The sequence below is a fragment of the Dermacentor andersoni genome, chromosome 4, assembly GCF_023375885.2.
Source record: "Dermacentor andersoni chromosome 4, qqDerAnde1_hic_scaffold, whole genome shotgun sequence".
Taxonomy (NCBI): Eukaryota; Metazoa; Arthropoda; class Arachnida; order Ixodida; family Ixodidae; genus Dermacentor; species Dermacentor andersoni.
The window spans coordinates 104,175,178-104,247,266 of NC_092817.1; positions in this window are offsets into that span (position 1 = coordinate 104,175,178).

The following is a 72,089-nucleotide window of genomic DNA, read 5'->3' on the forward strand; positions in this document are numbered from 1 at the left end:
CGTGTTGGCTTTTCGTCGCAATGCCGACGATCACGTGTATAACTCGGACAATGTTGCGCACATGCTAAAAGTAAATATAGGCGACACCTTCAAATTGCTCTTTTGCGCCAACCTCTACACTGGCGATGCCCTAATTAATGAATGTCGGTGGTACGAACAAGTCAAAAGCCGCCGAATAACACAAACGTTCGCCCGGCTTCCCAACGCGGCTGCAACTTCATCATGTTATGACCCCGCCAGCCGCCCACCACCTACGGCATCGTGACGCGCTTTTTAAGCCTTGAGCTTCAAGCTGCCTATCTATCGCACACCTATGCAACATCAACGCCATCGGTCTCGCTGATTCAAGCGGCAATCAGACAAAAGTTGGCGAATTTCGGCCTCCAATCTGTATGCACAGTGTCTCCTCCGGATGCGTGGCCATACGCCACGGTGGCCGCTCATTGTACTGAGACCCGTTGTTCGCCCGTTCAGAATCTATCAGAATGGAGAACGCTGGCGATCAACCCACCTATTTTTACTGTAAATGGCTCGGACACATTTCTCGCTTTAGCCATTGCCGTTAGAGCTTCTCATTCCACTCCTCCTTCCCTGCTTACTTGCGCCCTACCAGTTCCCAACATTCATCAGCTCCTACTTACCATTCTTCAGCCACCCACCAGCCTCTTACTACTGTCGCGCCTATCACTGTGAGCCGCTACTCAAGATCCTCGTCGCCTCAACGCCGTCAATTCCACTCATCAGCCTCTTCGCTCTTCCTTCCCCACTTTTTTCGCACGCTCGCAGCCAGAAAACGAGACAGTGCAGGATATGGAGCTTATGCTGCATTGTCGTCGTTGTCCACAAACACTCTACTCACGCTACCTACAGATCATAGCCTTCTTGATGTCCAAGTCGACGGTGCAACTGTCACTATTCTCTTCGACATGTTACTGTCAACTGCTATCTTTGACACTGGAACTCATGAGTGCGTCACAAGCGCCGTCCTACACCACCGCCTTAAGAAGATCGTAATGCGGTTTACGTCGCCGACCATACGTGCTGCAGATGGTGGTACTGTTGACGTAGCAGCAATGTACACTTTCCGTGTTGGCATCACCGGTCATCGCACGTTCTTTTTCACAGTGCTTGCTCACTGCCCACATGACTTTATACTCCTTCTCGACTTTTGTTCGGCACACTCTGCCCTCATTTATTATTCAGCTAATACACTCTACCTTGACCTTCCTCTTATATTTCATTCCTGCAAAACGCCCATCAATAGTGTAGTTTAAATCTTTTTGTTCGTCTAACAACTTAAGCAGTCACGTATGCTTGTGTGTCATCAAAACTTCTCGTCCCTGATTGCGGCATTATTTTCAAATTGATACCTGATGTGCGATTGACGCGTAAGGGTACTTGCTACAGTCCCACATAGTGTCATCACAATTACGGACAAGTCCGTGTTCCGTCTACCCACGTTAGCACTGGACGCCTTACTTCTTGCTGGTACACGCCGCCCATCGAGTACGCACGTGAAGTCATTGATCGTGACCACCACGTGAAGAAGATCGCCCGCTCTCCACTGTCGCCCCCGAAAGCCAACCAGAAGCACCTGTATGACAGCCAGCATTAATAAATTCGCTTCTAGCCCCGTTCTTTTGGTTTTAATCTGGTGCTCGTTTCGTTGTGTAGGTTTGCCTGAGAAGCTGCTGTCCCGGTACACTGGTCCTGACCGTGTCGTGCGTCAGGTTTCACACGTCAACTAGGAGAACGTTCCTATCTTTCCGACTACGCCAGTTGTGATGACGTCCGAGTGGCCTAGTTCATCTCCGCAGGCTCACCTCTTACCAACCTCCCTCTGATCAACATGTCTTGCTGCACCGAGACGGCGCTTCCACCACTAGAGGTAGTGCTACGTGACTATTGAAAACGAAAGGAAAAAGCAATCGCTGCGCAAAGATGACAAGGAGGACGGTGTCGTTCTGTACGGGGGCTGTACACCATTTTGTTGAGAACTTTGCATCTATGTGTGTGTGTTCTGTGCATACTGTTTTCTTTACGTCCAAATAGCACCAAAGATAAACGGACGGCTTTGAATGAAGACCATTGGAAGTAGTATAACCTGCACCTAATTTATACTGCCGGTGTGATTGCAAATATTTGTAGCCTTTTTTGTAATGTATTCAACCTGTAAGATATCCTCATTTGTAATAAAGGTGTGGTACTTATCGTCGTAGACTGCGCAAGTACTACCGAGACATTTCATAGGGTTACCGTGCTGCGAGTCCTTCGTACTGAATTCACATTTGTAACGCAAGTGCCTTCGGTAAACGTTTGGTCTAAGGCAAGGCATTTAGGGCGGGAGAGATTATTGTGCGTGTGTATATGTTCACAGTGAACTTCGCAACTGTTTACTATCACGTCCCTAGTTTCCTAAACCTTCTCGTTCAGTCATAGTTGAAAGTTTTCTTCTATTCATTCATCAAAAAATCCCGTTGCCTTCCGCAAGTGGTGGTGCCTTTTCATGCACAAATAACGCAAAATACTCGTTACTGCGGCCTTCTGTTCCGAAACACTGAACTAGATGCAGGGGTATGGTGCGCAATGACTAAATTCAGTTCGCTTACCAGAAATGCGCTTCATGGTTCTTCCGCGCACCGAGAACGATTATCCACTTACGCTAGTACCGTTGCGCGGAGCCACTGTTTCTGCGATGGCTGGTCGTGGGACAATTACTGCGTCGCTAATCGCTCTGCTTCACTGAACAGCGCTAGACAAAGTGCCTCGCAGCACAAGGCCATCTTTGGCCCTTTGCAAGCGCGACGCTGTATGCACGCCACTGTGTCCCTATTCGCTCGAGGATTAGGTGCACACGTGGCGTAATGAGCGTTGCCCACGCACGAGGGGACTTACGCAAACCGATTTCGCTGCATCAGCATATAACATCTTCGTTGCAGGAGTTGTCCTACTCCTGCTGCCTTCGGAGACAACTTGGGATATACAGCTTATTTCAGACCATCCTAACTTGTAAACTCATTACCGCGAGAAGTAAACAGGCTGTAATAAAGGTAGAGAATTTCGTTTGTATAAATGGACCATGAGACAGACGCTGATAACAGAGATCGGTGTTTAAGGCCACATGCTCTAGATTGCTCTGCACTTTGCTTTATAAATGGTCGAAGCTAATCAATAAATCAAATAAGCGATAGCTCTAAGCCCCATTCTGATTAAGCTAAACATTAGAGAATGTTGGGTGTGTGTTGATAATTGTTTTCTTTGCAGGCCAATAAGGGTTCCCATTCTCTATATTATTCGTTTAGGTCAGTGAACCATTACGCTTACATTATATAACCTATGAACGACTAAAGCTTATATATTGCAATTATGTATTTTATATTGTTGCAAAATTATTCCTACAGTGTACAGGTGATCTCCTAATCAGTCCGTTTCACAATATACATGACTGTTCTTCAAAAGGCTTATACACGGCAAATGTCTTTGATGCTATGGTATGCATTTGCATTGTTAGGATGCTGTAACTCAATAGCCGCTATAACGTAAAGCTATTAAAGACTTTTCTACTCCAATTCTCATTTCGATTACGATTGGTAAAAAATGTTCGGGCCTTCCCCCCTCCCCTTAACCTGCTCCTATGTGTCAGGCGACGTAACGAGAACCGCAAAAACGCTGCACGTGAAATGACACATGAACTGTGAATATGCGTGATTGGATGGAACAAATAAAAAAAATATTTCTGATTCGACACCTCTCTTGCCACCGAAAAGGGCGTCGTTTGACCAATCGCAATTGGTCAATATTGACAAACAATAGATTGGCCCGTGTCCAAATCACTTATGGAAGACGCATGCCCGAAAGCTTTTCGTCCACACTAGAATTTGAGATTGCCAAGGCTATGCAGGATGCTATGCGTTCATTTCGGCCATTGGAGAAATACACAGATTTTGATGCGGAAATACAGAGCCTCCGTGCAATCCGCCGGAGAGCGGGGTGATGGTGCAGATGGGCAAAATTGGTCTACGACCTTAAAGAGCCGAGACGTATTCAAAAGAAAATTCAGCGTCGCCTTGCTGTACTGCAAAATCAACGCTGGAAATGATTTTCTTAGTCTCTCGATCCGCGTAAACATCTGTCGGTTGTCTGGACAACAATCTGCGGAATTTGAACAGTTCCTCAGCAGCGCCGGCCATATAAATACCTAGCCCGCCATCAAGTATGCGGAGAAGTCGACGTAGCCGAATATTATTACGCAAGGATCACGGGTCCGGCGTTCACGTATTCACCTTGCGCACCTATTCTTATTGTCCCCCCATGCTCCCGATATCCTCGCATGGACGCGCCTTTCTCCATCGAAGAACAGGAGGCCGCACTTGCTGGGTGCAGGCGATCTTAGTCACCAGGACCTGATGGCATCGCATACTCTGCGCTTGCAAATCTTGGTCAAGAGGCCAGATATGCACATCTTCGCCTATATACAACGCATTATGGCGTGACGGCCTGGTCCCTACCACGTGGAAATCCACTCGCCTTGTTCCCTTCCTCAAGGCTGGCAAATCTCCATTGGAACTATCATCTTAGCGTCCAATAGCACGGGCCAGCTGTGTCGGCAAGGTAATGGGGAGAATGATCCTTACATGGTTGGAATGGTACTTATAATTTTAAAACATCTATCGATAGGTAATGGCTGGTTTTCGACGTGGACGCTCGTCAATAGACAGCGTTATCAACCTTGTAACGTACGTACAACACCAGAAACATCTGAAACGAATCACTGCGGCCTTATTCTTTGATGTTAAAGGCGCATACGACAATGTAGATCATCATGCAATTCTGGATGCCATAGAAGCTTTAGGGGTAGGTGGACACACCTTTCGCTGGATACGCAACTATTTGAATGGAAGATCTTTCTTTATTTTGACTGTAGACGGTCCAACGCCATCGAGCTATACCAGTCGTGGTGTACTGCAAGGCGGAGTACTCAGCCCTACTCTTTTCAACCTGGTGCTCGTTGGTCTCGCTGATTAGTTACCGCAAACCGTTCAGCTCTCGGTATATGCGGACGACATTTGCACATGGCCTTCAATAGTGACACGCGTACAAGTCCACGCGCGAGTTCAGGAACTTCAAAGGCTGTGTCATCATACCTAAGAATGTAAGCTGGGAAATGTACACTCGTTGCTTTTACTCGCAAAGCGATGGCCCCGTATGCTGTGTACATTAATGACCTATAGACGAATGCACTGATTTCTTGGCGTCATCGTTGATGCAGACTTGTCTTGGAGCCCACACGTCTGGTACATGACAAAGCGTTTGGCCGCCATTGTGGACCTTCTTGCGTTCCTTGGCGGAGAGTCCAGGGGCGCAACAGTACCATCAAGGTTGCAACTGTATAACACACTGTTTTTGGTCTTCCTGCGGTACAGCTTACCTGTACTAGGAAATACTTGCACTAGAAATATCCGCAACTCCACAGTGTGCAAGCACGAGCACTCAGAACTTGTCTCGGTTTCCCAAAAACTACCTCATCCATTGCGACATTGGCCATTGCCAGAGACGCTCCTTTGACAGTCTACATCGATACAGATGTACTGAGAGCACACATCCGACACCTGACTCGAATTCCTTTCACCATGTTGCTTACTTGCCAGCAAAAAGGCCACATTCGACTTTTGCCAAAAGTATTGTAAGACATCAGTCCTACTCGCCATCACAATAGACGCCTGCTACACAATTATCAGACGCAGTGTGGTGTCTGCACCGGCCGCAAGTGCAGTTGACAATTTCAGGCATCAGAAACAAAGCTGGAGCGCCGTTGCAAGCTTTGAAAGAAGCAACTTTGGAACCCATTCACAACTTGCACAGATACCGGCAACATGTCTACACAGATGGTTTAGTGAAACTCAGCAGTTCGGCTGCTGCTGTCTTCATCCCCGCAAAATCTGAAGAAATAAATTAAAAGCTTCATGTGTGACCACATCGAGAGGTGCAGAACTTGTGGCACTCGGTGCTGCACTTGATTTCATTCAGCAGGAACCACCACAACAATTGACTGTCTTTAGTGACTCGAAGGCAGCCCTTCAGTAGATACAAAGCCCAGTGCGCCACGGACGCAATTAACAACTGGCCTCAGAAATTCGACACATAGATCATCACAGCCATGACAAACGACACAACATACTCTTTCAATGGCTTCCAGGACATCGTAACATCAGTAGGAACAACCACGCCGATGAAGCCGCCCGATCTCGCATGAAAGTGGTCAACGAGTCTTCATTCCGCTTTCGCGAACAGACGCTGCGGGTGGGCTGCGATTGATGTCCCGGCGGGATTGTACTTTGCCCCTGTGGGACTCGAAAGTTTTCACCATGTGTCGTTCGCATTCGTTCTCTCCAGACATACGGATGCACCTCCCGCCTGGGTTACCACGACGTGAACAGACCATGCTTTATTGTCTGTGGCTAGGCGTTGCCTTTACGAACTCATATGCTTTCCTTATTGGAATGGCCAACAACCCCACATGCGACACATGCAACAGCGAAGAGACGCTCACACATATTATCTGTGTCTGCCCGCGGTATAGTGCCCAGAGACAAGTGATGTGCAGAGTACTGGACCAGTTGGACAATCGTCCACTATCAGAGCTGAAAGCTTTACGTCAGTGCTCTGAAAGAACATCCGCGTTGAAGGGCTTACTTGCGTTATTAAGGTTCCTGCGATCTACGGCGCTTCACGAACGACTTTAAGAACGCTCTATAGACTTTACCGCTCTATAGTGTGCGCGCTTTGTTAGTGCTCGTCTCGCTTTCTCTCAATCTCCCCCTTCCACTCTCTTTCTCTTGTTATCCTACATAACCCTTCCCCCCGTGCAGGGTAGCCAACCGGAACTACCTCTGGTTAACCTACCGGCCTTTCTGTGTATTCTCTTTCTTTCTCTCTCTCTCTGCTCTGGAGCCGTTAGGCAGCGGTGTATTCTCTCTCGTAAGCTCTCGTAAACACGGCACAGCGCACAATGTATGCATGGACCATCCACGTAGTACGTCATGCATGTCTGTAGACGTGGAGAAGGCAATGCACACCAACTCGAACAATTAGACCGCAAGCTTATTTCTGCGATGAGAGAACGTCGATCGTGGCAGCCTGCTGGAAAATCCACACCAAAAATGGCCGGGTGCAGTCTTTAAAAACAATAAGGTCTCCTTCAGCCTACCCAAGAAAAGTTTCGTATTCCTCGCAGGGCAGTGAAAAGGCTCCGAGCGTTGTTGTCCCTCACTCACGCTCCGCCCAGATCACGTGATAAATCACGGATCACCTGTTCGTATTTTTATATGCATTATAGAAAGTTTCCGCGTGAAGTTAAGCGTGTGATTTGTGTTTCTCACGCGTACGCTGCTCGCTCACGCTCGCACAAGGCCTAACCACGGCACGCAGTCTTCTCCTCACGCTTACATTAAGAAATGTCACGTTTATTTTCAGGCACGTGGGGCTTGAAACGTCATCCGTGCCTCATTTACATGCGCATGACGCTTAAGCTTACAGTTTAGCGTGAAATTAAGCGTGGAATATTGTTACGTGTAGCTGACGTACGAGTCTATTTACAATATATTTACACGTAGACAAACGGTGGCAATGATGGCGACGCTATATCAAACGGTGGCCACGTCGTCTTCCTTCTCCTCAGTGCAGCCACACTGTGGCGGCTGTTCCGTAGCATCACCCCCGGCAGTAGAAGCGCCGTCCCGGTGCTTAATCCACACATACGCGGCGAAAGATGTGTGATATGGCTTTAGTCTCGCCACGTGAACGATGTCACTTGCAGCCGACGATGACGCTGAGAGGCTGGCGGGGATGACTTCATACGTGACATCGGTCACTTGTCGCACCACACGGTATGGGCCAGTCTAGCGAGACAGCAGCTTTTCGGAAAGGCCCACACGTCGAATGGGGGACCAGAAAAGCACCAGAGAACCCGGAGTAAATTGTACGTCGCGATGGTGGCACTCATAGAGGCGTCTCTGATGCTCCTGCGAGGCCTCGAGACGGGTGCGGGCGAACTGGCGCGCGTGGTCGGTGTGTGCGATCGCGTCGCAGGCGTATTCAGTGGTTGAACGTGTGGCCGAGGGCAACAAAGTGTCCAAGGGCAACGCGGGTTCTCAGCCATATAGGGGATAGAATGGTGAATAGCCGGCGGTGTCGTGACGCGATGAATTATACGCGAACGTCACATACGGTAAGTGAAGATCCCAGTCTTGGTGGTCGGCCGCGACGTACTTGGATAGCATGTCGGTGATGGTCCGGTTGAGGCGCTCCGTGAGGCCGTTGGTCTGTGGGTGGTAGGACGTGCTGAACTTGTGCTTAGTCGAGCAGGAGCGGAAGATGTCCTCGACGACTGCCGACAGAAAGCTGCGGCCACGGTCAGTGAGTAAAATGCGCGGGGCACCGTGCACTAAAATGATGTCATAGAGCAGAAAGTCAGCAACGTCAGTAGCACAACTTGTCGGGAAGGGCTCTGGTGATTGCGTACCGCGTAGCATAATCAGTAGCGACGGCGACCCATTTATTTCCGGAGCCCGAAAGAGGAAACGGTCTAAGAAGGTCTAGACCAACACGGAAAAAGGGTACCGGTGGGATGTCGATCGGCTGAAGACATCCAGCTGGAGGTTTGGAGGGCTTCTTTCGGCGCTGACAGGGCTCACAAGCGGCAACGTAGCGCCGCACGGAGCGGGCGAGACCCGGCCAAAAGAATCGACGGTGTACAGGGTCGTATGTGCGCGAGACGCCCAAGTGTCCAGCCACGGGAGCGTCGTGAAGTTGTTGGAGGGCAGTCGAACGCAGGTGTGATGGAATTACGAGCAGAAGGTCATGGCCGTGTGGATCGAGATTGCGGCGGTATAGTGTCCCTTCCTTAAGGAGAAACATCCGGAGAGAGGCGTCGCCAGGCGGTGACTCCAGATGGTCGATGAGGGCTCGTAATGAAGGATCGCGGCGTTGCTCATTGCCGATTTCGAGCAACTGGGACACAGAGAAAACGCAAGTGATGGTGTCCGCATCAGCCGGGTCGTCGACGGGGTATCGGGACAAACAATCGGCATCCTGGTGCAAGCGTCCCGTCTTGTATACCACGGAGAAGGTATATTCTTGCAGGCGTAACGCCCGGCGAGCGAGTCGTCCCGTGGGGTCCTTGAGCGAGGATAGCCAGCAGAGCGCGTGGTGATCAGTGATAACACAGAAGGGGCGTCCGTACAAGTACGGACGAAACTTGGCAACAGCCTACACAAGAGCGAGGCACTCGCGCTCTGTGATTGAATAATTGCGCTCGGCGGGTGATAGAAGTCGGCTGGCATAGGCTATAACGCGATGATGTCCACGCTGGTGTTGTGCTAATACTGTTCCTATGCCGTGAGCACTGGCATCAGTTCGAACTTCCGTTGAAGCAGACGGGTCAAAATGGGCCAGAATTGGAGGCGTGGTAAGGAGAGTAGTGAGCTGCGAAAAAGATGCGGCATGGTCAGGTCCCCAAGAAAATAGAGCGTCTTCCTTCAATTGGTCGGTAAGGGGATGGGGGATGGTCGCAAAATCCTTCACAAAGCGTCGGAAATATGAGCACAGCCCTACGAAACTACGAACGTCCTTGGCAGACTTCGGAACAGGAAAGTTCGTAACGGCGCGAATTTTGTCCGGGTCAGGTCGCACGCCTCTGGCGTCCACGAGGTGTCCAAGGACGGTGATTTGGCGGCGAGCGAAGTGACATTTTGACGAGTTCAACTGGAGACCGGCGTGGCGGAACACGTCAAGAATCGCTGAAAGGCGGTCTAGATGCGTGTCAAATGTGGGTGAATAAACGATGACGTCGTCCAGATAGCACAAACAGGTGGACCATTTGAACCCCTGAAGCAAAGAGTCCATCATTCGTTCGAAGGTGGCGGGCGCGTTACAGAGACCGAAAGGCATCACCTTGAACTGATAAAGGCCGTCAGGGGTAACAAATGCAGTCTTCTCTCTGTCCATGTCGTCGACGGATATCTGCCAGTATCCGGACCGTAAGTCGATAGAAGAAAAATAAGTGGCACCGTACAGGCAGTCTAGAGCGTCATCAATACGTGGCAAAAGGTACACGTCCTTTTTTGTGATTTTGTTCAGGTGGCGATAATCTACACAAGAACGCCACGTTCCATCCTTATTTTTGACAAGTACGACGGGAGAAGCCTAGGGACTACAGGAAGGCTCGATAATGTCCTTTGCAAGCATCTTTTTGACTTCCTGTCGGATAACTGCTCGTTCTGACGCAGAAACACGATATGGACGTCGGTGAATAGGGTTCGCATCGCCAGTGTTTATGCGATGGGTCACGACGGACGTTTGACCTAAGGGTCGATTGTCAAAGTCAAAAATGTCGCGATAGCCTTCAAGAGCGCCGCAAAGGGCTGCAGCTTGAGCAGGTGTAAGGTCAGAGGAGACCATCTTCTTAATGTCGACGTCAGTACTGTGCGATGATGTCACGGAATGGGCTGAGCTGTAACGATCTTCCACTGTGAATGGCTCGACCTCATCATCCTGCAAAGCGCGAATTATAGCCAAGGAGATCCCCTGAGGCAGAACTTGCGCGGTTAGCGCGAAATTGACGAGTGGAAGGCAGGTGCGGTTACCAGTAATTTTCAGCACAGTGTGCGGCACGGCAACACCATGTGTAAGCATAACGGCCGGAATTGGTGCGGCCACGTAATTGCCGTCAGGTACAGCTGGTGAGGACAACAAGTCTACGTGTGTCATAGAGTGAGGTGGTAGGCGAATAAAATCTATGCAGCTCAGATGGCTGGGAGGCGGGTCCACAGGGTCGTGAAGAAGAGGCAAGTCAAGGCGAAGTGAGCCGGCCGAACAGTCAATGAGGGCAGAATGATGGGCAAGAAAATCCAGACCGAGAATGAGTTCGCGAGGGCAATGCTCGATGACGGTAAAGAGAACGACGGTGTGTCTCTCAGCAATGGTGAGTCGGGCAGAGCACATGCCAACAATAGCGACAGTTCCTCCGTCGGCGACTTGTACAAATCGGTTCGGGGCAGGCGTCAGAACTTTCTTGAGCCGACGGCGAAGAGCAGCACTCATAATGGACACATGCGCCCCGGTGTCAATCAACGCGCACACAGGAACATTGTCAACGAGAACGTCCAAAAGATTCTTGTTCGTCGGTAAGGTGAAGCGAGGATTTTGAGCCAATGTCGTCTTTGCAGCTTCACCTCCAGAAGCTGCGCTGTCTAGTTTTCCAGTCGGGGGTGCGGCGAGTAGGTCGGAGAAGGAGCATGGCGAGACGGGGGCGAGCGAGATTGACGACGGGAGGGAGAAGGCGAGCGGGAGTAGCGGGGTCGTGTCAAAGGCGTCGCAGGGTCAGATGATGGGGTGGGCCTAGAAGGGGCGAAGGAAAAGGACGCACTAGAGGGGCGAGGGTGGTAATTAGAAGAATAGCGTGTCGGGGAAGTCCAGCGCCTGCGGCACTGGCGAGCGACATGTCCAATGCGTCGGCAGTTAAAACAGATCGGCTTGTTGTCCACGGTTCGCCATTCGGAGGGGTTGCGCTGTCCATAAGAGTAAGAAGGGCGCGGTGGGGCCGTGCGTGGAGAGAGAGGTTCCGAGCATGCGGAACGAATGGAGTGCAGGCCGACGTTGGATAACTCTTGACGGACGATGGCCTGGATCAAGGAGATTGTCACCGGAGAATGATCAGGTGACGGAAATGAAGGGGCCGCCGGTTGTGCCGCTTCGACCTCACGACGAATGATGCGGGTCAAGTTGTCACATCGCGACGGCTGGTGGAAGAGGCCGTCACAGGATGACGTAGCAGCTGTGTTGGGAAGTCACGTGGTGTGCTGGGATACCCGGCGGCTTTTAGCGTGCTCAAGACGGAGGCACTCCTTGAGGATCGTATCGATGCTGGTGACGTTGGTAAACGCCAGTAAATTGAAGGCGTCGTCAGCAATCCCTTTGAGGACGTGATTTACCTTATCGTCCTCAGACATGGTCGGGTCAGCCTTGGCACAAAGGGCCAAGACGTCGAGAATGTAGGACACCTAGGACTCGGTCGACGTCTATACACGTGTGGCTAGGGCTTTCTTGGCATTGACTTGACCACCGAAGGGATTGCCAAAAAGGTCGTGGAGCTTCTCTCTGAAGGGATCCCAGCTCGAGATCTCCTCTTCGTGAGTCTGGAACCATGCAAGTGGAGCTCCGTCGAGGTAGAAAAGAACGTTCGCGAGCATAATAGTCGAATCCCACCTGTGACTAGTGCTGACACGTTCGTATAAGCGGAGCCAGTCGTCAACATCAGGACTGCCGACTCCGTTGAAAACACCAGGATCCCGAGGTGGGGAAATGGCGACGTAGGTCGGGGCTGCAGGCGGAGACGCTTGCGTAGATGAAGTGCCACCAGCAGGAGCCGAAGTTGCACTGTCGCCGTTGCGACCGCTGCGAAGCTCCATGATGGGTACGGGGAACGTCCACCTCCACCAAATTAATGTTACGTGTAGCTGACGTACGAGTCTATTTACAATATATTTACACGTAGACAAACGGTGGCAATGATGGCGACGCTATATCAAACGGTGGCCACGTCGTCTTCCTTCTCCTCAGTGCAGCCACACTGTGACGGCTGTTCCGTAGCAATATTGTAGTGTGTACCCGTGTCACACCTGGAACCCAAGGGTAAGAAGAGAAACTACGACCGGAACTTAGCCACAAAGACCGACCCGAGTCGGCCACGTCTACGTTCGTACCGCACTCTCTTTGTCGGCGATCCAAGCACTTGCTCATCTAGTTTCCTTTGCTTCCGCTCTCCCGTGGTGGCGGTGCCGTCGCAACGTCTCGCTTGTCTACTTTCGTCCGGCTCCTCGGAGCTGGAGTCCCCTCATCCACGCGGATGTATATAAAAAACCAGAAAGACAAGTTGCCGTTCTCCATTTCGAAGTTCCTTTTTCTGTCGTAATGAGGATTCTGCGCATAGTCCGGACTCTCAAGGAGCAGCGCGCCTATGAAAAGCGACGTCCCTCAGGCGCTTCGTGTTTTGTGCACGATCTTCATAGCTGGTGTTTGCCGCCCGCCGGCGACGATTTCATCCTCTGTTCCTGCCGTCGCTCTTTGTAGGCGCGTTGCTCCTCGGCAGTCCGGACTATACGCGAATATGATGGACTTAACATAGTAATAACAAAGGTGATGCGAGAATGTGTGTGCCTACCTATCGTCACGATTACCACCGATCAAGACAACAAATATGTTCGTGCCTTTGTTCAAAATTCTGTGTCACCTCTGTGTCGCACGATAAACGGCTTCGCTGGTCATCCACCTTCACTGAGTGGAATGGCTCATGATTCTTCACATACTTGCCTCCCACTGCTTCTCTCTAACAACTTAGTACTCTGTTATGGTTTTAGCACTGTAAGCGAGTAAATTAAGATGGTTAACTCTAATAGCATCAAAATGGTTCAATGCAATGATTGTCTTTCAAAGTTTATGGGTAGATGGTTATTCCAACATTGCCATTAACGAGTGCTTCTCGGAAGTTACAGTAAACATTCGGAAATTAATTTTGTACCATGTTGCAAGCTTTCCTTAATTGGTAAATTATATCCTAAAAAGAGTGAAAACCATTACAAGGAAAGCAAGTTTCATGTGACGATTTTCTTTAGTAGATCGACAAAGCACGCGAAAGTCAGGAATATAAATGGCACCTGCAGTAAACTGACAATGAATGACGACATCACGTGAAGAAAGACAAGTGGATAAAGCCGTTGTGTGTAGTGGTTTCCCCGAACACCGCGCGTTAATGACCACAAATGAAGACACCACGGTAGAGACTCGAAAGGGAACCGCTTTTCTACCAAAGAAGTGCTGACGTTGGGGTTGATGTGGCCAATCAAATATCTTCGTCTCATTAGTTAGAACAACCGTACAATGTCAAGTCAGCAGTACCGGCTCTTTTGTTCCCACTGAAAGTCAGTTTCTCAGCAGACAAAATGGCTGAAACTGGCCAGCGCTCGTTCATGATAGACAAATACGATCCTTCAGTAAATAGTTGGCTTGCTTTTATGTATAATCGCTGCTTGTTCTTTGGCTAAGATGCTTCCCGTGTGATAAAAAATAGAGCCAGTGGTTAATGAAGCCAGGAAGCATAAGAGATATGATTTGTACTTTTTATTGAAATTTGAGAATGATAAATCAAAAGACAATGAACGTGTACAAAAAAACAAGTAGCCTCTAGTAGGAGCCGAACCCACAACCTTCACATTACGCGTGCGATGCTAGGAAGCTCTTTTTCTTACATTAGTCTTCTTAAGAGTTCCAACGAATCACATGGAATATTTTTCGCAATGTGCGACATAACCTTCACAGTTGAGCTTCTGTGGGTTTTCCAAACTTTCTTCTTGCGCAGTTGACATTTCAGTACCCGAATGCGGTGCTAGGCGTCCTTAGGGATGTAAGGTTTAGCTATCATCAATTCCCAAAAGATCGCTTGGGCTCCCACATTTTGCCGTTGCCGCCATTTAAATCACAACCTCCCACATGTTTACAGCGAAGCGGTTAATGCCACTAGAAGAGCTTACGAATATTATATGCTAGTTTTCCCAATTTTCTAAGAAAACTGCAGAATTCGCAATCTTCAAGTGGCAGCGCAACACGACAAAAATAAAACGCAGAAAAGACACATGGCAGCGTTGAACATGGGTGTGCTCCGAACTTGTGGGATACCACAATTCTTTCCGACCACATTAATCGGAGTACGAGGTAAATTGTTGAGGCCCAGTATATCAGGAAGGAACGCTTTGTGTAAGCGTTACTTTATGAACTTTGGATGACATGAATTTGCATTTTTAAACCGCTTCATAGCATAGCATTAGATTGCGGCGTCTTGCTGTTCGCGTGTGCACTGGTGATTACATCATCGATGGGTAGCACGTCGGTATAGGTGGTAATACTTAAGTGTGTGTCTGCTTTCTAATGAAGTTAGTTGCGAGTTCCGCCTGGTCCTTTGTCTTTCCTGCTTTTCAAGCTCGGCTTGTATTGCCTCACGCATGGCACTATAGTCCTTACTGAAAAACCCAGTTGCTCCCAGAGCAGAACAGCTGCGGGAAGGGGTGGTTTGATGAGTTAAAACCTGCTGCGACGCCGGAGCGTGAGTCATTAGCAAGGATTCCGCAACCAATCAGAACTGTTTTGCTTCCACCAGAGAGGAAAAGGGCAGGAAAGGGCTACACGCGTGCTGCCGCCGGCTTCGTTTCCGTTCAGTTCATTCCCGGTAAACGGATGGGACGGCCACGGGTGGTGCGTTCCCCAGAGGAACTGGCAGCGTTCGACGAGTGGGGGCAAAAACTCGCCCGTGAAAGGGCTCGCCGTTGGCGCGTTGATACAGCCGGTAAAGACGCGTTTATACTTCGTTTATTGTCCGGCGTTATCGGCGCGCGGGCGAGCGTCGCTCGACGCTGGGCGCGTCGGAGCGCGTTGGCCCCGTGCGATTACGTTGGTTATGCTATGAACCATCGGTCGAACTATAGACGATATTGTTGACGATGGGCTAAGTATGTATATTTGTAAGTATCCAACCGCTTTCTCTCCAACCTGGGTCACTGTGTAGTTCGTGGTCAAAGGGTTAGAGCTTCGGACTGCTGCGCTGAGTGAACCGTGTTAAAACCAACTGTGGGACCAACCTCACCGAGTATGGGCCAATGTCCACGTATGTGCCGCTGTTCAGCGAATCTCTTTCATGACGGCATTAGTCGTTGTAGGTCTGGGGCTGGGTAAGTACCGCTGTCCAAAGAAACTCGTTGTCGCCGACTTAGAACACCGGATAAGTGCCACTCGATCTGCGATGGTTTTCAATGAACCTCTTTGATGCCATATAAGCAGCCACCCAAGGTTGCCTGACAGTTCGTTTTGAACCCTGTGCCCTGAGCACAACAGCCAGATGCGCCACTCATTCGACCATGGGCTACCCAGGGAAAGCGGGTGAAGTACCCTCAAAATGAAAAAGGAACAAAACGCTTGTCGCTCAAGTTAGCTGGGTATCTCCGGAAATGATCGGTCAAAATTACAGCCTCAACTTTCGAAGGCATCGCCATGCATGGCTGTTCGAGCCCGAAATAGTCATGAAATCACATAACTAATTGACTGAAGCACCTGAATGAAATATTTATATGCATACGTATTTCACTGCTGCCGTTCAGTTATCGTTGGTATACTGCCTCAACTTCAGTAGCTTTTCACCCTTTCGATGTGAAGCTTTAGCTTTGTTAGTCACCGTCGTGCAGCCTTTATACGGCATAATACTGAATGCGATTTCTTGTGGCTGCACGTCCTCGGGTTCACTGCCGCCAGCTTTTTTTAAGGGAATGCCCCTAAAGACAAGTAAAAAAATGCACCTTGCTCGAAGCATGCAACTCGTTTTTATTTTAAAAAATGCGTTCTGCCAATTAGTTGAAACAAAATCTAGTCGTTTCAAAGGATACAGTAAGCGCCAATTACATAGAAAATGAACCGCATGTCACTTTTCTTTTCAACACAACCTTTATGGTCTAGCATAATGCTATGCTCATGCAGAATATGGGAAGCATGTCTCAGGTTTTCCTTTTTCATGTGTTTATCAAAGAGGCTTGCGATGTGTCCTGCTTCCCCACATCAGACGGCTGCGGAAGTGAACTTACAATCTATGCTGGCCACTTTCTGTGCATTAATGCTTTTTCTCACTTGAAAAAGCAAGAATGTTTACAAGCAAAACCTTTTCCGAAGAGAGTATATCATTACAGCCGAAAGATTGCCTGAAAAGTCAAATTTTTCTTTGCTCAAATTGGCTTTAAGCGATTGTTTGTTGTTTAGTGGAACAGCATTCTTTTGAATCTTGCATGAAGTGTAAGGGCTGTCCTCGCACTGAGAAATTTATGCTATGAAAAGCAGCGTATTCACATTCATCCAAAAAGGTTACCAATTTTTTATGGAAATCCACACTCCCCGACTTTGCTCGAAGCCTTTTGGATGGTACCCTAGATCACATGACATATATAAACCGTTCCATAAGCTCAACAATTAACCTTCTAACCTCTAATATGTCTCTCAATTAGGCGCGAGAAGTGGCAAGGATGGCGGCCGAACCAGCACCCTCTACTCGGTGTTGTTGATGTTGATTATCATTATTTGTTGCCATCTTTTTCGAACCGAGGCGGGCCAAATAGTCACCTTCTCTTCTTGAACTAGTCAAGTATGTTACAAATGACTATCATTTTAGCATGTTACCTGCCTCTGATTAATTCTTTCTTCCTTCCTTAGAACGTTTACACTTACTTTACAGAACCCGCCGTGGTTGCTCAGTGGCTATGGTGTTAGGCTGCTGAGCGCGAGGTCGCGGGATCGAATCCCGGCCACGGCGGCCGCATTTCGATGGGGGCGAAATGCGAAAACACCCGTGTGCTTAGATTTAGGTGCACGTTAAAGAACCCCAGGTGGTCAAAATTTCCGGAGTCCTCCACTACGGCGTGCCTCATAATCCGAAAGTGGTTTTGGCACGTAAAACCCCATAATTTATTTAAATTTTTTTACTTACTTTACAGAGTTAGCCATGCCTGTGACGGATCTGGTCCTATCAATCTCTTCTCAGTTTTTTTATCCACCAAGATCTCTTTCTTTCTTTTCTTTCATAAGAAAGAAACATTTCTTTCTTATGTGACGTATGATATGAGGCGGGGTTAGTTGGCATTCGAATTTATTAAACAGTGCGAAAGTATACAAAGGACGGCGAAAAGGGGTACCAAGTCCACTGCTGACCGGGAATTGCTTTCATCCGATTTGAATCCCCAGCTCACTTATTGAACAGGGACGTTCAACGGGTCTCTCTCTCTGAATACCTTCGAATCACATTAGAATATGCCGAGTTTGCTCCAAAGGCAACTTGTACGAACATTTAAACCTGTACCAACATTACAATTTAAATCTCCAACGCACCCGGCCAAAAGATTTGCGTCATTTTGTTTCAGTTATACGCGAAAGGGCGGCACTTTCTGTTTGAAATGTACGACATGATATTATGCACATCGCTTTGTTTTTTGGAATTGTATTCTTTGTAAAAATTGTCATTTGCTTGTGCATTGTGACATTCCATTTTGTTTGTACTCATATGCTTGTACTGTCTGCCTTTTTTTTTTCTAAACATCATGTATTGTATCGGAGAGGCGAGAGCCCGTCAAGCTGGATATCTAGCTTTTTCTCTCGCCCTCCCACATCCTTCGGATGGAAAATAAAGGCATTATTATTATTATTATTATTATTATTATTATTATTATTATTATTATTATTATTATTATTATTATTATTATTATTTAATACCGAAGAAATAACGAACTTAAAAACGCGTCCTTAAATTTTCCCTTGACAACTCCTCGTATGCGCTTGAACACGTTCTTGAAATCGTTATTATTTACGATAATAAATGTTCGTGCAAGCCGCCCAAATTTATTCTTTTGGTAGACGCATGCTTCAACCTGTTGAGAATATTTTCGCCAATGCGTTTTTCCTTACGCAACCAGCCCGCGTATCAAATACCAACGTACTACGCTTTGTGCTATCGTACAGATTTTCTTTTTTAATGTATTTCTTACCAGTCTTGTAGATGGCCATGTTATTTTTTCTGTTTCCAGCCTTTACATCCAGATTCCTGGCTGTTTCCCTTTCTTCTTCATGGCTCCCGGTTGTCTAATTACAGTTTAAATCACACTTTATTATACCTCTTCCTCTATTCTGTGACCCCGATTTCCCCAATCTTTCCTCAAAACTCAATTTCCTCTGCGCTTCTATGACTTCAAAAGAGGCCCACTGAAAGAGGTCTATGTTTCATCATTGTTGCATTCCGCTTCCACTTCATTCTTGACAGCGCAGTGCCAACTGCGCTGTGATCAAGAGATGTTTCACCGGTGCTGCTGATAGCGGTGTCTGCTCAAGCCACTAATCAAAGCTTCTAACAACTTCAATACTATTGTAGCCAAGGGCATTGCATCACTATTTCTCCTTTGGCGGCACTTTCAGAAGAAAGCAAGTCGTGGACAAACTACCTCATTTCCTCTGTCCCAGTTCTATCTCAGCTAACGACGTTTGCTCATATAAATCAGCTTTCAGTTAAGTCAGTTAGCTAAAAGCTTTGTAGAGAAAAGATGAAACTTGACAAGAATTAAACATTTTGACTCGTGCGAAGCCTACATGCAAAAGTCGTCCACAGAGGGATAATATACCACTTTTTGATTTCTAGAAATAACGATTACAGTCATCGCGTAGACGCCAGCAAGCACGATAACACTGGTGACAAAAATGCCCTCTCTGGTTAAGCTTTTCGTTAAGTTTGCAACCACCCTACCACAAGAGACATATAGTGAATCTCTCCTTAGCTTGCACTCCCAAGCGCATCCATCAACTCGGACTTCATGACCCAGGGCACTGACTCGGAAGCCACCCCGAAGAAGCCATTTCCAACCGGCGCAACTTGTCAGAAAACCCCGATCAACGAACACCAAACGATGTTTGCAACTATAAAAGGAATTTCTCGTATGGAGCTAATATGCCACAGAAATTCGGTTATACTTTAGGTGAGTGCAGTTGTCAGCGCAGATAGTGTTTGGCCTGAATAAAGCAGATTTCTTTTTTCATTACAAATTTGGTCTCGTATATAGCAAATTGTGGCAAAATGCTGCACCAGTTGCACTTTTCTGTTTGTCGTGAGGCTTTCGTAAAACCAACGTCTCGTTAAGTTTGCAAGTACCCTACCACGAGGGAGATATAATAACTCGCTGCGTAATATCAGAACTTTGAGCCCCGTTACCTTTTAATACCGAAGCATGTCATTGCGAACCTCGCCGGGTTTCGTGACCGTGCGCACTGCGAACTAGCTGTTTCCTTGGCGAGTGCGCGCGCCACCCGCTCCAGTGGGCTACTTGGTGCACCACCAGGAGGCGTTCACCTCCGCGGCAGCGGCGGCGCCAGCCGTGCGGGAGAGAGACGAAAAAGAAGCGGAAAGTTCACCTTCGCGCATCCGCAGCTCCACGGTAATGAGGGAGTAAACGCTTCTTGCTGATGGAATGAAGTCTAATTGTGCTACGTGTGTATGCGCATGTTATTTCTGAAACCATGATGCGTACAAGGCGTCCGTGGGGGTCGCTAGTAGTGAGCAACTCCTCTAAAGACAAGGCTTCGTACCCGTCGGGGTGGTTTAGCGGCTATCATGTTGCGCTGCTAAGCAGGAGGTCGCGGGATCAAATCCCGGCTTCGGCGGACGCATTTCGTGGGGGCCAAAACACAAGAACGCCCGTGTCTCGTGCATTGGGGGTACGTTAAAGATCCCCTGGTGGTCAAGATTAATTCGGAATGCCACACTACGGCGTGCCTCATAAACAAATGGCTGTTTTAGCACGTAAAACCCAAAAATTCAATTCAATTCAAAGGCTTGGTATAACTTGTGTACGCAAATGTCAGCGGCAAGGCTCTTTTGTTGTTTAATAAATGGTGAGAAAGTGAAAAAAATAGGGCGGTCAACGGCCGGCTACCAAAAAGCATCAAAAATAAACTCCAGCGACAAGGCATTTATGACAAAGATGAATAAAACAGCGGTAAAAGTAAATAAGACACGATAGCGGAGAAATAGAGTACCACTTAACTCGGGAGTAGCCTGTTTTATGCAATATAGTGTGCGCTGTACCGGCTTGCGAGCTCCTAGTGGCAGCCCCAGCTTTACTAAAGTAGTCTCCATCTGTGCAGTCATGGCATAAAGCGCAGAAAACAGGGAAGAATAAAGAACACAAAGAATTGCACAGTTCACACAAATGTGCACGAAGTCAGATACTGAGCACACTTACAATGAATCGTCGTCCAAGGAGACTTCATAAAGTGACTTAAAGCCAGTAAGCGCTGTGACTGCATCTTTGTCTTTGTGCGACTAGGAACCGAGAACCTTCTCTACAGAAAAAGGATGCCTGTCCAGCCGGCTCAAGCCCTATCGCAGAGTCTCTCGCCGGAACCCGTATGACTTGTGGACACTTGCTGAGGGAATGTTCCATAGGCGCACATGGGGTGTTAGAGTGGGCGCAGGCAGTGGACGCCCTCTCTTTGATCCCAAGTAGGAAATAAAGCGTGTAGGCTACCTCCAGGCGTAATCAATGTATGATCGCAGCAAAGGTGCGATCAATGAGTTCGTACGTTTTGAAGCGCTAAAGCGGATTTTTCCGAAAAAAGAAGAAACAATTAAGGAAGCTTCATGAGATTGACGCGCAGTAAGTTGAAATTGAAACAATAATGGAAACGTTTGTAGTCTACTGTGCGAATGTTAAACTTTACTCGAAAGGTGCCACAATTCTTGAAATGGCCATAATCATTCATAAGAACTGTTGTGTGGCGTCCTGGATACAAGACTTCAACGAACACTAACGACAGCGTGGAACGTGCCGGCGGTCTTGGTACCTTCCAGACTGCAATTGTTTTATTTATTATTATGAATTTAGTTCATTTACCTCAATTACCAAATTCTTGCTATTTTTAAGTGTAAGGCGTTCACAGGTGTTATTTGTCTTTTCTGATTGTGCTAAACCGGCCGGTACGACATACTTGTGAAAACCACCGACCTATTCCTTTATTTCATTAGTATGCTCGCACTGATGTTTATTTGACACTGAGAAGTGAAGGTGAAATAATAAAAATGCCACGCTTCCCCTCGCGCTGCTTAGTTCTTGAAGTTCGCCTTACCATGAACGTTTGAATAAAGTGGTCGAATGTCGTAAAATTTGTTACAGACATAAGTATTTGTCTAACCGTAATTTAACTAAACAAGTTAGCAAACAAATAACAGTTTCAGGATAATATTAGAAAAGCAAGGCCTGTATTCGAAACACTTTTTTACTGCCACTGGTTATCGCAAAGGCCATTGTAGCGTTAGCGAGTCTATGACATTCATGAATGGAGGGTCCCTCTGAGCCAACGTGTGAAAAAAGGCTGATGTAAGGAACATTTTCTGAATACAGGGACAGGAGTGTATGGTGCCGGCTGAGGTTCATAACTGCTCGGAAACTCTACTTGACGCGAAGATGAGTACACCTTACGCCGTCCTGGCCTCCAGCAGATGCCGAAGACTACAGCCCGCTGATTTTCAGCCCACACCAGACTAAGGTATCCATTTGGGCCTGTTGCTATGCCATAAGTATGTACAGTGTTGCTCATCAAGGATACTGAGACAAGAAAAGGCGATGAGACACATAAGGTGCAAACTTTGTGCTAGCGCTTTCCCGGCACGCAGCTGATGCTTTCTTTTAATGTTTTTACTGTTTTTATTGCGCGTTGCAGCCTTCCACTTTCTATTCGATTATAAAACAAACTGCGTCTGCGCGCGCGCCTGCGTGTGTGTGCTTGTGAGTGTGTGTGCGTGTGTGTGCGTGTGTGTGAGTGAGTGTGTCTGTGTTCCCGTTTGCGTGGAGAATACCTTGCGATCCACAATATCATCCCGTCCTACTTCTTGAGTGATAGAACTACATTTATATCATAACTAACCCAGTAATTCACTGCTTACTTGCTCAACTCATTCTGGCTTAATTTGCACAGCGGCTAAAAGACGTATCCACATGTACCCTTAGTAAGCAGGATTGAGCAAAAGATGGCCCTCATGGCGTAGTCCCTAAGCAATCAGGCTAAGAGCATGGTGGACCGGCAGGTGACATAAAAGGCAGATGGATCATGCTACTGGAAGCAATGAAGACAAAGTTATTGATATACACGTGTGCCATTTTCTTACCTTACTGTTGTGGCCTGAAGAGGATGCTGTTTCGTATTTCTTACAAGCAGAGTATTCGGGCAAGCGCGTTTTCTGCGTACCTTCTTGAAATTCACTTGAAAAATGGCATTCACTTGTTACCTTTATGGTAACCGAAAGCTACATGCGTTTCCTTAACTTTCTACTCTCCAAAACATGCGTGCCTTCTTCTTAATATGAAAGAGTCGCAAACAAAAGTCTAGAAACCTGAGATGCCTCAAAAAAGACGTTTTCTTGTTCGCAGCATATTATAGGCCTTTAGTTTGATGTGAAGTGCAACAGCACACGTCTGAGTGTTTCACCTATGCAATTCACTGCCACCATTTCATGTTGCACGGCTGTTCTGTAAGAAAACTTTAGCTTTCGCTTGTGTTGTGGTCTATGATATTTTGCTCTCGTGGGTACATGGGGATCTTAATATTTCCGCTCATGTTTGAGTTACAAATAGAAAATCGCTACATTGAATGAGACAGGCAGGTTTTCATATTTTTGTTTGTGATGAGAGTGGATGTACATAGAGGTGAAGCATGTGTAATATAATAGCAAGAAAGCCGATGTCTGCCTGTAAAGAAAAGTTACAAGGAACACATCCTCATGTCTGTCCATGCACGCGAAGTTTCTTTAGTTTTGGAAAACGGTGCATTGAAACACAACACATCGTATGCACGATGTGCATGTATCTTTATTTACACATTCTGACATGTCCATAGTTTCGTGCCATTTCTTTGCTTCTTGTTGCACAGCTACGCTGATCTCCCTAGGCGGCATCACGCACAGTTCAGAGAAATGGTCTTCTGCATTTTATTTTAAATATGTCTAATGGCATACTTTGCCTATTTCTGACTGTTTAGCAGTTTAAAGTGTCTTCTTTAGTTGCTTGCGAAATGAACTGGCTATGCTATTGCCGAAAGGCTGCTTGCTGACAATTTCTGCGTCTTTCAATTCCTTGATGCTAAGCTCACATGTCATAAATTCCGTCAATGAACTAAGGACATATGTAGCGCACAACCATTTATCAAACGTCACCGCCAACCAGAGAGAGAGAGAGAGAAAGCAAGGACTGGAAAGGCAGGGAGGTCAACCAGAAGAGTATCCGGTTTGCTACCCTACACTGGGGGTGGGGGAAAGGGGAATAAAAAAGGAGAAAGGGAGGGAGCGAGCACTGAGTACGTGTGAGCGGGACACTATGCACAGGGACACTATAAACGGTCTCTTAAACCGGTGTTCCTCAAGTATTGCAGTAATGCACGATTCGCTTTTCGTGCCAGCGACGGGTGGGGCCACGGTCCGAGTATCTTTGACTCGGTGAAAGGTCGTAAGTCTAGTCGGTGCAAAGTTTCCCGCAGAGGGAGGCGCTGTACATCGTAGCGGGGGCAGGTACACAATAGGTGCTCGATGGTCTCCTCGCACCCACAGGAATCGCACATCGGGCTCTCGGCCATTCCCAAACGAAAGGAATATGAGTTTGTGAACGCTACTCCCAGCCACAAGCGGTACAGCAAGGTTGCTTCACCGCGGGAAAGGCTAGATGGCACTTGTAGCCGTAGCGTGGGGTCCAGTTTATATAATCGGCAGTTGAAGGCACCTGAACTCCAGAGATCTTGCGACTTTTTGCGTGCATGTAGGCGAAGTTCCCTGGCAGCGTCCGACCTCGCCAAAGGTATTGAACGCGTCTGGGTATCTTCGTGGGCAGACCGGGCAGCCTTGTCTGCTAGGTTGTTGCCGACAATGCCACAGTGAGCAGGAATCCATTGAAATGTAATGGTGTGCCCTCTTTCCAGAGCATGGTGGTGCACTTCCCTGATGTTAGATATCATCTGCTCGTTTATTCTGTGACGTAATGCAGACTTGATGCTGTGAAGGGCTGCCTTAGAGTCACAAAATACGACCCATTTCTCTGTTGGCTCTTCGGTGACGTACATCATAGCGGCATGGAGAGCTGCAAGTTCTGCCGATGTCGATGTAGTAGTGTGCGACAATTTGAATTTAACTGTAACGTTCTTGGTTGGAACGACGAATGCGGCAGTTGAGCTGGCACGTGAGGTCGAACCATCGGTATATATATGTATGTGGTCATGATACGTCTGGTGTAGTAATAGGAGCGTAAGTTGCTTCAGAGCCGGCGATGGATGATTGGACTTTTTTGTAATTCCAGGAATATCAAAATTCACTTGAGGCTGTCGTAGGCACCACAGGGGAGATGAAGGCTTTGTCGCCGGTGTAAAAGATGACGGTATGCACTCTTGATGAGCGCTAATCACTCGTGAAAAGGTCGCTTGAGGTCTTTCGGCTGGTAGGGAGGTCAAATGATGGTCGGGGATCCTTGACAGATGGGGAATGTGCGCTCTGAGAGAGTCGAACACTACGTGTGTCTGGATCATATGGTCCCCAGCGATGGCAATTGTTGCTGCTGTTGACGTGCACCGAGGCAGCCCTAAACACGTGCGTAGGGCTTGACCTTGTATGCTCTCCAAGGCGCGAAAGTTCGTCTTGCATGCATTTGACAACACTGGTAGACTGTAACGTAGGAGTCCGAGAAACAGTACCCTGTAGAGCTGCATCATAGAACGGACTGGTGTACCCCAGTTTTTGCCGCAGAGAAATTTAAAGACCTGAGCAATGGCAACCAATTTCTTCTTTAGATAGACGCAGTGAGGGCTCCACGAGAGGTTGCGGTCAATGATTACACCCAGAAAGCGATGTGTCTTTGAATAGGATACCGCTTGACCATTGATTGAAACAGGATACGATGACATTTGTTTGCGCGTAAAGCCAACCAATGCGCACTTTTCAGTAGACACGCTGAGGCCTTGTTCTCGTAGATAAGACGCCGTCATGGTTGCCGCCCGCTGAAGCCTGGCTCGTACCTGAGGTCGAGTCACCGCAGAAGCCCAGATGCAAATGTCGTCGGCGTATATTGAAACGCGAACTGACCGCGGTAGGTACTCCGCTAGTCCTACCAAGACGAGGTTGAACAGAATGGGGCTCAACACTCCACCTTGCGGCACACCACGCCTGATGTAATGTTCCGAAGTTGGGCCGTCTTCAGTCTGTAAGAAAAAGCACCTCTCAGTTAAATAGTCCCGAATCCATTGATACTTCCGGCCACCAACTCCAACAGCCTCAAGCGAGTTCAGTATGGCCTCATGAGCGACGTTGTCGTATGCTCCTTTAATATCTAGAAAAAGTGCCACTGATAGGCGCTTGAGGCGTTTTTGATTTTGGACCCAGGTTACGATGTCAATGACGTTGTCGATGGACGAGCGACCTCGACGAAAGCCCGTCATGGCGTCCGGATAGATGTTGAATCGCTCTAGGTACCATTCCAAGCGAGCAAGAATCATTCTTTCCATCACTTTACCGACGCAGCTCGAAAGCGCAATCGGACGGTATGATGAGAGCTCAAGCGGAGACTTTCCAGGTTTCAGAATGGGGATCAAGCGGCTCGATTTCCATTGTCTAGGAACGGCGCCGTTCTGCCAAGACTCATTGTAGTAGCTGAGCAGCTCATCACGTGCGTAATGTCCAAGGTGGCATAGGGCAGCATACGTGATGCCATCAGGTCCTGGTGACGACGAACGCCTGCAGGTCGCCAACGCAGCATCGAGCTCTTCGAGTGAAAAGAGCACGTTCATTTCTGGTACACGTGCCTCAGGGATGTCATTCAATGCTGCGTCAGTAATGGTGGCCGCGGACCCAGCAATCCGTGCACAGAACTCTTCAGCCACTTGAAGTTCCGAGCGGAGTTTGTATAGGGCCAGAGCAGCAAAGGGCTTCCTTTGATGCGGAGATGAGCGAAGTCCCCTAACAGTTCTCCATATGTGCGAGAGCGATTTTCGGGGATCAAGCGACTGACAGAAAGTTTTCCATCGCTTGTCATCCAGTTTATCTATACGACGCTGTACTTTCTTCTGTATGCGTCGTGAAGCCCTCAGATCCAAGACGGACTTCGTGCGCCGATACCTCCTCTCCGCCCGTCGGCGTTCCGCACGAAGCCTCTCCAGTTCCATATCCAAGTCTGTTCGCCTTGCTGACCTTGTGAGCGAGCAGATGGATGTTTTCAATGTCTCTGCGATTGCATCTTGGATAGTGTGTGAAAGGCCTTCTCGACATGCGTCATCCATATCCTTCTTAAACTTTGTCCAATCAACTATACGCAAGACAGTAGAAGAGCGTTGCTCAACTCCTCTGATCTTTATATATGTTGGAATATGGTCACTTCCATGTGTTTCAATGTCCGTAAACCAGTGGACGCTCGAGGCAAAGCACCGTGACACCAAAGTTAAGTCCAAGCAGCTACTATAGGTGGTGCCCCGCAAGAACGTAGGGCTGCCGTCATTCACACAGGACAAATCATGGTCGGCAGCAAAGGAGGCGAGACTCCTGCCTTTGGAATCAATTTTAGTGCTTCCCCATAGCTGGTGATGCGCATTGAAGTCACCTGTAATAACCCAGGGGCCATTGTTCATCAGTAATATTTTCTTGAGTCGTTCGCCGTCAAAGTGACCCGCTGGGGATATGTAGGCTCCAATTAGTGTGAATGACACATCTTTCTTTTGGATATTCAGGCAGACATATTGGTTGTCGTCGTGGGGCTCTACCGCGTTAGCGACATATGTAAAGTCCGTGCGGATGTAGATGATTACTTTCGTGCTCGCACCGCATGTGGACGAGACGAAAGATTCGTAACCGGACAGTCTGAGTGGAGTTGATGTATTTGGTTCGCAAATGACCAGTACGGGAAAGCGATTTGTAAAAATGAATTGGCGAAAGTCTGCTATGCGGGTCCTTAGACCCCTAGCATTCCACTGAAAGATCGACGCACTTTTAACTTCAGTGCGGAAGGGGACTATTGGTCGAGCCATGATGCTCAAACGATGCTAGCAAGCACTGGATTTAGTGCATCTAGTATTTGCAGAGCACTTCGAGCTGCTGGGGTTTGCAGCTTGTTCAGTATGATGCGCATTGTATTAATTAGCGATTGCAGCATATTAGCCACCTGCTTGTCTTGGTCGCACAAATCACTGACAGTAGACTTCGGGGGTTGTCCAGCAAAATTTTGCTGTGATTCTGTCGGTGGATGCTGTCGTTTCGGTAGAGCCGGCCAAGATTCTGCAGGTGTGGTCTTCTCAGTTGCGTTGTTCTTCGCGGTCCTTTCGACAGTGTCTGGCCCGGGCGGCAGAGGAGGAGGAGGTGTCGTAGGAAGTGGCATGCGCGTCGCAGAGACTACAGCCTTCCTTGAGGGGCGCCGGCGACGGGAACGTCGCTTCCTGACTTTTTCGGCTGCTTCGCGATGAGATGAATGATCTCTCGCCATCTCTTTCAAGATAGCCATTTCCTTCTTAATATGCGGGCATTTCCTCGAGGAAGCTTCGTGTGACCCTCCGCAGTTTGAACATTTCATTAGTGTCGCGCCACATTTATCTGCAGCGTGGGGCTCGGCGCAACGGGGGCATGCGGCCTGATTTTCACAGACGCTGCTCACGTGTCCCAGTCTCATGCATTTGCATTGGGCTCCATAGTAATTCATGAGAGTCAAAGATCTGGAAGACGCGCGGAATATTTAGTCGGAAGTACTTATTTTGTGCTGTTGCAAAACAATAGTGACTCTATCTTATGGCATGATTTTCATGATATTTTGTCAACGCAGTGTTTTTTTCGTCAGGGAGCACCTGTGCAGCCAATAGCGGCAAGAATATACCTCAGAGGTGGAGCAAGAGCAGAGGCTGATACAGTTTGGCTTGAGAGTTATTGGTTAACGCCTGTTTAAAAGTTATATTTATACGTCACTGACACAGAAAAGTGTACATGAGCGTCTTCATATATTGCATTTAAATTTGCAGCAAGAAGGAATTTATGACGTCATATTAACATTTTTTTAGGATATCCTAATCAACTCTTTCTTAACGGGAGCATAAAAGTATAAAACTTCTAAAACTTTGCATGAGAAACTTCCCAACATGACATGGCAAAATGGCAAACCATTCTGCCACTGACATGGCAAAATGGTTTGCCCCGTACTAACTTTTTTTATACGAGAATACCAACAATATGCGAGTCGGGTTTTCAGAATTATTTGTATGACATTTGCACATATGCATTCCGCTGCGGTGGGCACTTGATCAAACTGGCGGAGAATCAACTACATGATGTCCGACGCGTCTAGTGCTCTTGAGAATTTGCTACAAAACGGAGAGTTTGCCATTTCACGTGAGCCTAGCTTTTGATTATACTTCATCCCAATATGTCTTTTGCCCATCCTATATTAAAAGACAATTTTCACTGCCACCAGGCAGCATTATGAATCATCTTAAAACTTTTTGGGCGCAAACAAACAGGGGCAAAGAATAGGGGCAACACAAGGACGAGCACTTTCTAACAACTGGTTTTATTTTTGAGTAACCTCCTGCTCAAATACCCACAGATCTGCGCGATCTAGTCAACAGAGCACGCCTATAGCGCATATGATACCCCCAGATCTGCGCGATCAAGTCAAGAGAGCACGTCAATAGTACATATAACACTTGTGATAAAAAGACGTGGACCAAAGCCACCCGGTCAACATAAAAACAGCAAGGTGCATAAAACAACCACTTACAATAAAATGCGTTACAGATGTGATGACAGGAGCGAATTTTCTTTATCCAAAAATGAAGCAGAAGGATGGCTGATGCATCTTTCTTTTTGTTTTTCAATCCAGTGTGCTTCCACCATTTCCCTAGCGGTTTGATTCCTATGCCTATACAAAATGTATGTGCTACTAAGACAAGGTGAGCAATCATGCTCTTGGCAATGCATTGCCAAATGCGTACTAGGGCGACCTTTCAGACTAGACAAGTGCTCCTTTGACCTCGTGTTAATGCATCTCGCAGTCTGCCCTACGTACACATGACCACACGTCATAGAAATCTGATAAACGACGTTCTTCGCGCAATCAACAAATTGGTTCTTGCGCGGATGTTTAACACTACATTTAACATTACATGAACGTAGTGTTAAACATGACAAACGAACGTCTGTAAAAATGCTCACCGCATGCTTGGTGTAATGCAGTGATTTTGGCTTGTTGGTAAGACAACGTGAGGCTTATAGCGAGTGAAAACAAAAAGACGAAAAGAAGACGTGTGTGTCACGTCTTCCTTAGCGCCTGTGTGTGTCACGTCTTCCTTTCGTCCTTGTTTATTCACGCGCTATAAGCCTCACGGAGCATGCTTGGATACCTGCGTAGCAATTTCGCATTTGCGCCTTCATCCCTTAAAGTAATTCTTTACCGAACATTGGTACCATGAAAGCTCGAATACGCATGCACCATATGGGATTCCGCTCAAGCCACTCTAACTCTTGCCCTCGAATCAATCCAAAACCGCCCTGTTAGATTTATTATATCCAATTACCCGCGTCATTCTAGCGTTGCAGCAAGGAAAAATACCCTAAGCTTACCCGATCTTCCATCCCGTAGAAAATCCGCTCGCCTGTCACTATTTCATAAAATTTTCCACTTCAACCCTGTATTAAAAGAGCAGCTTCTCACACAGGCGCTTTGTGTTTCATCTCGTTCAGATTATTGCTTAAAAGTAGGCATGCCGTCATATAAGACTAATCGTTACAGTGATTATTTCATTCCTCGAACAAGCACGGAATGTAACCATCTTCCCACTGCCATCGCCGCCGTCATGGACACTACTAACGGTATTCAATATGCCTTTGCTTAAATCCAATGTTACTTGCACAAATTGTTTATGTCTCCCCTACTCCTTTCTGTGGTGCCTCTGGGCCCTGAAAGTAAATAAATAAATAAATAAATAAATAAATAAATAGAGCCCCACTAGCGTTTTTGTCTCCCTGGTGTGCGTTTGCCGGCAAATAATCTTAGACGGAATGCATCACGTTCTCGCGCGTACCTTTGCAGAATCGGAAATAGTTTTTACACACGTATTCGCACAACAAAATCACTATCAGGGACAAATTTTGCATAGCCCGCTTGGATAGCATGCTGCCTGGATTCATAACGACATACTCAACATGATGCTCTTAAGCGCGTATTGGTATCTCCTGAATTGATTGCGTTTCGAATTGTTAGAGTTGTCCTCAGTGCCCTGATTGAGAAAGTCTTTATTATTTTCTGATGCTTAGCTGTGTTACAGCTGCTACCAACAGCAAACTGGGCCAGTGCAATCTTCTTTACAAAGTCTTAGATAGAAATTCCAACTTTGAGACTACCATTTATATCAATGTTTTTGTGTGAATTGTGTGGAAATTACTGTGTTTTCATTCTTACTGCAAAGCTTCTTAGTGATTGAAAGTTGCGTATTTTTGGACATTTCTAGCGCTGGTGGGGATGGTGTTTCAGATTTCATTTCGCTCTCATCCGTAAAAAAAATCCTATGAGTGACACTCTGCGTCAAACGACCAGCAAAGCAAACAGGACAGCATCTTCAGGTATGCAGCGACAATGAAGAGGACAACAACAAAAAAGACAATACATGAAAAAGAAGACGACAAAAAGACTAATCGCACTCCAGTATGGGGGGGGGGGGGGGGAGGAGGCAACGAAAAAAGCACGCGGCCGCTGCTTCACGCAAGATGAACAGTATCAATTTATTTGACGTCTCACCAAACTAGCACGCTGGTTCTCCACCGGGAAGAAATGGGTGATGAAAATATAAGCAGCGAAATATAATACCATGTCCATGAATGTTTGTAGCTTTCATTGTTGCACCTTTCTTTTTTACTTGCGTGGTGTACACATACACAACACATATACTTCAAATACGCTTCAGAGCAGTACACTCTTCTACAATCACCGGAGCAGCTCGGATATGCAGAAATTTCAAAAGCTGTGAACTCGTTGACCGCGTTCGTAAATAAGAAGCTAATATACAAAGCAAGCCTTCATCGCTTGTCACCAGGCAAACAGGCACAAAGTAATGCGTAGCGTGATACATACAAATGCAACTTTCATATGAATTATTTATCAGGAAATAGTAGCCGCTCTGGCTCTTGATGCGCTTGGTGAGGTCGTTATTGCTTGGCAGTCATTGGCGCGTGAGCATTCGTGCCAGCTCTACTGCCGGCAAGCTTGAGGCTTCGAAGATAAATGGGTTGCGATTGTCAAAGTGGACCGGCATGTTATTAGCCCGTGCCATTTGGCAACAGCAAAAGTTTCCTTCGAAGAACAGGGGGAGGCAAAGTTTCAATGAAGGTCGCTTCTGAAGTCATTACGGGTGTTTGGCGCATTGGCGAAGTTATTCTTGAAATTTGAATGCCCCAAGCAAAGTCCCCCGCCTCGATATGAGGTTGTGCATACTAAGGCGATGAAGTTGATATCAATTTAAGAAAAAAATTATGGAGATCCCATGCACTGTGGGAATCGATGTAGGCGAAGCTTTCCGTGCTTGACGTTTTTATTGACGATAATTAGCGGTAATGCTGATGGCTAAAGCTTACTTTCTTCAACATTTAGGCTAATACGAAAGTGGTGAGTTGATGTTGGCCGTTAGCTTGCGTGCACCAGTGCTGTTTGTCTGTGTAGTACAAAGAACACACAGGGCGAGGTGTTTGCTTGAGGCGTTCTGTGCGCCATATTTCATAACTTCTGAGAGGGCTGAGCGTTGTCATTTCTTCACATGACACACCGCATCGTGGCAGAAATATTAAACTTGAACTGGATTATGGGGCTTTACGTGCCGAAACCACACTCGGATTAAGAGGCAAGGTGTAGCGGCGGACTCCGGATTAATTTTGACACTGCGCTGTTCTTTAACGTATCCCAAAATCTAAGGGCACGTGCGTTTTCTATTTCGCCCCCGTCGAAAGGTGGTTGCCGCGATCGGGATAAAATTAACGACCTCTAGCAGCGCCACAGCCACAAAGTTATTGCGGTGGGCACAGAAGTGTCGATTTGACAGTGGACTGCTTCCGTAGCGTAGCCTGGACCCGGCGGTGCACATTAATTAATGCTGCTCTGCTTCTTCCCTGCGAACTTTGTTCGCTTGATATATCTGCATGGTGTTTATTTTTCAGAAATAGTAGGAACCAACTGTACTATACCTTGAACTTAAGCTTATCCAGTTTCCCCGCAACCGTTGTCGTATAGTAGTGAGGTTTCCCTGCCTTCTCACGTCACCTCCCCCTCTCTTAGATGGGAACTGCCTCTTCTCCTCCCTCTTCTTCTTCTCTCTACAGTTCTTTCTGCGTCCCCTCTGGCCTCGCGCGTTAGCAGAAAAGGAAGCGCTGCGGTTTCTGCAATGCTTCTGAGGGGAGTCATGGATAATTACAGCTGTCAAGCGGCTAATGTGGCCACAGCTAGGGATCTCCAGGGGGAATTGTGCACATTCGACGTGGTGGGGTGAAAACGAGTTGTTTCCCGTCGCCTTTCCTCTCTTACTCGCGCCTGTCATCTACATATTCGCTCTGAACCGCCATTCTTGTCTTCTGCATTTGTGACAATGTATTATTTTCAGTGGTTCTCACTATTTAGTTCTGTAGTTACCACACCCAAGAATTTCGGTACTTCATTGTTTTAAATATGACTCGCAGACATTCTTAACCGTGTTTTACCATATTCATGGCGAGTCGTTAGTCGCTGATTCTAATGTAAACCGAAGTCATTGGCTATACAGAAGCTTCTAAAGGTGATGTATAGGGGAAATTGAACCTTATTTGATTCAATGGAAGATTTACATTACCAGCCCAGATCTGACTGTAATCATAAAAAATTCGGACAAGAAATTTACACAGTCTGGCCCTATGCAGATATGTTGTCGGCGAAGTTACCTTTAAAGTGCCATAGCGCGATGAAGGAGCGCGAAGGGTACGCAATATCATTTATTTTTGTTACGCTTTTGCTCTAAGGTTACCGAGTTGTTTAACTTGTCCGTTCCAAAGGATATTTGTTCTGCTGACCCCTTGTAGCTATAGGCGATGTGTCCGATCAATTTGTTGCTCATCACTTTTTCACTGCACCCACGGCAGTAGGTCAGCGTATGTGGCGTTGCACTGATGAACTCGACATCGCTGTTTTGATTTTGGCCTCGTCGGCCAAATTTGGAAGAGGGCGAAATGCTATAGAGCCCGTGCATTTAGATATTTATATTCTGCCGTCCTCGACCATGCTTCCCTTTCATGGGAATAGAAGCGCAATCAAGAAGGAGTGTGAATTAGGTGGGATGATGAAATTAGAAAAGTTGCAGGTGCAAGTTGGACTCAGCTAGCGCAAGACACTGGTAATTGGAGATCGCTTGGAAATGCCTACGTCCCGCAGTAGACATAAAAGATAGGCTGATGACGGCGATAATGATGATGTGTATGATGACGATGGTGATGATGATTTAGGCATATGCGTACATTAAAGAACTCGGGGATGTAAAAATTATTCCCTAATTCACCACTAAGTCTTGCCTCATAATCAGATGGTGCTTTTGGGGCATAAGACCTCAATATATAAATATGGATTCTGAAAAAAAGTGTCAGACATGCGTCTGTTCCCTTAACGTGCTCCAAGAATATTTGCCATCTAGGTTAGCACTATTTTCTTAAAATGATTGCTTCACTTCAGCATCATTTCAGACGATCACAGAAAATGACAGATTTCAAAAAAAAAAAAAAATCAGCACGGGTGCACGAACCCGCAATTCTCATCTTGAATATGGTAAGTCAGTTCTGGAAGAAAGTTTATGACAGGGACAAATGACATCCATCCGGCTTCTGGCATAAACCTACAAAAGAAATGCATAAGGGTTTCTCATAAAGACAACTTGGCAAATGACGAAAAATTCCGGAGAAAGACAAATTTTTCTTGAACTGTGAAAATTTCTTTCTCAGAAAATCGTCTCGGTTTCTGTTGTAACTTCATGCAACAAGACGAGTGGACGTCCTTCTTCCCATTCACTTCTAATTTTCTGTGATAATGCACAGCGCTCTGAAGTATCGGCAACAGAGGGATAACATTTTGAACCTTCATCTGTCTTTTTGACTATTTCCAAAAAGTTCCCTAGGTAATGCGCTTTCTCTTTCCAAAAGGACCCCTTTTTGTTGACGGTATTGTTGCTCTAAAATGGCTTCGCGTTGACAACAGTGTGCGTCCTACCGGTCTTCCTTCTTCTAAACCAGGGCCCACACGGAGACAGCCGCCAAGCAGGCTCAGCCTAAAAAGACGAGCGGGTCCAGTTACTGGGCTGGTCACGGCCACCTCCCACTACTTGAATGTGGGACTTTTGTGTGGAAGCACTGCCGAGTTACGTTCCCAAGGCCGAGTGGCATGAACGAACAGTACTTCGGCAGGCTAATCTGAGGGCACGTATTCAATTCTGAAATGTGCTCGTTCATGAGTGCACCGTAGAGAATCGATCCACATTATAGGTTTTCCTTACCATTTGACTGGTGTTGTGCAAAGCTTCTGCTACGAAAACGACCATCCACCGAAGACATTTGCAGTCTAACCTAACCCATTCGAGCACTCTGTCCGTAAATCACTAAGGCTATCAGTCAATCAATCAATAAAGATAAGACTTGCGCGTGTTTTGTCACAGCAGCAATTCGTCAAAGCCAACTCATTAGCAGTACTCTGCGTTGATCAATCGGTTAGATGGTTCACCTTCAACCAACGTGGCATCGTCATACACCTAGGCTAGCATCAGCAGCCACCCTGTTTTACCAGACAGGCCACTTTCAGTTAACCTGGGCTTCACCTTTTTTTTTTAATTTACATTTTCTATTTATTCCCTTTCGCTCTTAGTAGAGTAGTAGCCGAACAGCAGCGGTGTTTGTGTTCCTGTTGCGTTAAGGATTCATATAAAGCTGAATAGACCACGCATTTCTGAATTTCAAGGTAACCTTCTGATTGAGTTCCATGGCTATTTCTGCCTTCCTCTGCCACCATTCAGCAGTCTCCGATTTCCCCTGAAATGTACCTTCAGAACATAAATGCCACAGAATTTCAGGGAGTCTGAAAGAGAGTAACAAAGGCGAGAAGGTGGACTAGTGACAATCACGACCGCGTAACCTCGCTTCCCCACTTGCGAGATTACTGGCCCACATAGGCTTTTTTATGTTTATTTCGTCCTCACTTGGGTTTTCAATTTCTTGCAGGGTGTTTTTAATGAGATTAGCATTTTTAGCCCACTTGCCCTACTTTGACGTGCTGTTGATGTCTCCTCTCTAACACTTGAAACGTCATTATTGCTTCACCGTCGCTATTAGGTGTAGGAAAACACAACTTTTCTTACAGAGAACACCATGTTATGCACCGATGTCTCAGGCGCGGTATTTTTTCGGGAGTCAGGTCCGTGAACCCCTGCGCTAACCCGCAACTTTTGCGTACTGCAGCGGTCTGCTATTTAGCCCTTGAGACGTTACTCTCGCACACTAAAACAGAGGGCACGCGCACACTTATTCAGTACAAAACACAACGACCCTACGTTGCCTATGCTACGACGTCTATCTCGACTATATATAAAATCGGTTAGAGAGCCTCCCTTGCAATTAGGAGAGGCCACCTAATAGGGCCTCATCAGTTGCCGAGCTAGAAGAACTGAAACAATGCCTTGTCGACACTGCTTTACGTTGCTATGTTACCTAACATTTAGTCTATGTCGATATACCAAAACCTACAAATTAGTGGTTTCTCCACTTTATGAGACAAGCTTTCGGTTTCGAAAGGGCCTTTAAAACTTTTTTCCCACAACGCGAACATGAGGAGTCTCCGACAATGTGTTCGTTAGGGAACTTACGGACACTAAGGCGATTTATTAAATGTCATACCTCGCAGTACAAAGCAACGGAAGTATCGGAATGACTACGGTTAATTGTAAAGTAAAGCAATAACGCGTGTCGTTACATTGCTTGAATGGTAATCGCATTAACATTGGCACACATCGTGATATGGGATCTGCCGGAACTTGCTTCTTGAGTCACGTCTGTTGGAGCAGTACTGTCCTGACTTCGTATAGTTATACTGAAACATGTAGTTTATTCGTAACTCATCGTTTCTGTATTCTGAGCTACGACAACGATTTTTCCGTGGTACCTACTTTATTACTTTTGTTATTTCTTTTAGCGGCTTTATTTTTGGCAGGATTCATGCCACACAGTGTCATTATGGGGGTCCGGTAAACAGAAAAGCTTGGTGTACGAATGCCTTATAGGAACCGTGTGCCAACATTTTCCAGGACTGCAATGTTGCAGAGCGTACATGTCAGTGCAACGAAGAAGCAAACTTTACCCAGGTTTCTTTGCTTTCTGGTCAGTTTTGGATGTGCTAAATTTCTCATATTCTATGTGCGCGTGCAGGCCCAGGCTAGTTGAAATTTTGCATCTTAACTTTTTTTCACTGTTCTTTTCTGTATTTTTGCACGTCATCGTTGTTGCTTTCATGCTTCCAATCAATTAGCACTAAAGAACATGCGTGCATGTGAAGCATTAGGTTCAGAAGTAGAAAACCTGCTTCATAGAAGTGAACTAGCGATGAATAAGGAGCATCGCGTTGTTGGCTTTTTCTTTTTTTTTATGTGGGCATCCAACTGTCATGAAGCTGATGCTAATATTGCTTCTGAAAGGAACCCAATGAAAAAGATAAAGAAGCCGAGGTCGTTTCTTCAGACGCACAACAAACAAACAATGTTACCTTATTTATTTGGGAGTATACTGTGAGTGTTTTTCACGCTTATGCTGAAAATACTTTTCGGGATGTCATTAGTGGTTATATGCATGTACGTGAAACCACATATTTACAATATGCGAAAAAGTATTCAACAGGAAAATCAGTTCTATAGATTACAACACATCACATCTTGTCAGACAACAAGTTAACCTAATTATAATACATATTCCTGAATTTCTGCATCATTTAATAGGGCAAATACAAAGGATGTCACTTTTTGGGTAACAATTGGCAGTATAACTTCACGCCTCTGATAAACTCGTCTATTATTTGAGCGTTTACAGCATCCCATGGAAGCCTCTTCCACATTTAGACAACTCACGGGAAAAATAAATGTATTGAAAAGTAAAATTTTGAAATGCAAGGAATTTTTAAAGAGTTGTATGTAATGTAAGCATATTCAAAGGTGGACTTAACGACTGTCTCACATGCAGTTAATTTAACGTGGGTAGAATTTTACTTAGTTTACGGCCTAGAGAACCTAGTTATTCGATTTTTTTTAGCATACCGCTTTTAGACTTACGTCCAACTCTTGTTTCTGAACTTTAGTTACTCCTTAGTATTCAATAGTGTTCGTTTTCATTATATACGTGCCCATTAACGTGCACACAAACTTCAGGGGTATATCTTTACGTGTTATGGCTATAGAGGTCGTTTCTCACACATTAATTTCCATACGGCGCTTTTTAAACGATAAAGAAACATTATCAAGATTGCTTTTAAGCCTTAATTGATCATCCGCGGAACGCACAGCCATGTAGATAATACAGTCATCATCAGAAAGGTTACACATAAGGAACCAGGTTGGGCCCAGAACGTAGGCCTATGCTACTCCAGAAAGAACATCGAGCTGGGAATATTCCGCACGGTGAACTTAAACATAGAGTGTGCGATTTGACAAATAGGCTGCAATTCGTGATACCATGTTTAAGTTAATACCAATACTCTTTAAAATGTCAAATACTATATTGTCCGTTTCTTTCAACCCGCAAGTGACTAAGTAGTTTCTTCTGCTCCTGTTATCCAAGCTTTCAATTTTTTAGACATTTGTTTGAGCTTCTTGAGCGGGGCGCCAACCACTGCTTCCCATTTTGCAACATATTCAGGATTTTGTGTTTGCGTTATGATGTCTGAAATCCATGACTGCTAGCTTTTACGTTCGTTTTCTAAAACAGATTGTATAAGCTTTCTATCAGTGACGGCGCTAAAGATCTGGTCAAATTTATTGTTAGTAGGGCCAGCGTTCTAATTAACATCTCTAGCAGGGTGCAGCAGCAATATGATCATGCGCAAGGACTCATGACCACACTATATCACACATTGACGGTTTTGCAACACCACTAGAGAGGCATACCTGCTGGTAAGGCTTTTTTTTACGAGACCCTTTCTCACCAACCTCTACTAAGAATAGTACGAAGTTCAGTGTCGCGTGGTGCCACTTAGCCCACTGATGAGCGCGTAAGGGAGTGTGCGCAGGTATTGCTCCGATGACGTTACAAATGACGTTGGTGTACCCATATATCAGTTCAAGCTGGCTGACGCAGATAGGGGATGCATAGAAGTCACATTGTAGGCCCTGGTTCCGGTGATACGTAGGTAGCGGTTGATAGGGTTGTGTCGTGGTCATCTTCTATGCGCGAAGTTAGGAAGACAGCAGAAAGGATCCACCAAAACGTCCGCATGGCTCCGAGCATACCTGCAAGAAGAATAGCACGAAGTTCGTCATCGTGCGCCGTACAGCGCTAGCCCACTCAAGAGTGCGCGAGAGGGTATGTGCCCTATGTATAGCTCCGATGATCGAGAGTCGACGCTGCAAGAGAGCTTCGTAGTCTCGCTCGTACCATCACGTTAAGTTACTGACATACACCACAGAACTCTAAGTGTCGTTTATACAGCCTCGACTCATCACTGAAACTTAAATTACCAGCAAATCTTCCACGAAGTGACGCAACACTGCTGTGTCGGCTGTGGGCAGGAGTAGCATTCACCAACTCCTACAGCTATCGTATTAGAATGGCGGATTCACCAATATGCGCTAAGTGCAAGTGTGAAGAGACCATCAGTCACCTTCTGTGCCTCTGTTCTCGCTTCGATAATCAACGTGAGACTCTCCAGTGTGCCTTGAATAGACTGGATGACAGGCCATTTACGGAAGCGAAGATCTTGGGAGCCTGGCCTCACAGTTCATTAGCGCCGAAAGCAGTTCGAGCGCTTTTTCACTACCTGAAGGCCACAGACTTGAGTGCCCGACTATAGACATCCTACACCTAAGTTCTCTCTCTCTCTTTCACTCCCCATTCCCCTCCCCACGTGTAGGGTAGCAAACTGGACTAAGTCTGGTTAACCTCCCTGCCTTTCCTTCTTCCCGTCTCTCTCTCTCTCTATCTCTCTCTCTCTCTATCTCTCTCTCTCTGATTATTTTACGCACGACGTTAGTGTCCCAAAATAGCATCCCAAACTAGCTGCCACATATATGGGATGCACAGGAGGCGCACTGTGGGGCCAGCCTCACGTCAAATGGGTCCTCTGGCAGGCAGTGGTTGATAGGGTCATGTCGTAGCCATCGTCAAAGCGTGATGTGCGGAAGGCAGCAGAAAAGATCCGCAAATACATCCGCATTGCCCCGTGAATATATGTACGAAAAATAGCAAAAAGTTCCGCATCGTAAGCCGTGCCGTAATGCCAAGTCCACAGCGATACAAAGACAATCAGCACACAAAGACAACCAGATACAAAGTACACAAAGCAAAATAGCATAGACGTTCACGCGTAGATTCAAAGAGAGCTAGACGTGCTAAAAAAAGGGTCACCAGTTCATGGATAAGAGGTGGATACACGTAAGACTTGAGGAGATGGCGGCGGATATGCTCCACTCTGGTGTAATACCAAACAAGCAATGACGGCTGACGCGGGTCTAGCGTGTCGGGACGGATGTAAACAGGCTTGTCTGGGCATGCTTTGACCGTTCGCCAACGGGAAAATGGGAACGCCATTGAGGATGATCGATCGATCCGTACTGGACGTATTTGCGACTTTGGCTACTCGTGCGCTATGGAAAAGAGCTGGTCTGTGCCAAAGTGGTAGCCTTCACAAACACGATCCAGTAGCTTGTCTGGCCTCTACTTTCGCACCATAGACACCACTGTCTCCATGCCGCTATGTACCCGGCGCTGGCCTTGTTTCTCCCAAGTGGCGTCACGGGGACTTTCGCGTACTTCTATTCTCTGTGCACTTGAAATGGCATGATACGCTGTCGCCGCTCTGCTTACCACGTCGTTGTCGTTAAGGTTTCTTCGCACACAATGCCACCTTTCTCAACTCCGCACACATCATCACACCAAAGCATTTGGAAAGTTTCCACGGATAAGATACACGTTTCAGTGAGAAGTACGAGAAAGAGGTCATCCTAATAAACAAGAAGACATGACAAAAATGTGAAACATCAAATGAAGAATACGACACGTGTAAAAGGAAGGTAACTGGAATGCTCTGAGAGCGGTTCTGGGGCATACAGGCTTTTCTAAACGAATATGGCTTGGCGTGTGCATTGCTAACGACCTATACATTATAGTGCAGTGATGTTGGTAATGCTTGTTTGTCAACACAGCTAAAGGGCACTCTTTATGTGGCTTCATTTTGTGCACGTCAAAAAGAGGTGCTCGCGCACGCTATCGATGAAATGACGCGGAGCGCGGCTTACGGTGCTTGTGAACTGGACTGTGAAGGGTTATATGTGTGAGCCGGCTAGACAGGCGAAGTAGTATCAATGGCACAAAGCATGTTGCTTCCAGAGTATAATCTGTCCTTGTCTTTAGTAGTCTGTCAATGTGTTTGACAGATTTCATACTTCACCGTAAAGTTGCGCTCAGTAGTAGTAATTGTCGGCGGCTTTTGCAAGGATAGGTACCCCTGCAGACAGTAACAAACCTCCTATTTCCTACAGAAAATGTCTTTCACAGTGCCCTGTTTGATATAGATGAGGATTCACGTTGATCGCACAGTTTATCCTAAGGGCATGCTGACGACTGTGTCGATTACTTCTTGTTTTATCTCGCACAGCCTTATGATAAATTTGAGCAATAACCGCTTCTTTAATTGCCTCTGCTTGCCCTTTGTCATTGTTATCATTACGATCAGCATTATGTTTCTACTTCAGGCGTTTTGAGCCTATCTATCTATCTATCTATCTATCTATCTATCTATCTATCTATCTATCTATCTATCTATCTATCTATCTATCTATCTATCTATCTATCTATCTATCTATCTATCTATCTATCTATCTGTCTGTCTGTCTGTCTGTCTGTCTGTCTGTCTGTCTATCTATCTATCTATCTATCTATCTATCTATCTATCTATCTATCTATCTATCTATCTATCTATCTATCTATCTATCTATCTATCTATCTATCTATCTATCTATCTATCTATCTATCTATCTATCTATCTATCTATCTATCTATCTATCTATATTAGACATCTAGAAATGCCTCTCCATTAAGTCAAGCCATTTTCGTAACGTAACATGTCTAACGCGTCCCCTGTGTGATGCAATGTGTTATGAAGGCAGGAGCAGTACGTGAGGACGAGAGTTTGACGGGGGGCCAAGAAAGTTCATTATGGAGGCTTGAAGAAGCTATTAGGGCAGCCAAGAAGCTAATGGCACGATCGGTAGTTACAACCGCGACAGTTCTTTCAAACAGCGCGATGACACGCACAGGTTCCGAAGGCGTCAAAGTATCTAAGCGATGTTATGAGAACATGGTTTGTAAACCATCAGAGCGATACCTGGTACTTTTGCATATACATACTGAGGATGTGTCAAATGTTCGGCCTTGTGTTTACTAAGTAAAAAAAGAAAAACATTAGTTTACGTAGATCTCAGACCAGTCCCCTGCACTTTTCATAATGTAGTCATTCTGAATATTTCAGTTTCAGATTTCTTTACTGATGCGAAACATACATGGGCATACATGCGCGTAAAAGGAATCCCATCGTGTATAGCTCAAAGAAAAATTTACATAATACACAGTATGTGTGGCGCAACGGAACCAGCCGTATAACCATATAGTTTAAACGTAATTACAGAGAATAATGACTTGTGTACTTGTTTACCATCCTTTGGTGAGCACTTTTAACCAGATAGCAAATGTTAAGCGTTATCGCTTCGGTGCAGGATGCGCCTGCATGTATCGGAAGTTTCTCGAATATTGTCGATCGTTCTATCCGTTGTATGTTGTCATCGTACTTTGTGTAACCTAATTGTAGGCGAGACGCGAATTGTGTAGTGCTTTCTGGAAGACTCACGGACACGAGCGATTACTCGTACTTTCGGTGACTCGTGTATACAAGCAAGCCGACGCGCTTGACCCGCAGATCAGATTCCGACGACTGCCGACTGTGTATGTCGCTATCGTTGCGCTTTAAGTGTAACTTGCTTTTGTGGCCATAGCTTCGGCCAATCAAAAGTCTACTTTTTCACAGTTTTGCTGCTTTGTTCTCCCGCTGCACTACTAAATAACAACATATTTATACAGCAAGACAGACAGCAATGTAGAGTGGTATAATTAAGTGTAACAGAATTATCTATAATCTAAAATGATGCCGTATGTAGAATTTGCAAGACAGAGTTAAATCAAACGAACAAAACAAGCGAAAGACAGGACGGGCTACTGTTTACATAAGAAGCAATTTGGCGTATACGGAAACAGTTACCTACCTAATAAAAAAGTAAATAACGCTTTCTTGAAAAGACGTAATGATAATCTTGACGTCTGGAAAGAGGGTGTTCCCCCCGCCAAAACAGCGATACTGCAAGCAGTCAGTTTGTTTCTCCTAAATTCTGCGTGCTAAAGTTGTTGTGAGCACCGAGTTTTCCGTCATTTAAATTAACCTGAGCAGCCCTAAAGCATATTTGACAGAGAGGATCACTGATCACATCGAATGACAATATGGCTTGTGTATTTTTCACTAGAATATGTGTACTGAAATGATATTGTAATCATGAAGCATAGCGGAGTGACTACCATAAAATGAGCTCAATGGCAAAATATCCTCGCAAGATGAATGAGGTCGACCTGAACCTGCAGTGCTGTAGCCAAATGGAAGACTTAACGCTTACAGGAAAAGAAGCATATGACAAAGAAATAACGACTTTCTGAAACGGATTGTCTCTTACCACCGTGTATTTTTGATGTCAAAGCATCACATGATCCATTGAGCGAAAAAGCAGTTGTCTACCTGTCGTGCCAAAAAGCGAAAAACGGCACCTACATTCCTATTGGCTGGGACTTGACGTCACGAACGTGCGTCGACGGAGCGCAGTGGGCTAAATAAAACAGCTGCTGCAGCGATAGCGCGCCAGGTATCGGGCGAATGAAAAGACCATCACCGCGGCGCCATGTCACCGTCGCTGTCGCTCAAGGAAACTTCGGTTATTCGGGCGTTCCTTGTCCGCGCAAGCTCTCGCTGGTGTCCTAACTGCGCCTCGGTAAGGTAACGTCAAAACGCGCCTAGCCCGGACAAGCGTGTGAAAGCGCTCGCTTGCCCGTGGAGTTCATAACTTGAAGGACCGCTCGGCAGCGTTCAGTTATTCGTTAATGATTTCGCATAAACAACTCATAAAAAGAGCTTAGGTGTCCTTGGTCTCTTTTTTTTTCTTTGAAGGAACAACTAAACGAATATATTTTCTCCCGTACTAATGCGTAGTTCGTATTCCAAATCGTTCTTTTAGTGCGCTTTCATTTACATTTAATTGCGATGCCAATATATTTCTCTTTGATGTGTTCTTTATGCATATTGGAGTGGACCATTTAGATTTGGCACGTATTCTCATTTATGCTGTTAATGTATGTTAGTGTTTAGCGGGATTATGCGACTGTGCTCATTTGTATGCTTCCTAATTATGCATGTTTATTTGTTTAGTTATGCTATTTATTTAAAAACAGCTAATTGTTCCTTGTTCACGATTTGTTGAAACTACTGAAACCAGTGCTTTATTATGTTTAGTCTGGAAAGCAAGTCCCATCGCAGTCTTTTACTTCAGGGCCTCCTGAAAATTAACATCCTTTGATCTTTCTAATTACCGTGATAGAACAGATTGGGATTATGATTTGAGATTACCTAATCTGACCACTGTGCATGAAATTTTATCATCTGCCATGAGCAGGCTTCAATATTATGCAGTAATTTCATCTTACACTAGACCGTTGTGACAGCTGTATTACTTGAGATGCCAACTAACGTCATCTGATTGGAAGAAATACGCGCGAAAGTTTTTTTGGTCGTGATACCCGGAGTCCATCAGCTGTCCGTCGGCTGCATAATAGTTCCCCTTGACCGAGATAATAAACGAAAAATTACCTTCTGCGACCATGTCTCTCTTAGTGCTACTGAAGGTACCCACAGCATCGCAGCTACCTATTGATGTTTCGACTTGAATGGGTAATTCCAAAATATCGCTTGCATCTATGGTGATTACGTAACTTATCGCGCACTTTTTTTGTTGCTATTGTGTACATTTTATTCCAAGAGAAGGGCCTTTATCGCATACGCTTAATGTCACAGTTTGCCCCTACAAACAATGCTGATTCAGAAGGAAAACAGAAGCGCGATAGAAAGAAAGACGAGACCTGTACACAGGACTGGTCATGTGTACTCATCTCGTCCTTGGTTCGTTCATGCTTCTATTTTCCTTCTCACTTGCCCAAGAAAGCCCAAGAAAGTGTTTGTTCAACTCGCCCAAGAAAGTCTTTTGCTAAGCAATATTGACTGAGCTCGCTAATTTTATCACGTTTCACATAACTCTCTTACGCTCCATTTTCGTACATACGATGAAGCTGGCTTCGCAATGCCTTTTTTTTTTCACGTCATTGCCTAGTTGCACAAAATGTTACAAAACATGCAATCTTGACCAATACGGGTTACGACACCTGGGTGGTCTTGCTAAGTGATTGCTCACTCAACGGAAGCAGTGTTCTCTGTTACCGCTTTTTTTTTGTTAGCAAGCCTCCAGACGGCCATTGCAAAAGCTAAGCGGATCTCCAATTAAGTGGGGCCCGCGCAGCGTTGTTTCAACGAGGTGTTGGCGTCTGCCCAAGACGCCCTTATCCAGTGCTGTTGTGAGCATCGAACTGTGAGCGCGTCTGGTGCTGTTAGAGCAGACAGAATTTCGAAATCATCGTTTCGAAAGCATCTTACAGGTGGAAGCAAGACATTATTGGTAGCGACGACACAAAGTGTCTGAATGAGTTGTCTGTGCTGTACAGCATATCATACCTTTTAACAACCAAAGCTCGGGTCATAGCAGCAATAATTAAGATACCTTCATTTATCTTAGCGTGGTCATTGAACAATAAAGCTTAAATCAGGTCTGCATACCTATGTTTTTTTTTAGGAAGCATGCTACACAACCTGAGCAAATCATAATAAATACAAATTCTAAAGCCAACGCGAACTATGTCACCTCCGAGGAGATGGAGGAACGACACATCATATGCTTCTCGGCTCACACGTCCTGCTTAACAAGTTTAAACAAAGATTATTTTGTGTTTAACGATCCGTACTGCTTTCTGCTCGTTACTTCTTATTAAACCTAAAAAAATTCCTCGTGTACCGCCACAGCTCAATTTTACTGATATTGTTCCATTTAACTCTGTCAAAAGCTTTTAAAAAATCTAGGAATTCTCCCAATGTTAGTTTCTTTGCCACTGTGTTTTTCAAAATTAATTTTTTTTTTGCTTACAAAGCACAGTTTCAGTCGAGCAGGGTGACCTGAAACCGTATTTAAAGGGTATTAAGGCAATACTTATTAAAGAGAGCAGTCATCCTAAGGCGGATAATTTTTTTCTAAACCTTTTGAAAAGAATGGAAGAACTGAGATTTGTCTGCAGGGTGATTCCACGAGACATCAAACATGTATGTCCACTTGATATTTTTGCTTTGTCTGGATTTCTTGTATGCCATGCTGGAATATTCAAACAGCACGCAATGGAAGGTTTCATTCCCAGAAAGCATTCCTAGCAAGCCGAAAAACTATTTGAAGGTGGCGGAGCGAGCGTCCTTTTTCTGACCACTGTATTTTCCGATTTCATGGCCGAATTAAATGCACAGTGAAAACGTTGGGTCGAACATTTTGATGTTCGTTATTATACGCTTCAGAGTAAATTACTTTATTGCGTTTTTTATACTGTCTACGAACGGAAAAAATTGTAAAAACATTATAATCATGGCCCAAATCAGACAAAATGCGTAACTTTGGGGTGTCTTGGCACGTTTTCTATTTCACACAGAAACTTCCAACAGTGTCAAACATAGAATTTTCTCTTTGCAACATTCACGCAAAATATTATCTTCCCGCATAAAATGCAAAAGAAGAAAAAGATTGTTAAAGGGCCCCTCACCAGGCCCCATAGCAAATTTCGGTTGTACGCTGACATTTGTTACGTGTCCTCTAGGAAGCGTTTTGCCGCAAAAATTTTTCAAATCGGCTCTTTAATAGCCGAGGTAAAAATATTTCAGTGCCGCGAACCCATTATTTCAGGAGGCCAGCTCCACTGTATAGCGAGACACTCTCTCCACTCCCCCCGTCTAGCCTCGGCACGCGAAATTCCTTCCCTGCGTTCTCCCATACCGGACCTCGAGGATCGCATGACGCATACGTCACGAACCCCGCCTTCATTTTTTTTCTCCTCGCCTTTCTTTTCTTTTTTTTTTTGCGGTGCAGTGCATTTTTGCTGATGGCGTTGCGCACGAGCTGTTGTGATTGTCTGGCTTCGCGCAGCGCACGAATTTGCACGCTGTGCACAAGCACACATGACTAACGGTACAGTTCAGTGCTACATGAATACTGAGGCCGAACCAGCGGATCGCAGAGCATGAGCCCGCGCTGGAACACGGTAGAAAATGGCATAGTTTCGCTACCTGCGCACGTGACCGCACGGCCATGGGAACAAGCAGACGAAGCCGAAGTACATCTCTCTTGCTTCGGTGCGAAGTAAAACAAAACACACGCAGGCATTCCGTTTGTGTGTTTTGTTATTTCTCTAAACTTCAGTTCGTAAATTCAAGCAACAGATCACACAAAAAACAGATGTTGCCCTGAATAATTCTCGAAGTCACGTGTCACCACGAGCGACGTCACACTGCGGACCCGAGTACGTAGGCGCAGGGACACCGGCACGTCACCGTCTGGCTTGGAGCGCGGTCGCCGCGAGGGAAAGGAAAAATGACGTTCGTATTGAAATTTCAGACCTTTCCGCGGCGTGTAGCGATTGATAGCGATTGATAGCGATTGATAGCGCGCATTGTATGCTCTGCACTTGTCAACTCAAAATGGCCAGACTTGGTGAGGGGCCAACAGCTTTTTTCCAAAGAACTCGTTTTCAAAAAAGAAAACAAAAAAAGCTCCCGCTCAAATTTTTGAAGAACACTTTGAGTGGAAGTCTGCTTATGTCGGGGAAAACGCGGGTGCGATAATGTTTTCTCATTTGCTCTAGTGACAAAATATAACAGGCCAAATTGGCCCATGTTGAGTGTGCTGGCTTTAATGCCGCGATGACTCGTTGCAATTTGTCAATATTTGCTCAATATTTAAATAAAGAAAAGGCAACGGTTGTCTTAAATGAATGAAGAATTACCTGGATAATGCATTGTGGTAAGAACGGAGTACGTGCTTTCTGGGACGCACGAGAGAATAAAGTCGACACTACTTGTGGTGCTCGAACAAATTTATTGCGTGTCCTTTGCAGTTAGCATTTGAAAGGGTTTTTCACCGTCAGCTGGCTAGCGGCGATTCCCGCAATGGACACCTCCTAACCGCTTGACTGATTGCAGGCACACATCCACACATGCCATGACTTAATTCCCAGTGCATGCAGCACTGACTTCCGCTCCACTAACTTCTGCTGACGATGCTCCTCTATTGCTGCAGCAGGCGCATGAAGGAGATGCAAAAATCCAAACAAGCTGATTAAATGACGTGTGTACGTCGCTGCTGCCGCGGTCAGAGTCAAAAAAAAAAAAAAACTTCCCTTAATTTTCATTTGTAAACTCCACAAATTCATAGAAACACAGTTAAGACAATTAACCATTGTTCATTCAATGAGCCCAAGATGCATATAAATACTAAAAGTTCTATAACTTCTTATTTTGGAAATGTCTTGTTAGGTTTTTCCCTATTTATGTCATTAATCATCTTGTATTCTGAGAAACATAATTCGGCACTAACCACCAAACCACTAGCTTCCACCATTTGCAATGACGAGTATAAATAGCATAGGCACGCAATTTGGCTTCAAGATAGCAGCATAAGTACAATTATTGTGCTGCGGTAACAGCAGTAAACCCCCGAGAGCAATCGCGCGTGCGATGTCGATTTCGCAGTGTTGTACTTGTGCACTCATAAACTGATATTAGGATTGTACTACCAATAAATGCAGATTCAATTGGTAACCCTGTATCCTATATCCATGCACACTTAAAGTGGGCTATTTTGCTTTATGAAACACGAGGTGAAAATATCACGACATAACTCATCTCACGATGACTGTCGACGATAATGCGAATAGCAATCGATCAATGCAGTGACAGACCGTAGTCCTGAAGTCGCGTCTATTTAACACGTGTAGTGCACTTCTGAGACTCGTGGATTCGGATATATGCTACGTACTCCGAAATGGTCCCACTTTGCTATGCCACTCGCTTGCCAAGGTGGCCCGTGAGTTTCGAGGCACGGTTACGACCGTATGACGTTGACGCAGTGACGGCAGGATAAGGAATGAAGGATAGCGATGAAACAACAAAGGGGTATACAGACGAAGGCATGACGATACTACCCTAAAACGACGACAAAATGATGATGATGACAGGATGAGAATTAGATGACGACCATGGTGTGATCACAACTGTATGACAACAACCGGATGAAGAAGCTGAGAATCACGACGATTGCACGGCCAAGATAGCGTGGCGATGACGGCGTAACATCGAATGCATGATAGCGTCCGTGTGACGACGCAGTGACAACGATGGCATCGCAACGACGCATAATCTCACTTGAATGACGACAGCATGATTACGGTAGAATGGCGAAGAATGAATGACGCCAATGAATCGAAGAAAATGGTGTGACGACTACGGTACAACGATAATGGGGATATGATAGCGACGTAGCGACAATGGTTAAACAACAGCGGGAAAAAGAAGGCATGACGACTACCGTATGACGACGATTCAGTAAAAACGTTGGTAAGACAAGTGTATGACGACAATGGTATTACAATCAGTGTAGGGTGACAATGGCGTGACGATTACTTTATCACGAAACCTGTGTGACGACTATGGCCTGACGGCAACGGCATGACGAGAGTCAAATTATGTAGCTGAAAAGATGATGATAGCACGATAACGACGGTATCACGATGCAGGTCCGACAATAGAGGCATGGTAGCGACAAAAAATGACGGCATGAAAAGGGCGCCGTAATCACAGTTGAATTATGACAGTATGATTACAATACAATAACAAAGAAAAATTGACATTGTTCGTACGACAACTGCAAGGACGAAAATGCAGTGACAACGACGACATCATGACCCCGAGGACATACCTAGTGACACAGGCTATCTGGAGCGTGGAGTCGGAGTAGAAGCTGTGACGACGACAGCATGAAGACAGCCAGATCAGCAAGCTGGAATGAAAACAACTGAAAGACCACGACGGGAATACTACGGTGGTGTGACAAGGAATGCATGACGTCTGTATGGCAACGATGGGGTGACGAGGAAAGCATGACGTGTGTCGGATGTCAAAGGTTGAAGGACGGTGATACAACGACACCGGTGACATCAGGGCTACGAGCTCATACCCATTGACCCAAGCTATCAAAAATTTGGTCGACTTGGCCGGGCTAGATGACGTGGCGACAGCAGCATGACGAATGTTTGATCACAAGGCTGGAATCACGACAGTGGAACGACCACGATGGTATCTAGACCAGGAGCACACACCTAGCGCCCAAACAGGTAGAGAGCTTGCGCCACCGGGTTCGCGTACGAGACTAGACAAATAGGCTTAAAACGTCTGAAGTAGGCAAAGATTGCTATACTCGTAAAAATGAATAGTGCAATGACAAACATCTAACGAATACATTGGTTAAATCAACTGACAATCATTGAAGGCAGGAATCATAGTGCTCGCTTTTGCAAAAGGTGCAAAATATTTATGGTGCATTAGAACGAATGATTGGGCGAGTATTTCTGATACAATTCGTGTTAGGTGTACACATGTTCATAATCTGCACCTTGTTACAGTTGGCGAGAATCGAGACCTGGCTAGTCAAGCTGAACGTCGGACTGCAGCTTGATGAGAAGTTGCACTGCCTTTAACATGAGCAGAGTTGACGAATCGCAATGATTGTCGTTGATGAGGTCGCTAGCCGTATACTTCTTTTTAGTATCCGAACCTTGAATACAGAGCTCGCTAAAGACAGCTAAATACTTACCGATATGAAGGTATAATAATATAAGCAAAAGTATTCTTGCGTGTGTTACAGCGATTACATTTCTAAGGAGATTCGATGGTGTACCCGTGACAAAACACTGCAAATCGCTCACTTTTGTGGTTTTAGACAACCAAATGCCGGCGAGTTTCAGCCGCATTACGGTATCGAACTTTGGGGTCCATGGATATATGTCGTCTCTTGTGTTTAGCTTCAAGCGATGGAAGCGGGGAAACATGTTCTGTCTATCACAATTCTCATCTATCGTGCCGTAGACATTTCGCCCTTCGCATGTTACTGCACAATTTTTGTATCTCCTACTATTTCTCCCAATGTGATCGTATTACACTTGCAAGATGGGAACTAGTGCGTCACTCGACTTTACGTCACTCGTCCATTACTCGTGCACTTTGTAGTCGCAAGCCGCTGAGTGATTTTGTCTGTAAACCATTATATTTCGTATTTTTCTATCTCGTTGCCATCTGGTGGTAACGCGCGTCGCCTGTTTGCCACTCGTAATATGACCGCACATTGCTTTCCGTGGGGATCAGGGAGATTTAAACGGCTCTCAAAAAGCAAGGTTTTACGAGAAAACTGCGGTAGCAGACGTCTTTGCGAGTTTGTTTTTTGAGCTTCGATACATGCTATCATGTTTGCTTGGGTGTGCAGCAACTCCTATCATGGAGCTGGAGCGAGAGTGTGCGTTTGCGTTAGGGTCTATAGAATATCCAACGTATTTCTGCCCTGTGCGTGTGCACTGGTTTTGAGGGTCAACCGTTTGCATCTTGGAATAAATTACAAACGTCACTGCACTCAAAATGAATGCCTAGTCCTGTCTTTGTCTCTTATAGAAGACAATGTAGCACATCTGATAGACTATAGTTTAAAACAAGCGTCACTTTCTTTGTCGCTTTTCATTGTACCCATCCTTAACACCTCTAACATTGTAAATATGTCTCCCGCTGATAACGTAAACAAGTAAAATCTGCCGCTGAAACGGCTACGAGAAAACTATGTTTTATAACACAAAGCAGAATAGGAATAGTTCAATAACGTTACAGATAAAAGAACATCTGTTCCAGCTACCTCGGAAGAGCTTCAAGGAGGTACCACTTTTAGGCTGTTTTTGTTGCTTATTGCACAAGAAGATAGTTGGCGTCATTCACCGTCTCATCTTTCTTGCGCATTCGTTCGTAATTGTTGTTGTTGCTTCAAAAGCATGACGTACGTTCAAGTGATAGCATTGAAGTTCCATTGATTGTCAGCATGCTCGAGCGAATTTCAATCTATGAACTTGTAGCGGTACAACTGTTTCGCTCGCGCGCTCACCAACGTTAACTTACTGTACCAGCTGGTTCTTTTATGGCTAACCAAAGGGAGCAAAAAAGCAAGTCTTTTACTTTTGCTGGTCTATGCTTGCAGTATCTGGGTTTCTTGTCCTGTCGAATATCTTGAGTTTCGGCTACTAAAATACGACGTCTTCCTTCTTTGTGAAGACGTCCAGCTACTGTTGTTACAATCTATCTCGCGAAAGTCCCATATTTTGTAGCTTCAACTGTAACTTGAAAAAGTGTGACAACAAACTAAAGAAATACAATTAGTGCGAACAAGCAACAAAGGAAAGTCAGACGAAAGAGGTCAAGGAGGGCTAGAGTTGCTAGATGCTACTGCACAGGTACATTTGGAGTGCCTTACTACACTGTAACATTTATCTCGAGATCACATATATGGACGCTTGAGTCCCATTCGCGCCGTCTGCGCCGCCGCCACCATCGCAACCATGCTGTCAAGGTGTCAGCAGCGCCTGCCTGTCTGCGCGTGGAGGTGTTTAGACGGTCTCCACAGACGCGAGAGACGCTCAGTGAGTTTGGCTGCAGAAACGAAGAAGCCAAGTGACCTCACCCGCACGCTAAGCTGGATCGGTTCGGTCCCCCACTTCTGGAATGAGCACTGTGCGGACCAAGGCCAATCTAGAACGCTCGTTTGTCGCGGTCTGCCGTGGTGCGCAAAAACACGACCCTTCCGCTGAGAAGCTGTGAACGTACCACACCGTGGTGCATAAAGTAGTCCGAGTGGAGCGGAAAATGTAAGAACGTTGACGGTGTTCTTTATAGCTCATGTTGTGCAACATTGACCTGCAACACCTGTAGCAGCAATTTTCAGCCCGCAAGCGTTGTGAGACACCTAACAGCTGCCAGGGGGCTCTGCCTTCGCCCACGTGTTTTCTGAGGAACACGTATTCCGAGGAACGCCGTCTAAGGAGCTCCAGCGCAACCACAACCATTCCTGCCGTCTTCAGCGCTTCGCCCTGCGGGCGAGACTGCCCAGGTTTCTTTAACTTTGCCGTGTCTTCCTCTTGGACCCAACATGCCTTGACCAAAAAAGTAGGTCGAGGTACAACTGACCCTAAGGACAACACTAAATTTCTCAATATTGTGAGAAAACTAGTGGCAAAACCGCTATGCCAAATAAGGGCGTATTTTACAATTTATTGGCAGTGTTTCATGAATTGTAACTGTTACATGTATGTGCATTTAGTATTTTATTGATAATCGTTGGTGCAAAGAAACAATAGGACCTTCGATTTCTGCCATGGTCATAAAGGAGCAGAGATTAATCGAGAACTTAGGCCTAGACCAAGATGGCATCTGTTTGCTGAGTTATACCGTCGTAAAAAGTAATTGAGCGGATGTATTAGAAAAAAATGATACAGATCTGCATTTTTTTAAAGAGGCAAACAAAATAGACAGAACAGGAAGAAAAAGGTTGCTAGAGAAAGGAATAGTTCTTCCTTCCTCTTTGTTAATTTTATTGATAACCCCTATAAATATCTGCTTTGTGAGCTGTGTTGAATGTGCAGTCCCGACACTGTATACGTTTGCATCGCTCCGCAATGGTTCTAGACGATGTACAAAACAGATCTACAGCTTCGGTGCACTTTGGTTCAAGTGATATTTCTTTACAGATGGATTAGGCTGCTTCTTAAGAAAAAAGATGTCTGCAACAAAGTGTGCAAGAAGACAAAGTATGCAACACGAAACATGCACAGTAAAATGTTTCGCCCATAAAAAGCTTACGAATGATGAATCACTTTTGCTGAGGAATCCTTCACGAGGTTAGCAAATCTCTGTCCGCCTGTTTCCGAGACAATGACAAACGCGAATGCTCTCCTACGAGGTTTGCTCAACTAACCGATCGTTTAGCTGTAAATAAACACGGGAGCAAAAAATAGCCCTACGCTTTGTGGGTGCTGCTCGTGATAGACCCATATCTCGCTGCTCTAGATTTCACAACTCTTTCAATCTCTAGGACTGATGAATACATATACCACTGATAAGCCTGAGTGCATGTTTCGAAGATGGCCACCTCGTAGTACCACAATCGTACCAGAAATTATTGCTTTTTTTTTACCACAACGAACTTCCATTATGTGTTGCATCATTAGCTGGAGCTTTTGCCTTACGTTGCCTCTCCAATTGTCACATGTCTCGCGAACATGCGATCTTCTAATGAAACCCTCCAATTATTTTTCTACAACACTATTTATTCATCAGAACTTCTTTGCTTGCATCAGTCGCACAACCTTTCATAGAAATATTTTCCTCATATATTTCACCTTTCCATTAACACTTGTTTTCTTCTGTTACGATGCATCAGCAAATTTTCCTTGTATGTTTCGTGGTTTTGTCGTTGTCCTTTCTCACGCTATTTCCTTGGAATTATATTCATTACCACTATGCGACATCAGCGATGGTAGAAAATTTTAAAGCATCCTTGCTGTTCAGCCGGTAGCACAAGGGACAATCCGATGGTGCTGAAGAAAGTAGTTGCTTTTTGTATGCTGTTGTTGTTTACCTTAGTGCTTACGTGCGACTGATCTTTGTTCTTCCGCGCGAGAAGTTCAGGAAGCGTTCTTGCTTATTGCTACCTGTGTTACACTGTAATTAAACTTTACACGGCGGCGACTGCAGAAAAGGTGCTTATTTTTACGTCACTTTAAAATGCGCGTCGTGAACACCGCACTTTGCGCAAAATAAGAAATTTGGCATGCCTTTGAGAAGGCAGATGGTAAAAAAGACAACTGGCTTCACTTAGCACATCGCTGCTGAACTGTTTTTGCTGATCACACACTAAAAACAAGGGAATGAGATTGTCCGATCATTTTACAAGCGAAATCGAATTTCCATAGAAGAAGTCTCGAAGCGGATGCATACCTTTACTATTTAAGCGGTATAAGCATGAAGATGAGCACCTAATAATTTCTAGATTAATTATCAGAGTGCTTTCTTTGTGAATTCGGCGTGTATGTAGGAATACACTGGCCAGTGGGAGCGTGACGTTGCATGTGTCTCTGTCGTGCATGGGCCATGCTTTGTTCTGATAATATATACCAGAAATACATACATAGTCGAACCATCGAGCTGGCCTGCCCCGCAGAGCAGCTTCCAAAGTCGCGTACCATATGTCTTGCCTCGCCGTCGGAACTGTTGTCTCACCATTTAAAATTTCTCGTACCATCATAGTCAACCTACTCGTCACCTCATTAACAGGCTTCGCTGACGTCAGTCCTCCTCATTGGTTGCAAGACTGCGTAGAGCCAAGTATTTTTATTGGACAGTGCACGGAGTTTCAAAACATTTATTGTTGTACTGAGAGTGAGGATTTATGGGATGCTGCACTTCTCTGTTGATTTTGTAAAACAAAAAAAAAATATTTCCCATCATTACGCAATGTCTGAAAATTAGTATGGATTCGAAATAACTATGGAATTTCTTGATACATTTTCTTGGTTGGCGTTAAATATTGTTACGTGTAGCTGATGCCCAATGCTATTTACAATTTATTTAAAGGGGAGCTAACGGAGGCCAAAATGGCGACTCTATATCAAACAGGCACACGTCGTCGTCTTCCTCTTCAGTGCAGCCACACTGTGGCGGCTGTTCCGTATCATCACCCCCGGCAGTAGAAGCACCATCCCAGTGCTTAATCTACATATCCGCGATGAAAGGTGTGGTGTATGGCTTTAGTCTCGCCAGGTGAACGATGTCACTTGCAGCTGATGATGCCGCTGAGAGGTCGGCGGGGATGATTTCATACGTGACATCGGTCCCTTGTCACATCACACGGTATGGGCCAGTTTAACGCAACAGCAGCTTTTTGGAAAGGTCAACGCGTTGAATGGGTGACCAGAAAAGCACCAGAGAACCCGGAAAAAAGTGCACGTCGTGATGGTGGCAATCATAGATGCGTCTCTGATGCTCCTGTGAGGCCTCGAGACGGGTGTGGGCGAGCTGTCGCGCGTGGTCGGCGTATGCGATCGCGTCGCGTGCGTATTCAGTGACAGAACGTGGGGGCGAGGGCAGCAAAGTGTCCAAGGGCAACGCGCGTTCTCGATTATATAGGAGATAGATAGTGAATAGCCGGCGCTGTCGTGACGCGATGAATTATACGCGAACGTCACATATGGTAAGTGAAGATCCAAGTCGTCGTTGTCGGTCGCAACGTACTTCGAAAGCATGTCGGGGATGGTCCGGTTGAGGCGCTCCGTCAGGCCGTTGGTCTGTGGGTGGTAGGACGAGCTGAAATTGTGCTTTGTGGAGCAGGAACGGAGGATGTCCTCGACCACTGCCGGGAGAAAGCTGCTGTTCTACGGTCAGTGAGTAAGTGGCGCGGAGCACCGTGCACTAAACGGAACGGCGACGTAGGTCGGAGCTGCAGGCGGAGACGCTTGCGTATCTGAAGTGTTGCCAGCAGGAGCCGAAGTTGCACTGTCGTCGTTGCGACCACTGCGAAGCTTCATGACGGGTAAGGGGAACGTCCTCCCCCACCAAATTAATGTTACGTGTAGCTGATGCCCAATGCTATATTTACAATTTATTTACAGGGGAGCTAACGGAGGCCGAAATGGCGACGCTATATCAAGCGGGCACATGTCTTCTTCCTCCTCAGTGCAGCCACACTGTGGCGGCTGTTCCGTATCAATATCATATAAAACTTAGTACATAACAGACCTACACTGACATATACGACAGTGTGGCGATTCCGGAGATGATATACTTTCTTTAAAAAGCTTAGAAACTAGACATTTGGCACAGTATTTTTCTAGCATGAATATATTAGGACGTCTTCCCTGCAACAGGATGAGTCAAATACATAACGACATACTGTCAAGTATATGTTTCTGGAGTGCGTACTCAACACCGAATACTCTTCTCCCCCTTCTTCTAGGAAGTGCCCTGTCTGCATCATAAAATTAACTTTCCACTTCAACGACAAATGGTAGCCAAGCGGGGCGGTCGCGCATTGTTAGCCGTTCATGGGTCTACTAGTGGTCACGTTGCTCAAGATCAATAAATGTTACAACTGTGTTTTGTTTCTCCATCCCATTTCTGCAAGTCATCTCAGCACAGTGCTCCTGTAAGGTGGATATACGACGGAATCCACGGCAAACGCAAATTCCCGAGACGCCAGTATTGCGTAAAACTATTCCAGCCTGTTTTTATTCCAAATCGGCAATTAGTTCGTCCTCCCTGATAGGTCAAAATGTCTCGGGCTCTGCCCATGTGGACATGGCGCCCACCCATTTGGGCTCTAGCCAAACCATTATGAGCTATCATGGCGGGCCGATGGCGTAGTGGGAATAAAGAAAGGTTGGAATAGATTTACGTTATACCGGCAATGTTTTAGCAAATGTCTTCCTTCTGTTCACCCCCCTGTGGTCAGGTCAACGACATGTTTCAAGACATGTTCGATTGCTGCCTGTCGCTTTCCGGTAAGGGAAGAGCACGCACTCTGCAACATACTACAGCCAAATCACTCGCTTTCGCTGTAACAAATTCACCGGCGTATGTTCTGTTTGGCCACGGCCACAGCCTGGAGTCGATGCAGTCGCATGCGATTGGACCGCGCTCTGATTGATCCTTCCAGTGGTTTGTCCTAAGCATTGATTGCAGACCTACTCTTTTTAGCTGAATGCTACTATTATACGAAGCCCTTGATGACGCTACTCTTACAAGATGGCCCAACTGTGGTACCCATGTAAATTTTTGAGCTTCGTAGATTGGGAACGATCAACTAAGAGCACGCTTGCTCAGTATCGTGTGCACCATTGAGAACAGCGTTATATTTTGCTAGGGCGATCGAACACAATGGCGGCGTGGACAGTAATGGTCGTTGCGATCATGTATTGGACATCCCGTGGTCAATAAACATCGTAATGAAGTGCATAGCGTGCTCCGGTTGAATCAGCGTAAAGGCTTTTCTAACCAGCTTTCATTTTTTGTGCATCATCGGGTAAACAAGGGAGGAAAATGTAACCGATTATTACGATACTCCCTGATGCAAAAATTGAGAGCAGCTGTATACGTCTTTTTCATATCGCGTTATATTGAGGCAAAGAATTTGATTAAGACATGTAGAAGAGTCGGCGATCGCCGAAAATCTGATCTGTCATATATAGGCTCTCCTAAGTAACTTTAGCCAAACTTTAGAAATACGCGAATTCCACGTAGCTGGACAGAACCCAGGTGCTGTTGTTTTCCGTCGATTGGAGATACTCGAATTATTCTTTTCAATCAGCCTAGTTACATCATTAGTCCTAATTATTTATTCAACTTCCCAAATATTTAAATTACATTAAAAGTGTCAATGAGAAAATTATAGAGCGATAGAGACCGCGAATACACGGAATGTGCCTCGAGCGTTCAGTCGCGCGGCAATTTTGCGGGCATTTGCGGTTTTTTTTTATTGAAACAAAAATAAATAAAAGATACGTAATCACCTTATAATGGTGACGGCTACTCCTTTTCTCATAGCGGAAACAACAATATAAAAGATATGTAGGAAAATGAAAAGAAATCACTTCATTCGATCAGAAATCCACAGCACAGTCCTATATGCCCATGAACATAACAGTATAAAAGTGAAATGCAAGTTGCACCACAATGAGTTCGTAGACAGTCACAAACACAAAAAGCGGCCGTGATGTAGACTTCGAGGAGCATATAAACAGATGAGAAATTACACAGTGTTAAAAGAATTCACGCACAAAAGGAACGAAAATGTCTAACACGTAAGATACAAGCACTAATAATTACAAATAATAGAAGAACGTTATAGTAACCTCCTGTGATTATTCAGTGCAATACCTAGTTTTTGTTAAGGATGCCTGTTTATAAAAATGTTCAAGTGCGTTCAATGCTTTTCGCTGTGCTATTTTCGATGGCCATGGGCCCAGCAATTTTGGGAGTGAGAAAGGCCGCTGAGGATCAGTGGAGTGTAGCTCTTGTTCTGGCTGCCATCTTTGCATCTCGTATATGGGGCATTCGAGGAGTAGATGGCGAACATCCTCATCGTCGTGGCCGCAGGAGTAAGCCGGGGAAGGAGCCCGTTTGATGCGATATAGGAAATGTTTGGTGTGTGCTGTCCCAAGGCGCAGTCGACGAATTAGTGTCTCGGAACTTTTAGAAAGTTGTACATCCAGGTGATATTTGAGTTGAGGGTCCACTTCGTAAAGGATTGATTCACAGTAAAATATTTAGCGCGCACAATTGACAAGGACACAGTGAAGGGCGACACACGGACACACACGTAAAAAGCGGAATTGCTGTCTTGCCTTCGGGCTGCTTTAGTAAAATATTGTTGCCAACGAATAAAAGAAAGCCTTGCCAATCAGGTAACAAGACTAGCTTCAGTGGGATTCCCGGAACACATTATAGTCAGAGCGGCCGAAAAGGTAATAAAAATAGTAAATGGTGTACAACCCACAGATTCAAGGAACAGGCTTAGCACGAACAAAAAGAGCCTTGAAGTTGTACCTTACGTCCATTATTTTCCCCATGGGCTGAAGAATATTGGCAGCCGGTATGGCGTTGAAGTGGTTCTCAGCGCTCCTAACAAGGTGCAAAAACTGTGCCAAGTTATTTCCAATGAGTTTGACAATAGGGTAAAAAAATGCAGCAGCGCTCTAAAAGAAGATCAAAAATTCACAAATTGCAGAATAGGTGTTGTGTACGGGCTTCCGTTAACCTGTGGAAACATGTACATAGGACAAACTGGTCGGTGCGTAAACACCCGTCTAAAAGAACATGAACGTTCTGTCGGTAAAGAAAACCATTCGCACTTGTCGAGCCACTGTAATCTATGTCATTGTGATCCGGTATTTTTTGACACTGACATTTTGTTTTCAGATAAAACAAACTAGCACGTGAAATCACGCAAGCATTTCATTTCAAAAAGTGCGCTGAAAAATGCATAAGCCAACCATCGGTTGCCATCACTGAAAAGTAATTTGCTTTTTTAAATACTGGTTGATCCTTCTCAATCTGTTTTTAATCTGTTTCTGTTTTACTGACCACATTTGTTCCCCATGCTGAGCGTTGATAGCTGGGGTATGTATGTTCAGTATCTTTCCAAGAATAACATAGTTGTGAGTAAGCGCTCGTGTGTCCTTGTCAATTGTGCGCGCTAAATATTTTACTATGAATTCGTACCAACTCGCCCAACTGTCAGTTCTGCTGCAAGGATTGATTCCTTAGTGTTTTCATTAAACCATGTTGACATACACAAGTCTTTCTTTAGTACTCTCAATATCCGTCTTGGTTACATAATGATAAAGGGATTAGTTGAACTTCTGCATTTTTATGCACCGATTTTTCCAATGAGTCCGATAGCTTCATTGCTTGCTATACAAGCACAGCCCGGGACCCACTGTAATATCACTTCTCGTTTCCTTTCATTAGCCTGAGTTAAACTGTTCAGTACTGCGTATGTTATTCGTGCGTGCAGTTGGCTGTCATCAATATTTTCAAGACTGGCTAAAGCCGATAACGAGTCCGTGCAAATTACCCACTTTGTTGGTGTCTGATATCTTTTGCTAAAATGAATTGCTTGGAGAATTGCCAAGTTGCTTGGAGAATTGTATGTGCTTGGACACACATACTTGGAAAGTATGCGTGTCCTTGTCGACAAGCGTACTCTACCTCTAAGGATGGTATACCATAAGATGCAGTCGCACTTTCTTTGATTACAGAACTGCCCGTGTAGACGTGAATCGATTCCTGGTACTTGTCAAATAGGTGTTGTAACACTAATTGCTTTGCTGTTAAGGTGGAAACGTCGCTTTTATTTTTAACCCCCTCGATTGACATTTCTATTTTCGGCGCTTGCAGAAGCTATGGCGGTAGCAGAGGTCTGGGTACCAAAAAAGTGATCGTGTGAGTCGTGATTTATGCTCTTGAAACAAGGCGTGTATCTGTGCACCCGGACGGTTCTATATCAGAGAGAGAAGTAGGTGTGCAGAAGGCTGAGTAGAAATTCTGAAGAGATGTCCGCATGTTTTCAGGCTGCGTGTCATCGTGAAATGCGGTTTCCCCCGCTTCTGCAATAGTGAGGTGACTGGATGTAGCTTGTGGGACTCCCCCGCACACTCGTAAACTCCGAGCTTGCAATAGGTGTAGCCGATGGAGGGACGTCGCAGATAATTTGTGCAGTATAGGGGCGCAGTAAGCAATTCTCTGACGCTCAAGTGCTGAGTGGACGTGAAGCAGGTATGCAGTTCTTTCACCCCACTTCGCACCTGCGATTCTGTGGAGAACATTTATAACACAACTAATTTGGTCCTCCGGGGCGGTCAAATGATGAGTCCATCGAAGCTGGTGGTTTAAAATGACGCCGAGAAAACGATGTTTCCGAACCAGCTCGATCTCATGGCCGTCTGTTGAAAGACCAAAATGTCTAACCTTTTTTTTTTCTTGTGATAGTCAGAACCGCTGATTTGGCATAAGGGGTGCGATCTTGTACGCGTTCCAAAATAGAACGGAGGCGGTTCGTTCTTTACGTCACGAAATAGGCGGTATGTTCCGTTCCGTTTGTCCGATAGCAGACGACACGGAATGATTGACAGCAGATATCACGTCACACTTGACGTCATGGCGTTCGGCATGGTTCGAATTGACGAATCGTATTTGGCTCGGTGGAACGAACCGCCTCCGTTCTATTTTGGAACGCGTACAAGATCGCACCCAAGATGTCTTCATGCCCCTTTCTTTTAAATAGTCACCTATTGCGTTCAAAGCTGCCTGCAACCGATGCTTGACAACTTATGAAGACTTGTTCGATGTCCATATGCAAATGTCATCAGCATACAGAGATATGTTTATGTCTGCTGGAAGAACTGCTGGTAAACCTGCTATTGCTGCAATGAAAGAAGTGGACTTATTACACTTCCTTGCGGAACTCCTTTGTTTATGGTGTATGCGTCGCTTTGTCCATCCTTTGTATTTATATATATATTTCTGTCTTTCAAGAAGTTAGCTATCCATTTGAGAACTCGGACCTCCGAGAGTTGACAGAAAACAGAAAGTGAAGGTGACTGGACGAGTCAAACGCCTTCTTAATATCAATAAACACAGCAACAGCAATGTACCCACAGCTAATCTCGTGGTCAACAAACGTTACCAAGTCAAAGATGCAGTCCATTGTATATCAACGTTTTTTGAAGCCAGCCATTTGATCTCGTAGACAACTACTGGATTCTATCCACCACTGCCGTCTAATATCGGTCAACGTTTCCATCACCTTTGAAACACAGCTCGTTACACTAACAGGACGGAAGGAGTCAAGAGACAGTGGCGTTTTGCCAGGTTTTAGCAATGGGACTACGTTAGCGATCCTCCAACTCATAGGAACATGTACTTCTTCCCACAGCTTGTTGAAGACGTGTAGAAGAGCGGACGTGCCTGTTGGGCCAAGGTTTTTCAAGGTACGATAAAGATGTTGTCAGCACCAGTCGCTGTTCTTTGGCGTCTCTTCGAGAGAGCGTGCTGCAGTTCTTTTAAAGAGAACAGAATATCCATTTGTGTATGAGGTAAATTGCAAGCATTTTCGATATGTTGCTGCACCGAAAAGATAGATTGATCTTGAATTGATACAGGATTTGCGAAATTTACTAGCGTTGCGCAGAACGTGTTGGCAATTTCGCGTTCATTTTTGCCAAGAGCTGCAGCAAGGCTTTTGAAGGGACTACATTGTGATACCGGATGGCCAAGGGCGTTTATTATTCACCAAATTTTCGGCAAGGGAGTGAAGGGGGTAAGTGACGTACAGAACTCACGCCACCGTTGCTGTCCCAGTTTTTGCATGTCCCGGTTAGATTTCCTGTGTGCAGCTTGATTTTTTTGATATTCTTCAAGCCTTCCGGAACTACGGAACTGACGTTCTGCTCTCCGTCTAACGGCTCGGAGTCGTTCATAGTCTGCGTCGACACTGTTCTTGTCCTTCCGGAACAGTTGTGTATAGCGTATAGCCTTGGAGTAATTAGTACCGATGACATGAACATGCACAGGTCATATACTTGGTTCAGTACCACAGAATTATATTAACAAAATAATTGCCAATTAGTAAGTTTAGTTCCTCTGGGAGATCTTTCCGGATGCATAAAGGGATTCGCTATAATAATTGGGTAGTGGTCACTGCCTCATGTCTCATAATCTGTGCACCATCTAATACCTCGCGTAAAGTCAGGGGAGGCTATAGTAAGATCAAGACAACTAGAGTAATCGTAGCCTCTTAAAAAGGTAATCGAACCTTCATTGAGCAGAACGAGGCCGCATGAGTCTATAGTCTTTTCTAAAGAACTGCCTCTAAAATCAGTGTGGCTACTGCCCCAGGTAACGTTATGAGCATTGAAGTCCCCGCAGAATAGAACTGGTCTTTGAATCCTTTGAAAGAAATGCATGAAAATTGACTCAGTAATGTGCGATGCTGGTTGCATGTAAACGCAAAAAATGGTTACTAGAATTAGGAAGGAACAGCGCCAACTAAGACGATCGCAAGTAGGGAGAACGACACAGGACAAGCGCCATCCTGTGTCGTTCTCCGCATCAGGATTTGTTTTGTGTCGTTCTCCCCACTTGTGATCGTCTTAGTTGGCGCTGTTCCTTCCTAATTCAAGTATGCACCATCTAGCCCAAATGAATGTTGTCCTGAAATGGTCACTAGTAGCTTTTTAAACTGAACTTTACAGGCAACGAACTCAGGCACATCAGAGTCCGAGGAGAAGTGAAGACAGAAAGGTAGATCGCGTCTGACGCATAACATAGTTCGGCTAGGGTTCGGAGTTCGTGAAGATGAGTATATTACGTAGTTCCAAAGACGGAAATCACGGTCTACACTGGCTTCGTTAAGACACACAACGGGCAACCTGTATTGTGAAAGAAGCTTCCTAAAGTCTGCACTCTTTGATCGAATGCCATTTGCATACCATTGAAATACTGTTGTGTTTCGAAAACAGTTATCCATCTGGCGAGCCATTATGCTATGTTGTAAGCTACTTTTGTAGTACCAGAGGTTCTAACGAAAGAACAGCGCTGACCTCTGGAAGGTTGTTTGCCATAGGAAACGCCCGCAGAATTGCTTTTAACGCAACAAAGAGCATAGACATCACCATGTGCTGCTGAGACGATTCCGCTTCACGTTAGACATGCGCATGTGCTTGTGCTCTCAAAGGGATATATGTCTGCTGAGACTCATGTTGGCGGTCGGCAACACTTGGCGACATCTTTTCTTGGCTGTCTTTCTTGCTTGGTTTGCCTTTCATCTCCTGTAAACCATTAGCCACCATCACCATACGTTTTCTTACGCTCTGCTGATTGTAACGGGGGAGCTGCTTTCACTGGGTTTACAGCATCTAAGTTCGGAGGCGCCGAGCCTTGCTTCGGGGTCCGACCATGTAATATTTCTTGTTGCCTGAGTAATGAAGACGCTTGATGCTTGGGACATCTAGCGTATGAAGTTGTGTGGTCTCCGTTGCAGTTGGCGCACTTGGGTTGATTTCTAGAGGTGCAGGTTTTATAATCATACGCTTTCGCACAGACCTTGCATCGCAATTGGCCATGGCACGACATAGCAACGTGGCCAAATCGCTCGCAATTGTAGCCCCGAGTTGCAGTTTCTAAAAATTCTTCGATTTGATGACTCGTGAATCCAAATAGGACGCGTGTTGGCAATGGTTTGTCATGCAAGAATTGTAGGATGACGCTCCGAAGTACATGTGGTTCCACTGTTCCATCTTCTTCCCGGAGCCGTCTGGCCTGCCTCTTAAGGGGATTGACGCCGCCATCTTTTAGCTACTGAAGTAGTTGGTCTTCAGCGCATTGAATTGGAACATGTCTTATTTTCCTAGATTTCTCGTGTACAATGGTAACACGTATGGTTCCACTGCAAGGCCTGTAACATCAGTTAACTCAAATAGTCTCGTAGAGGTAGCGAAAGAAGACACATTGCCGGAAAAGTTACCTTCCCTCGTAGCGAAATGATTGTACCTGCTCTCTTGTCGTAGTAATAATCTCACTGGCCAACTTGTTTGGATTCACTTTCCAAAACGACTCTTCCTGGTCGGGGAGCTTGAAAATCACTGGTATTCCCGCTTGGCGTGATTTCTTGTACGTCACCGTGGTGAAAGACCTGTCTTCCGCTACCATGGCGGCGGTTTCAACTATTGTGGCATCGCTGTACGGCTCATGATCGTCACTACGTGCCCTCTTGGCAGAGTTCACCTCGAGGTCAGCATCCGTTGCCGCAGTTGGGTTGAAGTGGTCACTGCGAGCCGGTTGCACAGCGGGCGCTTGCTGTTCTGCAGTAGCATTCAGCTCTCTATTTGCATCAGGCAAGCACTTGGAGGAACGGAGTCCCTTCTTTGTCAACTCCTTCGGTTGCCGCGAGAGCCACTGGTACAGCTTGGAGGCTAAAAAGCACTCCCACCTGGTGAAGCGTGAAGTCATCGACCGAATTTCGGCTACTGTGTGCTGAGGTCAAGCGAGGAAACTCGCAAATTAGGACGAAAAAGCGGGTCCATGAGGAGCTCACGTCCGCTGGTGGCACACTTCGTCTTATTTCACGCTTAGAAAAACACTTTTAGTTAGCGGCTGTTGAGCAACAGAAAGCTTCATCGATAGATTTTCATGTCGCAATATAATTTTTTGATTGACACATTTCATCTGACTATAACATTTGAGAAGTTGATTGTTCGGTTCAGATAGCTGGACAGAACAACATTATCTTTGTTCTGTCCAGCTACGTGGCATTTGAATATCTTAAAATTTGGCTAAAGCTATGTGGGACACCCTGTATAAAAGTGCGTCGGCTTTTATAGATGGCTCGTCGAAGGTTGAAGTGAAATCACTGGTGCCGCGTGGCTTCCGGAAACTACTACATGATTTGCATCCTGCATGCAATATGGTTAGAAAACAATCGCAAACCATGGTAATCGAAACAAGCACGAACGAGGCCAAACCAAGCAAACCAAACAAGCTGGAGCGAGAGCTGACGCGAGCGGAGGAGAGTACCAAACGAGCGGTCCGGCTGAGACGAGATAGGACTGCGCATCGAGCGGTCTGACGGGTCCGCATGGCACCAGCTACCAGCGTGCATATCTGTGAAGGGGCCGCTTTCATTGGCACCCGCCATTCGCGGCTTGCGTCGTTCATATCCCTTTCCGCGTTCACGCTTTCATCTTTCTATGTGCTGGTTCGCTCGGTTACGCCACCGACGCTCGCCACAGGAACGGGCGCCTAAGAACCACGCTTTAAAACTTTCGCATATTTCCTTTATCAGGCATGCATTCTCTATAAAAGAAAAAAAAAGAAGAGGAATGGAACTACTGTACGGTCGGTCTTCTGGCAACGTTTCTGAAACTACTATAAAGATATATATAGTGTACAGCGTATAACAGCGTAGCTGTTCATTTGCACTACGACTTTTCACGTATACTGTGTGTCGTCCAAGACAGACCAGCAAGAACTGCCTTTCGCAACAGATTTGTAGAAAATGGCTTAATAGACTCATTAGCCTCATAAGCGTGGTTTGCGTCTAGAAACTAAAATATTTTTTCATTCGCGACTAAAACCAACAATCTATTTAACTAGTCGTCGCTGTATTTCTCCTGCTCATAAATTTCGTCATTTAAAGTAAACACCACGATAATAAAATTTTTGGATTCAGGAATACACGAACACGCTGTGGTTTCTGTGAACGACGTATGAAATGTTTGTAGGAGACATTTTTAATATTTATAAGAAAGGAACAAAGTACCCGGATTATTATTCTCACCCACTATTTCTCCCCCATGGGAAATCCAACACCGTAGACCTAAAAGACGAGTAACGAGAAAGTCGTCTGGTCAGAGATGCTCTCCATCCCTGTTTTTATATAAGCTCCAGCATATAAGCAGCAGAACAGCAGAACCCATATGAAAGCTGTGTAGTTACCGCAATATAAAATGCATGTAGATGATGTAAAAAATGTGAAACGTGCTCACCGATCCAAATTGTTTTTTGTATATTTTATTCCCAAGGTGTATTGTTATTTATAATATTACCGTCATCATTTTTTAATTTGTTGTTCATGACTCAAACAACCATCACGTGCCTGGAGTTTGGGTCATAGCTGTCACTAATTCAAGTAGCCCAATTCGAACCTTAGAGTCGAAGCTATAAAAAGGTATCCGCTGAATGTGAACTGCGTGAAAGAATTTTTTTTCATCTATATATGCACATTTACAGCGCACAGCCACTGACGATATTTCCACGGGATTTTAATCTATCTGACTACTTCTCTTTGTCATCACGTTTCAGCCCGAGTGCGAGAAGGCGCTCCCGATATCGATAACGATTGATTCTTGAAAGCAGTATCTTCCAGATACCCGGAACCTTTGCCACTTGGTTTCCGGTTTAATACTATGTTATAGTGGTACGTTCAACAATTTACTTCGTCGCCACAAGTGCACATCACGAATTTTATTACACATGTATAGACGCTTTCCCATCACTCCTATGACCTCTGACATGCCTGAACACGCGGTGATACTTCCATTGCTTCTCTCACAGCCTCTGTTCACCGAGGTAGCGCATGACGCTGGTGCGGGGTATATCATGCGGCTGTTTCGGCTCTTGTCGTCGAAGATAACTTATTGAACGAAACCAGATTTTGACCAAAGCTTCAGAAAACATGTAAATAGCGGACACACATCCTCCCGAGCTCATTATGCTCTAACCAAATGGTGGGAAATCCTCCGTGCAATGTGCGTACTGCAAGGCTAGCTACAATATAACAAGAGGCCGTAGTTTATCATTTCCGCCCCTGAATGAAACGGCATCACGAAACTGCGAATATTCCCCATTCGAAAACGCTGTGTACACACTGATTATGCTTGATTATGCCGAATAAAAGAAGAAAACAAGAGTATGCCCCATTCAACACTTTTGTTGTACGCTATCGGTCAAAATATTTTGGTGCTCCTTCAATTCACCTGTCTGTCACACGACATCGCAAAACATTAGAATGGCGCTTTGGTAAAGTGGCGTGTGGGCAGTGATTATGCATTAATGTGCCAAACAAAACAAATTTTTGTTTGAGATAGCTCGAGTCTGGTATTTTACGAAAGTAATAGATAATGGCGCTGCCCGCCGATCGCTTTGGCGCTGGCTGCTCATAGCCGCTGGCGAGAGCGCATTCTTTCTTCTTGCTTTTTTTTTTTGCGTATAATAAAAATAAGGTTCGAAACGGAACATTAGGCGACAATTGCACTATATTTTGTAACAGGCCGGAAAATGCGTTTATCGTAAGAGGCTGGACAACAGCTGTTAAGGAGTACTAGGCTTCTTCTCTCCTTCGCTTGATCGTCTCTGATGTTGCTTCACCAGCCTCGATGCACTGTCACATTGCTCCTCTCATAGACGAAGCCCAAGTAGGTGAGGAGTCAGTTGCAAAGCCACCAGGTGAACAGCTGAAAGAATGCATCGACTCGGTCTCCATTGAGCATCTCCCATTGGCAGTGACCTGCACTGTCCTACAATTCAGCTCACTAAGATGGCCGATAAAACGAACTGCCCACCATACTCAGCGAGCAGTTTGGACGTGCTCCATGCTTGTGTATAGAAGTCAATAAGCACAGTAGATCACCGGAAGCGCAAGTGACTTGTTTGTGTCGATTGTCGTCGCAGCCTTAAAACTGTTCTTGTGAAGCTCGTGAATGTAACCGAGCAAGGAGCCGGGCCTCCTCCAATCGGCAGTGAATTTCAGCGATAGATCGCAAAAGGAAAAGATAGTGTCTAATGTGTACCGCTGTGGCAAACGAAAAGGGAAACGGAATAAAGACACTCCGGTCGTAGTATGAATGGGATTATGCACGTAGGTGTCCAACGGCAACCCTTCAGACTTCGTCCACTAAGACAAGGCATAGCCAGGCACGCGGGCAATGTCATCTCCTTTGTAATAAGTCAACTATAGGTAATGAAAAGCGTCTAGTAGCAGCGGGAAGTTGTAGTGGTGCTTTTTTCGCAAGTAACGTCACAGCAAGGACGCCGATAACCCTGGCTCGCTTGGCTACCTTACGTGGTCGCTCGCCTCGTACGTGCGAGAAATTAGAATGGTTAACGAACCATGCTTCCTGAAGTATGTTCCTGCTGCTTGCAGCCCTCAGGCCTAAAGTTTAGTTTGACTTTTCTCGAAACCGTGCTACTCGTGGAAACTTGAGGCTTGGTATGGTTTAAAGGGTCTACCGCACTTACAATGAAGAGGTGCCTTGTGTATGTAGATGCATTTAGTTTCATGAGAATGCCCGAACCTTTTACATGTAGAAGCTTTACGATATTTCGCAGAAAATGTCACCATTCCTATTATTAGTTATATACAAAAGACACTGCATTTTATACTGAACAGCATTTTCCCTATGAGCTGTAAGCATTGTAAGTACGCCTAAATACCGATACTGTCTGCGAAGTTGTCATCAAGTTTCTATAAACCTGGTGAGTTGTTCAAGTAAATTGTCGGCAGTATAATAGTGCGTAAAAGGAAGAGTTGCACACGAATATTCTATGAATTACCCGGCAACTGCTGTTTCTGTTCTCCCCAACAGAAATTCCGAAAAATCTTGTTCGGAGTTGTTAGCAGAGTTTTGCGTATTATACAGTATACGTTTCAGGAGTACCTGGATAGGAATTGTCTTGTTATATTGTGTAGGAGAAACTTTAGCTCGAGATTGTCAGAAAGGCCGCAGGCATCATTTTGTGCTACGATTTCGGATTATTACACCCACCTTCCATCAGGCTTCCCCCACACAACTAAGCCATCGATTCCTCCATGGTGTTTGTCTCGATCTGCAGTGCACCTCACAATGCCAGAAATCGGGAAACATTCTGAGCTGTCATCACCCTGCCCTTAAACAACTGACTCTGCTCCTTTTGCACGAAAGGTGGTAGGCCGACCATGTACATATTTATACTGATGGATCGGCAACTTCCTAGTGTTCCTTTGGAGCCGTGGTTTTCACAGGGAAAGCCACCAACATCAGTTTCAGGACGTGTCACCCAACGACACCGACGGCTGCGGAGCTTGCAGCTCTTCGCGCTGCACTTCGTCTTGTGAGCCAAGAACAACCTCGAAGATAGTCAATATTCAGTGACTCGAAGGCAGCACTGCAGTCTTTGCTATCAGCCCTGCGGCGTGGACCACAGAAACAACTGGTATTCGAGATTAGAGAACTATTCCATACCTTGACTGAGAAAAGACACCACGTAACATTTCAGTGGCTTCCAAGTCACTGCGGCGTCATAGGGAACGAACACGCCTATAACGCTGCTCGGTCGGCTCTTCAAGGTGACGAAGAGGAGCCGATGCCGTTAAGAACGACAGATGCCGCTAGGAAACTTCGAATGCTCACCCGTGATATAACGTTCTCCTTGTGGAACGCCAGGAAATTTTCAAAACAACCGGCTGCACAATCTAGACTGCTCTCTATGCCTTTGCATTCCATCTGGCCTCTGCAGTCGCGAAGCTACCCTAAGCAGCAGAAGCTACCCTACTTTGTCGAATATGGCTAGGGGTGGCCTTCTCTAAGTCCTTTGCATTCCGAATCGGATGGGCCGACGACGCCTCGTGTGATGACTGTGGTAGCGAAGAGACCCTTCCACACCTTCTCTGTGACGGTCATCGCTACAATTTACAGAGACGATTGCTCGAAATTGCGATAGCGTGATTAGACCAAAGACGTCTCACAGAGGAACTTATTTTAGAATGCCAAAATCACAAACCATCCCAGCGGAGGGCGACGAGGGAACTGTTGCACTTTTTGAAGGCAACAGAATCGGACAAGTGGCTGTAGCCTGAACAGATGTTTATAGGGCTGCAAGTGCTACCGTGCTGTGTGATTACGGTATACGGTGACAGTATTTGACTGTGATTGTATGTCTATGCTCCTGTCTTTCTTTATCTCTACTTTGCTATCCCTTTACCTCCCCTTCCCATCCCCCCCACGTAGGGTAGCAAACCGGATCTACTGATCTGGTCAACCTCCCTGCCTTTCCCCTTTCTTTTCTCTCTCTCTCTTAGCTCGAGACCAAGTTTGACTTCCCTATTCGAATACTTATACAACGCAAAATTACATTGACAACACGTCTGTTTCTCCAGTCTGGATGAGACTTGTTGCATTTTTGAGACAACGTCCACTTCTAGTAAATTTAACAAGCGTAACCTTGCTTACAGAGTTTAATTTTTTTACTTTATCGCCACAAATTGGCTTGCTTAAAGAATAGGAGCATGGAGCTGACACAAGCATGACTCTATGGCAAAAATAGATAATATAGTTTTGTAACTTGCGCCCCTTAGAGCATTCGAAGAGGACAAATTTTGCACATAAAAGTACAGCTTACATGGAGTTGCATGTTTACAAAGATTTCAGAGAAGTCTTTTTTTTTTTTTTTTTGCAAGTGAGCATCATATCTTAGAGTGGTACGTTACATGGCGTGAAATATCATACTGAGTGCTCTTAAAGAAAGATAAAGATAGACAGAGGATTTGCCGCCGTTTATTTGGTGGAGACAGTTGCCCCTTATCGTTTTGTTAATATTCTAGGATTAAGAAGTGTAACTTCTTGCACTAGGCGATGCTTAAGTAAACCAGAACAATATGCTGCAGTACGAGTATAATTTTAAACTTCTTATTGTAGCAAAGTCCGCGAATGCCTAGGACAACCAATTCTCAGACGCAAGGACGAGGTACGCATGATGAAGAGCTTGGTTACGCTTTTCCCGAGTCTATAGCTGTATTTTCCAAAAGTAATGGTATTTTTTTTC